The sequence below is a fragment of the Scyliorhinus torazame genome, chromosome 15, assembly GCF_047496885.1.
Source record: "Scyliorhinus torazame isolate Kashiwa2021f chromosome 15, sScyTor2.1, whole genome shotgun sequence".
Classification (NCBI taxonomy): domain Eukaryota; kingdom Metazoa; phylum Chordata; class Chondrichthyes; order Carcharhiniformes; family Scyliorhinidae; genus Scyliorhinus; species Scyliorhinus torazame.
Window position 1 is genome coordinate 65,571,523 of NC_092721.1, and position 72,089 is coordinate 65,643,611.

At 47.0% G+C, this 72,089-nt stretch overlaps 1 long non-coding RNA gene across 1 annotated transcript; it reads left to right on the top strand.

The window, feature by feature from the left end:
- Positions 1-18,817: 18,817 nt before the first annotated feature.
- Positions 18,818-51,906, top strand: LOC140391397 (uncharacterized). Its single transcript, XR_011935041.1, has 3 exons — positions 18,818-19,013; positions 32,035-32,302; positions 51,407-51,906. It is a non-coding gene; the product is annotated as an uncharacterized lncRNA (long non-coding RNA).
- Positions 51,907-72,089: the final 20,183 nt, after the last annotated feature.

Here is a 72,089-nt window from a genome sequence, read left to right on the forward strand (position 1 = left end):
AATGCTGCGTTGCAGATGAATTAAGCAACAGCAAAACTGATTTTTCTACTATGGCCACCATGGCTGCTACTGCTCTTAAGCAACTTGGCATACCCTTTGCCACAGCACATAGGGCCACCGAGTAATAGGAAAGGGGTCTTTTCCCTCCTCCATGCTCTTGCACCAGGACCCCTGTTGCAAATCCCCCTGCTTCATTCACATAAAGAGTAAAGGGCTTGCTGAAATTAGGAAGTCCCAAGGCAGGGGCGCTAATCATGGCTTGTTTCAAGTTACAAAATGCTTGCTCCCTCTCTGGGATCCAGGTAACAACTGAAGGAGCAACCTGTAGGGTAGCCTTGCGCAGTACTGCGTCCATCTCTCTATAGTCCGGTATCCACTGCCTCCAATAGCCCACCATGCCGAAGAAGGTAAAGGTTTCCTTTTCCGTGCGCAGAGTTGGAACCCTTGCTACAGACTGTATTCTTTCAGATCCAAACCACCGCTGTCCTTGCTGCAGCTGAAATCCCAAATACTGAACTGTCTCCTGACAAAATTGCAGCTTGTCCATTGAGACCCTATGCCCTCTTTCTGCCAGATGTGATAATAATAAAAGGGTATTCTGTTGACAAACTAACCCTCCCTCTGAGGCTATCAATAAATCGTCATCATATTGAGGGAATGTTGAGCCTGCAGACAAGTGGCACTCGTCCAAGTCTCTTTTATTACTGTTGATTCCGATATGTAAAGCAAATAGATATTGACTTTCCAGGTGCAATGGTATGGAGAAAAAGGCTGAGAAAGTATCCGTTGTTGGTGGAATAGAAGACAAAATGACATTTGTGTCTGGCACCAATGGAGCAATAGTGATAACAAATTTATTGATGGCTCTGAGATCTTGCACAAACCATCACTCGTTGGGTCTTCCTACCTTTGGAATGGGGAGTATAGGGGTGTTACAGGGGCTTTGTGTTCTCTTCAGCACCCCGTACTGTAATAGTGCATTGATCACTCCCTCTATCCCTTTATCTGCTTCCGGTGCCAACCTGTATAGTTTTAAGCAGGGCAGGGCAACGTTCTTCTTTAACTGCACCCTATGCGCTGGGGCAGAATATACTTTTCCAACATGACTTTTATGTTGGGCCCATAGATGTGCCAGTACCTGGGCCAGGATTAAAGGGAGTAAATGATGGTTCTCTCGGGGCGGTTGTTCTCATTCAAATGTAGTGGCCATTGCTCCTCTTTCCAGGTCACTTTGCCCTCCTGTTTGCCATAAAATTCTATCAGACAATTTTGTCCGTCCATTTCAATATAAATCCCCTGTATTACTTTTTTCCTTTGGCCTCTTTGATCACTTCTCCTATTTGCTTTGCCTAAGCGGGATGTCTCACGGCCAATGCTAAATGGGGTTCTGAAGTTAAGCCCATCCTAAAAAGGACCCTCTGACTATGGATCAACTGTACCAACATTCCTAATCCCACAACACCGAAAAAGAAAAAGGAGTGACATGCAATGATGTCTGCTTTCCTAAGTGACATTGCGCTTGTAAATTGTATGCCTGCTCATCCTCATGAGCATACCAAGCCATGCAACGGGTCACTATATTCTCTCGTCTGGACTCTATCAGGTGTTTTAATAGTTGTGCCCAAGGGTCATTAACCTTTTGTAAGACTTCCTGCAGTTTTAAAACATTTTTTTTTTAACAGTGGTACTGTAAGGATTAATGTTCAGCTGCCAGCATACAACACAGACACAGAGCGATCGGGCACAGGCTCAGAAGTTATTAAATTTTGCAGCTGGTGAGCTCGTATTTGAAGCAGTTCTATAAACATTCCATTATCAATGCAATGTATTACTGCTCCTAATTTGCAGAGTGTCTGTCTGCCTAATAGGGGAAGGTGTCGCTATGTGCGGTACATTCTATCTGGGGGTTGAATGCTTCTTGGCCCTTTGCATGATAGCCTCTTTCCCTCTATTTGCTAACCAGTGTTCGAGGGACTCATTTCCTTCATTCAAATGATTATCATTATTGGGAACCCAGCCCCCATTTATGCTGAGTGGGACTGCAATCCCATCCTTCAAAGCTGGCCAAGATGCACCATAAGAGTATTTTAGAAACAGCAAAACATCCCCTGGGAGGGGGCTATAAATACCACACATTTAAGTCAATTTCCAATGATTGATTTTATAAGCATTAGCTGTTCTTAGAGATATATATTTTTCTTTGTCAGTTCAGAAACGGTCAACTGTCTGCTGAAATGGTTAATGTTTCCTGCGGAACCTAAGGGGGCGGAGAACTTGGAATGTTGCCATTTAGGTCTTTTCATCTAAAAACATATTCATGTTCAATTACTTTTATTCATAAAGGCACTTTCTTTCTTTTAAACTGATTTTAATTTCCAATGTTTCAGTGTATTAGTGAAATCTCAACACAAATCACTTAAGTTATAATCTTGGACTCACAATTGCAGACGACAAAAATACAACCCACTTAGCACTTCATGCTTTGACTAAAATTAATTGGTTAAAACAAAATACACAGATTCTCACAGCTCACAAATATCACAGTTAACCATTAGCCTTATCTCACGGCTACAGACAAATCTGAATTCCCTTTTGGACAGGAACCCATCTGCTACGTTTTTACCTTAATCTTCTGTTTACTTTTACTCCCCTGTTTTTTTGCGAGAGGGGGGTCAGCTTCTTAGTTTCCTATGTGGGACATATAGGTTTTCCGACCTCATTCCGTTGCTTTACGATTGTTTCTTTTCATTTTCTCACACATCTTGACTCCCTTATCTGTCTTCTTTAAAGAGTTCACCTTCTTTCTCGCTCCGGATGTCTTTACCAAGGCTTCGGGACGACCTATGAGGGGGCGTCAAGTTTATTGCTCATCGTTACTTCTGCAAAATACTTTAGAACATATATATAACAATAACAACGACCGCGGAAATCATTTACAAATACTACAGAGAGCGCATACCGGTGTTTATCCTTTCATGAAGCTCAAAGTCTTTTTTCTAATTTTAGTCTCTAAGGCACCTTTTTTCTTCCCATGCAGCTATCGTTAATTTATTAATTAAGATAACTCATCCTAGCATGAGTCACCGGCCAGTAATTAAGGCTGCCGAGCCCCTCCCCCCCCGCTTTCAACTGGGGTCACACTATGGCTCTCTCTCTTTCAGTTGAGAGAGTCCTATTTATAGAGTCATTCCATAAATGCACTCTGAGATTCGATTGAAGGAAGCATATCTTTATAGTCTGAAATAACAGCTAGAAGTAAACAGCCATGTTTATATTAAATAGACCTTGGAAAGTATGTAAGATGAAACACATAATACGTATGTTCTTGCCCTTGGCTAAAAACAACTCGAGTACACATTTTGTTATCTTTCAGAGGACAATGTGTTATCATAATAAGGTCAAGACCAAAATATTAAGCAGTATTTCGTTTATGTTACCTGACCTACTTATTTTCATTCAAAAGCAGTGTTAAACTATATAGTCAAGCATTTCCCAGCATGCTTGTAAGTTGGCAACTCATTAATTTCCCTTCCACATAAGGCTATAGTTATAGGCTGAATAATATCTCCTTCTTCTTTCCCTCCTCATCTCCTCCGCTTGCTTTGAAGAAAAATTCTAATCACTCAACATACTGTACCCGATCTTCAGCAGTGGCACCAAAGGCATTCACTCTACCAAATACAGGCATCTCTGCAGCTCTCGTCTACTTCACAAGCTTGACTTTGACTGGACAAGTTTCTGAGATGATGATAAACTGCAGTACCTTGGGTCTACCAGCTATGAACGAATTATAAACTTTTATTAACACTGCAACTATTTACAGGGCGATGCAGATTCAGTGATATCAGTCATGTCTCTGGGATCTAACTGAACAAAAGCCTGCACTCTGCTTGGGTGATCCCGTGCACTAGTTACCGATTGGACAAGCAAGTCACATGAACCTTCAATAGATCGCCCCTTAAAGGGGTTAGCTACCACAGAATGGGTTAAGTTTGCCTGAACTAAATGTCCACACTTCTGAGTCTCTGGCACCAGTTTTCTTAATATGTAATGACGATTATAATTTCCTTGACAGATCTCTTTTTGAATTAGCTTCTAATTTATGGAGTATCTTTCCTCAGGGTGGAGGAGTTACACTTTGTTCCTCACATTAGAACAGGTCAGGGTAGTAATGGATACTTCACCATTCTGCCCAATTGAAGGAAAATCAGGTGGGTTGGATAAGGCAGAAGATTCACTCGTATCCTTGTAGTGTCCACTATTCCACCATTGCCTCCATTTAAATCGAATTTTATCCTCCTCATCTCAGCGAATATTTGAGGAAATTATTTTCAGATAAGGCAAGGAAGACTGAGTGACACATATCCCAGATACTCAAACCGATCATTTTCTGGTTACGCGTCAGATGCTCAGTTGCACTTCAATGTTCTTGGTTCTATTTAAACTTGACCACTTAAAATGTTCTGTAAGTAATGAAGTAATTCGATGCTCCTCTTCTCCTGATCAATCGGTAGTATAATGTCAGATTGGGTCAGACAGCTTCCTGCAATACATGGTGTGACACAGACACATTAATTGTGGCATTGCTGTATTGATTATCCACCCTTTTCACGTTCCCCTGTGTGGTGATTTTTGGGGGTAATTACGTGACCTATTTGAGTCAATCAGGCTGAGTCCACGGGGATCCGTGTGAAGTGACATTGGTCATCAACACACATTAGATACAAATTGTACACTACAAAATGATAGATTTCCTGTCTTGAATGGTGAAAGGCCCTCCGAGTCAGAACAGTGGAACAGAGCGTCCTCAATCCATCATTCTCCCACTCTGACAATTCAAAAGCCTATTCCACTTTGGCAATGGATGTTACTCACAAAACTGAGCTGCGTATTAAAAAACTGAAAAACACAATTAATGCTGGTCATGCAAATTATGTAACTCCAATTAATTAAATGTGTCCTAACTTGTCCACTTCTCTTTGTAAGAAACTCACCCTTCAAATAAAAAGTGATTCCTTTTTTAAATAAATGTAAATTGGGAAAATCTCTGATAAGTTTTCTGCCAGTGACGAAGCTGGAATTTTGTTGCAAAATGTTTTCTCCACCGGCCTCAATTCTTTTTGTTCCCATGTGTACAGTATGTTTGTCTTTCTTTTGTTATCTTTTTTTCCCTAAATTTAGAGTACCCAATTCTTTCTTTTCCAATTAAGGGGCTAAATTTAGCGTGGCCAATTCACCTACCCTGCGCATCTTTTTGGATTGTGGGGGTGAGACCCAGGCAGAAATAGGGAGAATGTGCAAACTCCACATGGACAATAACCCGGGGCCGGGATCGAACAGGATCCTCGATGCTGGGAAACAGCAGTGCTAACCACTGTGCCACTGTGCTGTCCCTTTTCTTTTGTTAATGAAAATATGCAATTTTTGATTTCAATTATTTTTTGAGGTAAAAACAACTTGCATTGATTTCAACAAAATCGAAAATCTTATGATTTGCTTATCAACTATCTCCTGGTTTGCAATTTCATCACTCCATTTGTATATTACATGATGTAATTCCTTTTCTTGCAATACAGTGGGCAAAATTATACAGAGGCTTCATGGCCCCCACTCCAACGCTAAAATGTTGAGGTGGGAGAAGACGTCCAGGGGAAGAATGACTGTCCTGCCGCCATTTAATGGTCAATTTTCTGCTATTACACTGTGGGGGCAGAAATTCCGTCCCTCAATTACAGAAGTTCCACCTCAGAGAGCTGCTTGCCAATCAGAGCAGGTAGCTCTCAAGTATTGGCAGCACCGCCATGAGCAGAGGCCAATGCTGGTACTGCACTTGGAGCTTGAGGAAGCAGTCAGCAATGGATCAGAATTTTGTAAAATGCTTGAGAGTCAGCAGCGGGATGTGGTGGTGGTCAACGAGTGTGTAGGGCTCGGAATAGCTGCTCCTGGGGGCCTGTTGACGCCGTCGTAAAACGCAACGGCATTTATGACGGCGTCAACACTTAGCATCAGGATCAGAGAATCCCGCCCCTAATATGTTGAGTCTTTTCTATTCTCTGCTTTATCTTTTACTTCCTTCTAGTTCTGACTCGTGTTCTCTAATTACTCAATTTTAACTTGTCCTTAAGCATCCTGCTTAGTTTCATTGTTACTACTCATCACCATTGATCCTAATAAACAGCCCCAATTCCATTCTCTGTTACCATTTTATTCTCATCAGAATTACTATCATATCCTATTTCAAACAGCATGGTAGATTTTGGGAAATCAATTGATTCCAATATTTCAATTCACTGCCAGTGAAAGTTTCAATGTGCTTTGATCTAATCAAAATGGTTTTGTAACTGACATAAGGCAAAATAAATTTCCCATAATGCCAAAGAAGGAAATGTTCGGGCAGGTGAATGGAAGCTTGGTCAAAGGAGATGAGTGAGGTGGAGCACTAAGGATGGAAATTCCAAAACTTCAGCTCCAGATGGCCGATGGTATTACCAATATTTATCCCCAAACCAACAATATTAAAACCTGAGATCTGATCTTTTACCACAAATGGAATAGTATCGCCCCATCAGAGAGTGAATGAGGCCTGAAAATGTGGCGAGCCATTCAAAAGTCCATTGACTTTAGCCAGAGCGTAAAATCCTGCTGGCAGAAAATTCCATCCCACACGACTGATTGTAGGATCCTGCTTTGTACAAAAGGGTCATTATGTTTCAATGGTAAGACAGCTATTCCATTTTAAAAGTACTTAATTGGTAGTAAATCAATTTGGAACATCATGAGATCATGAAAAGGACTATATAATTGCCAATGCTTCTTGTTTTTGCTATTTGAAATGATTGCGTGAGGTTCCCCCACAGCTTAGCGAGTAATCGCACTGCTGAGGGTAGACTAAGAGGGTCACAGTTTCAATCCTGGACATAGATTTATCTAGTTGATCCCCATCATGATAGCAGCAGGGTCTTAATATTTTGCCACAGCGTCCCTTGGCAAGAGAAAAGGATAAACTGACTGAGGTGTCTGTTCCTGTGTACTATTCAATAATGGCTTTTGGTAAGGGGTGCTGCGTGAGCAAGAGATAAAGGTGGAATGAAGCTGTGCTTTAATTTATCAATGGACCACTGATGTTCAGGTCCAGATTTTCAACCACAAGGTGGTAGAAGGGCCATTTCCTGAGTTTATGATTCAATCTCCTGCACAGTAGTGTCCACCCGTGCGATCTTTATCTCTGGGGTGAAGTCACAACTACCATCTCACATCCCCTATATCCACTTATATTCCCAGTGATCCTCCATGTCCGCATGCATCTGCCATACGCACTCACCCAGTATCCACTTTGGGCGGAAATTACTTGCCCTGTAATTATGCTGGGAAGCCTTTTAAATGCTCAAAAAGCAGTCAAAATAAAAAAACAGCCATTCAAATTCCCCCTTGAAAATGATTTAACTCTTTCAAGTGTTCAGAAAATTATCGAAATAAACAAACGGGCATTCCAAAACCACTTCAAAGAAAATAATACTCTCAACAGCTCATAAAACTGGATTGGATTTGTTTATTGCCGCGTATACCGAGGGTCAGTGAAAAGTATTTTTCTGTGTGCAGCTCAAACAGATCATTTAGTCCATGAAAAGAAAAGAAAATACATAATAGGGCAACACAAGGTACACAATGTAAAAGAGAAAGGTTAGTGATCGTGTTCGTGTTAGAATTACATTTTAAGAGATTAATACATTTACAGGAGATGTAAAAAGAGGATCATGTATGCCTGCTATCCTGGAAGTGTAAATGCCAGCTAAATCCTGACGTACCGGGAGATCCCCAGTGTCTTCAAGGTGAACCCCAGGATGTCGGGCTGGCTCATGGGGGACAAAGGCTGACTTCATGGCAGATGAAGTCAGTGCAAAGGCCTGAGACCAAGGTGGAGGCCCGTTACAATGAGGTTCACATTGCCATTTGTGCTGTCATTGAGCGGTGCATCGAGCTGCTAAAGATGTGGTGCTGCAGCCTGGACCGTTCTGGCGGGGCTCTACAATGCACCCCCCTAGAGGGTTTCCCACTTTGTGGTGGTCTGCTGTGCCGTCCACATTCGGCCACAGCAGCGGGGCAACAGGCTGGATGAGGAGGAGGAACATGCAGCCTCGTCTGAGGAGGAGTAGGTGACCCAGGAGGGGCTGGAGGACAAGCCCAAGGAGGAGCCGGAGGATACCGGACAGGCGGCGGCAAGGTTTCGACATGCAAGGAGGACCAGCGAGGCCCTTATAGTCGGCAGATTCCCCTGAGACATGGCTGCACCATCAACTCAACACCACCCCCACCCCCCCATCACACCCGCATTCCCAAGCCATCCAATTTCCCCCTCCAAGGATCTATGCAACATCACTCCAGAGTTATGGGCCTGTGTTGGCACTGTCAGTGGGTCACTATACAAGGCAGGTGAGTGATGACCACTCGCACTGAGGAAAGCTCTGGCACTCCTCAGGATCTGATTAAGTCTGACTCCTGCCTTTCTGCTGACAAAGCGCTTACATCCTCACGATGGAGTCTGCATCGGGGGCTTTTGATCTTGGAGCACTGTTGAGGGTGGGAGGTTTGGGTGGCAAGGAGTGGAACAGGCCCACTGAGAAGAATAAAGCGATTGATGTATCAGGTGAGGGGCAGCACGGAGGCACAGTGGTTAGCACTGCTACCTACGGTGCTGAGGACCCGGGTTCGAATCCCGGCCCTGGGTCACTGCCCGTGTGAAGTTTGCATATTCTCCCCATGTCTGCGTGGGTTTCACGCCCACAACCTAAAGGTGTGCAGGGTAGGTGGATTGGCCATGCTAAATTGTCCCTTAATTGGAAAAAAATAATTGGGTACTCTAAATTTATTTTTAAAAATAGATGCATCAGGTGTGAAATGGTTTAATGGAGAACATTTTAACGTGACATATTTCCATTCCCTCGAGCAATGGATAATGACCACGCCAGGCCCACTCAGTGCTCCACACTCTTTTTGATCCTCCATGGTCTACTTCTACATCTAGGTATGTCCCCAGAATGCACAACAGAGGTGGAGGCAGCCTGCTGCTCTCCATGCCCCGTGGCATTTGATGCCCCTAACGGATGTCCTTTGGAGGTTCTGAAGCCGGTTTGTCCTAGACAACCAATCGGTTTCACAGGCGTCGCTGTGCCACTCTGTTCTTGCTACTGCCCTTGAGATGTGCCGGTGTCAGGAGGGTAGCTTCAGAAGAACAGGAGACCGCCTGCTTATACTCCTTGGTGGAAAGCGACGGGATGGTGCCAGCGCTTCTTCCTCCCTGAGGGTGCCCAGAGGTTTTTGGGTGACGGTATGGAATGGTGGGGCAGTTGGAGTGAGCTCCAGAGCCTCTGAGCCAGCTAGCACTGCTAGTCCAGGAGGCTGCCCATTGTCTGCACCATGGTGTCGATACCCTCAGCAATGGTCCTGAATGACTTGGTCACACTCTAGAGTGCCTCGGCAATGTCCACCTGTATCTGGAACATGGCCCTCATTGACTGGGACATGAAGTCGAGGACCTCAGCCATCATCGCCACAGACTGAACCATGCCATGGACACCACCACTCAAGGTGCGTATGTTGTGCTTCAGGTTTTCCACTGGGGTCACCACCCTGGCAATGTTGGCCTGGGTGCCACGCATTGTCGGCATCATCTCCTGCATCTGAAGGCTTTTAGACTCCTCCAATCGGCCTTTTAGTCACTTGAATGTCGCTGATACCGCCTCCTGAATGTCACAGCTGTGTCCAGAGATTCAGCACCTGGTTGGGATCCAGTTGTGTACTGGGGATCCAGCAGGTGTCCAACATAAATAATGTCTACTGGATGACACAGAGGCACGTCATTCTGCAGTTCTAACACATTAGATCTGAAAATAAATAAGGGGAATATGTGCTGACATGAATGCTATGGTCCATTTGTCATGGAAGTGTACCACTAACCAAAGTTCATGATGATGGGGAAGAGACGTGTATGAGTAGGTTCTTGATAGCCCCACCAAAAACACAGGTAAGTGAGGATAAATCTGGGTGGGCAGCTGCTATGCCTAATCTGAAAAATGCACATGATGGGCTGAGGAGATGATCCATTTCATCCTCAGCTTGTTCCATCCCACCTCACAGATGTCCAGACTTACAGTCCTTTCACAGGAGATGCCACTGACGCTGCAGCGGGTATTGCCTTTCGTACTTGGAAATGAAACTCGAGAGTGAGGAGAATCCAACTCCTAAGCCCTCCCCCCACTTTCATCAATGATCTTTCAGGGTCTCGTGAAAGATTTGGCTCCACAGTTCTGTACTGAAAATGTCAGAGCACGATAAGAACCTGTTTATGTGTCACTGCTGAGTTTGCTGAATTCCCAGTGGACTTAGAACAAGAGCAGTCATTTATGTTTGATTTGATTGTACATGTGTACCTTTGTACATGTGACTTCTGCTGAAATGGGAAGTTACAAATCTGAACTCATTAAATATTTGGTACACACCACAATTGGCTATAGTGAAACCTTTGTTGTACTTGTAAAACCTCAGATACTTTTGACCAGTTTATTTACTCAAAAGTTTTACCTAGGTGTCTTTACTAACGAGGAGAACAAATTCCAGTTCAACAATATTTATTTAGCACAATTAATCCGTACATTACCCACAAAATATACTCGAGAGGTACCCAAAACCAGTTTATACTACCCACAAAGATGACTTGGTAGGGCAATGGATTCAATTATTCCGTTCCTCTGTTCCGTCTTCATGAAGGTTCTCCCTGGCAGTCTCTTCCTTCCTTCCTTCTCTGGTCTGGTCTCCTCTTGTCTGGTCAAGGTCACCTCCCACACTGAGTCTTCGCTACTGATGTGCCTTGGGTGCCTACTTTTAGCGTCCCTGGGCTTCCCACCCTTTTCCCACTTCCTGTGGCGTTTTGCCAATGGGGTATCGAGAGGAGGTTTTAGTGTCCAATGATCCAATTGATGCCCAATTGTCAGGTCACCTGGGCCCGCCCCAGGTGTCCATCTCCAGTGGCGTTATTCACATGCCCACCTTTACCAAATAAGATGACGGCGGGAACTCTAGGCACCCGAGAGTCTGGCCTGGCCTGGGTTTGCAACAATAGACCGGTGCATATCAATCAGATTGATTATCTATTGATTGCCAATTGACAGGGCAGGTCCGGACATGTCTTGACAGCCTGTCTGACTTTTACTGTATTCTAAATTGGCTAGTTCAAATTCCCTTGGAGCTGTGTGCTGGAATGACTGTGGCTTGTTTTAAAGTGTCCAATTCTTTAATTTAAAATGGCCAATTTTAGCCAGGTCTAAAAGCTAGGCCCTGGTAAGTCACCACACCTTTTATATCGACTTGTGGATAGGTTGCTTGCTCACTGTCTCAACCGATGGATGTGTGGTTTGCAGAAACCGTAAAGAGAAAAGAGCAATAAAATGGCACATTTTTACGTGCAAAAACTCACAATTCAAAACAAAAGATAGAACTTCCATGAACTACCTGAAAATGTAAAAATATATATAGAATATAAATGTGATTTTACTTCAAAACAAGGTGTAAGGCCAGTTATCTCTTACAGTCAGAGTGATTCGGAATAGACAATTGGTTGGAAAGGAATTAATTTTTCTTTGTATTCCTGTTAAATGAATGATTAGTGTCATGAAAAATCCCTGAATTCCTGATTAGGAAGTCGGGTTTAGAGATCATACTGTTTAAAACAAAACCTCTGCCTGAAAAAGCTCAGACTTAAGTCTGTGTAATGAATTGCACTGAATCTCACTGAGTGACCTTATATAGGAACTAATAGTTTGAGGCTGGGAACTTTGTGCTGAACTCATATCTGCAGGGTGAGAACACTCGTTTAGAATAAAACAGCTTATAATCGGTACTGAGGTTGGAACTCCATATTCTCAAGTACAACTATTATCTTCAGCCAATGTTAAATTGACTGACTCTATTGAATAGAATTGATAATTGCAGGAAAAATGAGAAAGGAATGTAGACATTAGGGAACACCAAATAAAGATAAGGAATAAAGGTCTATGATAGAGGCAATTTTAGTGAATATGACAATGGGGATTCTGAGTGCTAAAGTAGTTTCATTCAGCACTGTAACCTGAATACTAGTATCAGCAGATGTATGTTTTGACTTAAATATATTAGCATTAGATTAATTCCCACTATCATTACGAAGTTGGAGAATGCTTACTTAAGACATTTAAAGCTGACTCGCTGCTCCCTTCACCTACAAATAAGTAGGCCTTAAAGATTAAAAGATTACATTGAAAATGGCATAAAGAATGCTCCATTCAGAAGCCACATAGAATAAAAGGAGCCACTCTTTGCCTCACCATTGTATTTCATTAATCCATTTATTGAAGGAATCATGGTTTGCTTTATTGATTTGAATTCATGTAAAACTGACACCCAAGATTTAAAGTTCACATATCGTCTGGAAGGTTCAAGGAGGCAAAAGCAACAATAAAAACGGCAGAAAATCAAAGAGTAATGAAAAGAGCACAGCACACATTCTTCATGTCTGCACCTTTTCAATACTTGATGAGCAAGCTGCTCAGTTAAAACAAACAATAACAACGCAGTAGACCTTCCAGCACAGGCCGATGTTTCACTTATTCAACAGGCAAAAAATGATGGCACACTTAACGGAATAGCAAGTCATGCAATTACAGGCACAAACTATAAACTATAAAGCAACATTCTGAAGTAAATGGAAACCATTACATTGGGTAGCATAGATAATCAGATAGGAAATAATTTTGAGCAGCAGAAAAGAAAAGAGGAATTTTCCCCAGGTTAGCTTCAGGCTATATTTATTTGTGTAATAATTTAACAGAGAACATGCTGGTGAAGTACTCATACAATCTTAATGTGCTAATCATATTATAAAACAGATTAAATACTTTGCAAATATTTACTGTTAGACAAGGATGGCCTTTAGGCATGCAGGAAGCATCTAAAGATCACAGATCTCTGTTCACTCCAGCAGTTGTTCCTCATCTAGTGTATAATCCTGCAGTGTTGAGCTCACAACAGAGACACTCAGAACCCCATGGGAAGGCCATAGGCGATCTTACATAAGTGATATAATACTACCGCTTTGCAATCAAGAGCGATTTTACAGCATACCCAACACATCCTTTCTATGACAGTAATAATGTTAAATGGCTCAGCAGAATATTAGTCAAAATTGATCCCTATTGCTGAGCCCCAGCTGCAGGAAACACTTGCAATCACCACCAAATGGATGATTTGTTTTGTCACTTCTCATCTGGGCTGCTGGGTGAGGTATCCAATCATAAAGGAAAGCTTACACGGTGTTGCATCCACCCAGAGGTTGGATAATCCTGTCTTGTATTTGCCTAAGACATAAGAAAGCACAGGAGAGAGTGGTATAAGGGAGGTAAGAGAGTGGCGAGATGGCCACTGAAGAGCGCAGTATCTCCCACTCCTGAGCAGACTGGTCCATTGTCTTTATGGGGGTATTCCATTGTGAATTGACTTTGAAGGGAAAAACTAACACAAGGTACATTTACAACCAATTACATATCAAACACAGATTGTTGAATAAACAAAGTGATATATGAAGAAAGAATGTGAAGAAAATTAAGGGGGAAACTTCTTGGGGATCTCACCTTGCAACTTTCCTGAAAGAAAGGTTGAAGCTAAATGACATTTATCCATCTAAGCTTTTCCTAATGGTGTATAGCTTATCAAAATTGTTTACCACATAAGGCATTTGGCTTCATAGAAAGTGAACATGTTTAGATTGACAATTTTGAACCATACTGGAACTATAATTGTTCTCAAAACACCCAAAAACTGAGTTGTTGCAAGTTTCAGAGTGTCTGTCACATTATTGAGAGGAAGTTACAAAGAAATAATGATGGTAGACTCTATCGCTCAGTATAGATACTCTTGTGCCAACATCAATGGTGAGTGACACTGCGATTCCCCCAATCCCTACTGTACAATGAAGCAGCCTGTCACCGCTTGCAGCAAAACCTGGACAACATTTGGTCTTCGTTGACAAATCCCAGGTAATATTCGCGCCACACAAATGCCAGGCAATGGCCATCTCCAGCAAGGTGGAATGAATTCATCTCCCCTTGACAATGCCTTAACCCCACTATCAAAATTCCGGGGAATATCATTGACAGGAAACCTAACCAGATCAGCCATATAAATATTGTAAGGCATGAGCAGGCAAAGGCTAGGAATTCTGTGGTGAGTGACTCACCTTCAGACTCACAAAGCCTCGTCCATTATCTACAATGCACAAGTCAGAACTCTAATGGAATACCTTCCACTTTCCTGAATGAGTGCACCTCTTATCACACTCAAGAAGCTCGACACCATTCAGAAGAAAGGAACCTGTTTAATCAGTACCCAATCCATCATCTTATACATTCACTGCCTCCTATTCTGGTACGCAGTGGCAGTAGTGTTTCTAGCCCACAGTGTGCCTTACAGCAACTCACCAAGTTTCCTTTGACAGCACCTTCCAAGCCCACAACTTGTGCCACCGAGAAGGACAAGGGCATTGGAATTGTACCACCTGCAAATTCCCCTCCAAGTCATCGACAACGCTTTCAAGTGGCACTTCCTCAGCAATAGCCAGCTAACGGATGCTCAGTTTGGGTTCCGCCAGGGTCACTCAGCTCCTGACCTCATTAAAGCCTTTGGTACAAACATGGACAAATTAGCTGAACACCAGAGGTAAGGTGAGAGTACCTACACCTCAGGGACTGCCGCGGTTCAAGAAGGCAGCTCACCACCACCTTCTGAAGGGCAACTAGGGATGGGCAATAAATACTGGCCGAGCCAGTGACACTCACATCCCATAAATTAGTTTTTTTTAAATTGTTAGGTGACAGGAAACAGAGAATAAGTATAATGGTAAGTAGTCTAATTGGCATGATGTGCCCATTGATGTCCTGCAAGGGTCTGTATTGGCGCTCCCTGGTCAGCTGAATATTTTCAAGGTGTTTGGCCATGGTATCTTTAATTCTACGGTCAAGAAAATTTCTAAAAATACCCCGGGCTGTATTCTACCATTCTGGGGTTATGTCCTGATGCCGGCGTGGGAACGGTGGCGTTTTACACCAGAGAAAATGGTGCAAAATGGCCACCGATTCCCCGTTTTGCTGCGGAATAGCATGCGATATGCCCCGGAGAATTGCCGGGTCCGTGGCCGTGCATGTGCACGCTGGCGGCCTGCACTGGGCGCGCTGTGCTACATGGTGCAGGCCACTCGCGGACCCGGTCCGCGAAATAGTCCCCCCCTTCGGCTGACTTGCGCACCCAGGACCACCCCCACCCCACAGTGCCCCCAGCCCCGAATAATATCATAATAATCTTTATTGTCACAAGTAGGCTTACATTAACACTGCAATTAAGTTACTGTGAAACGCCCCTGGTCGCCACATTCCGGCGCCTGTTTGGGTACACGGAGGAAGAATTTAGAAGGTTCAAATTTACTAACAGCACATCTTTCGGGACTTGTGGGAGGAAACTGGAGCACCCGGAGGAAACCCACACAGACACGGGGAGAATGTACAGATTCCACACAGACAGTGACCCAAGCCGGAATCGAACCTGAGACCCTGGCGATGTGAAGCAACAATGCTACCCACTGTGCTACCATGCTGCCCAATGTCCCCCCTGCCTGCGGATCAGCCCTCCCCCGACTGTGGCGGCGCTGGACTGAGTCCGCAGCTGCCACGCTGAGTTCCCGACGGGTGAGAACACACATGTCCCATGCCATCGGGAATTCGGCCGGTCGGGGGCAGAGAACCGGCCCTGAGGCCGTCGATACGTGGCGCGGCGTACTCTGTGAGTATGCCGCTTTGGAGGGGGCAGAGCATCGCAAACGTGAATTCGGCGACCGGAGATTCCAGCCCCCCAACTTTCAAAAGTCAAACCTATCAGGTAGGGTGAGTCAATATGAGGCAGGATTAGGTCATGTAACCAAACATTTGGTCAAAAATATGAAATCAGTTTTAAAGATTCAGGGAAAATCACAGACCACTTTCCTCACAGTGCAGCTTCTGATCCCTATTTAATACTAACGCTGGGATCTAAAATGTAGGTTGGGATTTTCCAGTCCAAATCCAGATCGGAAGGTCTTTCAGCCCTTTGCATTTACCCCGATAAACGTGAAAGTCTAAATCATAAAAAAGCCCATTTCTCATCCCCCTCCCACCAGATTGCAGCAGTTCTCTCTCTCGCTCCCCTCATCTTTCGCTCCTTACTCCCATCTGCTGAAGGATCAGTGAGGTTTGGAATTCAGCAACATCAGTGGGGCCCAAGGCCCCGAGACTGGAGGGAGCATGGTGAGTTTGGAGATTGGAGGGAGGGGAGAATTTGGAGACTGGAGGGGGAGAGTGGGGAGTTTGGAAACTGCAGGGTGGCCTGGGTTTGGTGACTGGAGGGAGGGGCATCTTGGATAGTGGAGGGACAGTGGGACATTTGGAGACTAGAGGGGCAGAGGCATAGAGTATGGAGACTGAGGAAAAGAGGGTTTTGGAGACTGGAAGGCGAGGGAGTGGTGTGTTTTGAGAATGGAAGTGGTGGGTGTAGTTTGCAGGCGTGAGGGAGAAAAGTGGAGTTTGGAGACAGAAGGGAGAGAAGTGGGGTTTGGAGATTGGAAGGTGGCGGCTTGGAGAGAAGAGAAGTTTGAAGATTGGAGGAAGAGGGGAATTTTGAGACTGCAGGGAGAGGGGAGGGGAATGGAGTTGGAGACTGGAGGGAGGTGGAGTTTGGAGACTGGAGCGAAAGAGCGGAGATGGAAATTGGAGACGAGTGGGTTGCTTTGGGGACTGCAGGGAGAGAGGAGAGGAGGTTGGAGACTGGAGGGAGAGAGGGGTGAGAACTCGGACACTGGAAGGAGGGGGAGTTTCAAAACTGGGGGGGGGGGTAGTTTGGAGAGATGGGGAGCTGGATCTGGCGTGCAAGTCTATAGTACTATTGGAATATTGTCAAGGCTCACAGCCTTTGCAGTTCCCAATGCCTCCAACAGTTCCTTATATCATGTGGAGTGAATCAATTTGGCTGAAGATTGGCATCCTCCTTCAGGAGGAGGGCAAAATGGAGGCCAGATTTGGTAGGATTGGGGAAAGATGCTGTGGTTGCAGTGAAATACAATAATGTCAGACTTAGTAGATTCAGTTGGGTCAGCTATTCCTAATGCATGTAACAACCAGAACAAATTTCTCATCTAACTGGGCTCCAACCTGGCTAATACCGTCTAAGCAGCAGGATTCCTTTGAAATAATATTCCAATGAAGGACCAAGAGAGCCAGGAGGAAGAGAAGGGAGGAAGAGGGAAAATTAATGGAGAAAAAAAGTTGCACGCTCTTCAAAATCCAATGATTCATGATAAGATGTTTGCTTCGACAGGAAAACAAATCAAATTTAATCTGTCTTTTCTTATGATCATTCTATTTTACTCATACATTTCCTTCTCTTTCTCAATCTTTTATATTTCTTTTGTTTTTATTTTAATAATGCACCACTTTCCGAGTGACTGATTAGTTGGACTCTAACAGCCGGAGGATGCCAAACAGCTATCTAACACTGTTCAGGAATTCCTGTTCCTTCTATCTCCAGAAGGGAAATGTTCAACTTTAGAAATAGAGCAAGCAAACTTTAAAATTAATATAATAATCTTTATTGTCACAAGTAGGCTTACATCAACACTGCAATGAAGTTACTGTGAAAAGCACTGAGTCGCCACATTCCGGCGCCTGTTCGGGTACACAGGGAGAATTCAGAATGTTCAAATTACCTAACAGCATGTCTTTTGATACTTGTGGGAGGAAATCGGAGCACCCGGAGGAAACCCACTGAGACATGCTAAGAACGCGCAGACTCTGCATGGATGGTGACCCTAGCCTCGATTCGAACCTGGGACCCTGGAGCTGTGAAGCAACAGTGCTAACCACTGTGCTAATGTACCGCCCTAAATAGGCATAATTTAGGATTTGTTTACTTTTCATCTGAAAAAAAAGCATTGCTTTGTCAAGCTAATCTTCTGCCGCTGATGGTGCAACATAAATCTGTATTTCTGGTTTGCCAGATTTTTGACAAAATGCTCCTCTTTAACCAATTTGGTGCATGACCTCCTGGAGGTCTAATTACAGAAATTTATGCCAATTTTATGTTTTCTTGGGTACGACTAATAATACAGTAACTCTCAGTTACTTAAGAAACAAGGTTAATTATGAGGTATTGTATAAGGTAATGGAAGCTAGCTGCTAAATAACTGCCAGGGCTAGAGGCTTATGCATTTGTACAGTAGAGCAATGTAAGAATCTCGAGCAACTCCTGGTCCCCTTGAATTGCGAAACCGTACTTTAACCTCAGAAACTGTAAAATGGACACCTTTCTTGGCCAGATTTTTCCCAGCAAGCTTGGCTTGCAGGGCTGTCTGTGAGTGTGAAAGGAATGTTTGCAGCAACCCCCCCTGGACTTACAACTCATCAGTAGACAGACAGCACTAATTGGATCAGCAAAGGACACAATGGAAATACTAATAGCCCTGAAACTCCCCCAGCCAAGAAACAATGTGTTGGTAAGAACTCCTTACATATGATAATGACCTTGTCTCCATCGGAGCTGAAACACCCATCAGCATAATCAGGTCATAATGGCAGCAATCTCGAGCGAATGGCAGACTCGAAAATCCCATCTTCTTAACAAGGTGTGGAAGACTGCGATCTCCCAGGACATTGGAGCGGGCAGGAAGCAGTTTACCCTGAAGGGAAACTGCCCGGAGACTGGAGCTGGCTACCTGGGCCTATCAGGAGAAGGGACGAGACCTGCGGGAACTTTGAAATGCTAACTGACATGCTCACACAAAAGAAGCTGGACTGGAGCGAAAAAACTTGGATTTTGGACTGTAAAAAGGGTGGTCAAACGGCGATTCGATCTCTTAGGATCTTCTGCTCGTGCTGAACTCTCTGCTCCTACAACATCAGCCTTGGATTGTAAGTATCCCGCAGCAGCTTGCGAAGCTCCCGGGACTAGTATAGTGGTTGAGGCTTTGGGGAAAGGGGGTGCATGCTCCTATTTTGTCCTTTTAAAAGATTGCTAAAATTGTGTATGTAAGTTTTACGTTGTGATGCGATAGTATTCCTTCCATAGTAATAGTCATTAAAGTATAAGATAATTGTGTGTTTTCTGTATTTGGTGGTGGTTGATCTTGGCAATTAATAAATATATGTGTTTGGATTTTGGAATTGGAGTCTGTCTCAATTCCTTCAATCCCTCACCAACGAGCTCTAGCCAAGTCACTCTATTAAAATACTCCTTACCATAAATCCGGTGTCGAGAACTGAGGGAAATCCCTGGGCGATTCGAACCCGCTCACTCAGGAAAGGCTGCCAGGTACAGGTGGGCAGAGGTTTTCCTTTCCTCTCTCTCTTGGGGGCGCTGCTCAGGTGAAGCAGACGCAGATGGTAGTGAATCCATCGGTGAGAGAGAGGATCACCCGGGCAGTGGTGGGGCTTGGACGACGGGGTTTCCAAGCCTGGTAGAAGCCCACGGGGGTGGAGGTAAAAGGGGATCCCACTACAGCAGGAAGCTTGTTTACGAAGCATGCTACCTCATCATCAGACCAAAATACTGCAAAATGTCCCAGGTAGGAAAAAATTGAAACTGTTCTGGAGAAAGTATATAATTTATCATATTTTTTGCATTTCACCTTCCAAGACATGTTAATGGGTATTGGGATGGATAAAATCACAGGTAGAACTGTAAATGCGAAATGACTGGCATTCATTAAAGTTGAATAGAGCTCTGATTTTTGGATGATGTTGATTTGAATGTTCTGGCAGTTCACTGAAAACGGAATTGATCTTTGACTGTCATTTGTCTATCATGTGATGAGTTATGTACTCTGGGATAACAGAGGCTGCAACTGGATGCAGCTTTAACCAAAAGATACTCCAGACCTTGAAGTTAGTTCAATCTGATTTATTGAACCAGTAGTACAGTTAGCACAGTTCTCTATGAGTTCGACTCTCTGCTAACCTAAGTGTGGTTACTCTGTCTGACTGAACCAGACTAGCTCTTTGCCACGTGCTGGAGGTGTGATACTGTACATACACCCTGGCTCACTCTGTAGACGTTCATTAGTGGAAAGAGGCAGAGTGTGAGTGCCTTGTGCCTTTTTCATAGAATTTACAGTGCAGAAGGAGGCCATTCGGCCCATCGAGTCTGCACCGGCTCTTGGAAAGAGCACCCCACCCAAGGTCAACACCTCCACCCCATCCCATAACCCAGTAACCCCACCCAACACTAAGGGCAATTTTGGACACTAAGGGCAATTTATCATGGCCAATCCACCTAACCTGCACATCTTTGGACTGTGGGAGGAAACCGGAGCACCCGGAGGAAACCCACGCACACACGGGGAGGATGTGCAGACTCCGCACAGACAGTGACCCAAGCCGGAATTGAACCTGGGACCCTGGAGCTGTGAAGCAATCCACTATCCACAATGCTACCGTGCTGCCCACGGTACCACCCCTGAGTGTCTTGCCTGCTCATTGGTCATGTCCTGTTCTCTGTGTTCATTAGTTGTCTGTCTGTGCCTGTCTATATATCATTATCTGCATGTCTGCATATCATGACATCTCCCCTTTTTTAAATGTTGTGTTGGCACATGGGAACGTACTTACATGTGGTGGCATATATTAACATATGTACAAGCGGTGGCATATGTGAACGTATTTACATGTGAAGACAGCTGTCTAATGTGAGAAAACAGAACATAGCAAACAAAACAAATGTCCAGTCTCTGGGGCTTGCATCTGATCTTGTCGACCGCCGCAGAGGTGGTGGCGGGGACGACGGCACCTTGACAGGCAGGATAGAAGCCTGACTGGTGGCCTCGTAGTTCGAGGTATCAGGAGGTTGCAAAACAACAGACGGAAACGGGGAAGAAAGCGGTTATGGGCAGGCAACTTTGCGGAGTGCCCGTCTGTTTCGTCGCAAAACATAACCATCAGCCATACGTGCAACATACGAGTGGGGCGCAGCCTGTCGAACAATGACAGCTGGAGCAGACCAGCCACCATCCGGTATCTTGATCCTGACAGTGTCTGCCGGGGATAACACGGGCAAGTTGGTGGCATGAGCATCAGAGCCCTGCTTTTGCTGGTTTCAGAGCTGTTGCACCTTCTGCAGCACCGGGAGGTGATCCAGGTTGGGCAAGTGTATAGCTGGAAGTGTTGTCCACAGGTCCCTGTTCATCAGCAGTTGAGCCGGCGACATGCCAGTGGACAGTGGGGTCACCCTGTACGCAAGCAGCGCGAGGTAGATGTCAGAAGCAGAATCCGCAGCCTTGCAGATGAGCTGTTTCACAATGTGCACCCCTTTTTCAACCTTCCCATTGGAATGCGGATAGTGTGGGCTGGAAGTGACATGTTTGAAATGGTATGACTTGACAAACATAGACCTCTATTGACTGTTGAATCACAGGCCATTGTCACTCATGACAGTGAGTGGGATACCATGCCTGGAGAACGTCTCCTTACAGGCCTTGATGACGGTCCGAGATGTGAGGTCTGAGAGCTTCACGACTACAGCGTAATTGGAGAAATGGTCAATAATCAACACGTATCCATGACCATTCGCACAAAAGAGGTCGATGCCAACCTTGGACCATGGGGAGGTCTCGACTTCATGCTGCTGGAGCATCTCCTTGCTCTGCACTGGCTGGAAGTGTTGACAGGTCGCACAGTTGAGGACCATGTTCGAGGTGGCCTGGCTAATACCGGGCCAGTAGACAGCCTGCCTGGCTCTGCACCTGCACTTCTCGACGCCCAGGTGTCCCTCACGGATTTGGCGGAGCACCAAGCTCTGAAGACTGAGTGGAATGACAATCCGGTCCAGCTTGAGGAGGATACCATCAATCACCGTCATATCATCCTTTACATTGGAAAATTGAGGGCACTGCCCTTTCTGCCAGCCATTGGCAAGGTGATGCATGACATGCTGCAAGAGTGGCTGTCTCCTCGCGGATACGAGCCACCTTCTTATCAGACGCCAGGAGGGTGCGAGCACACAGCTGCACCTGTGATTCAATCTGCCGGATGATTTCCAGTGGTTCACTAGGCAATGTGATGGAGCGGGACAATGCATCAGCGATGATGAGCTCCTTCTGAGTTTGAGGAGCTGCAACCGAGGCGTCATGTCGTTCAGGTCCTTGTGGATAATGTGGACCAGAGGTCTATGATCCGTCTCGACAGTGAATGTCAGCAGGCCGTAGACATAGTCGTGAAACGTGAGCATGCCAGTGAGAAGACCCAGGCATTCGTTCTCTATTTGCGCATACCTTGTTTCGGTGGGCGTCATGGCCCTTGATGCGTAGGCTACCGGTGCCCAGGATGAAGTGTCATCGCGTTGAAGCAGCACCGTACCGATGCCATCCTGGCTCGCATCTGGCGAGATCTTTGTCTCCCTGTCTGGGTCAAAAAATGCCAAGATGGGTGCAGTGGTGAGCTTGGCTTTCAGCTCCTACCACTCTGCCTGATGTGCTGCCTTCCACCCAAAGGCAGTGGACTTTTTCAACAGGTTTCGTAGGGCCGTGGTGAGGCCAGGTTTGGGATGAACTTGCCCAGAAAATTGACCATGCCCAGGAAGCGCAACACCACCTTCTTGTCTTCAGGGACCTTCATAGCTTCGATGGCCTTGACCTTGCCTGTGTGTTGACATGCCAAAGCAACATTTGGACCTTTCACCTTCAGGCCATTGGCATGGACACGGCGGAATACATGCTGGAGACGGGAAACATGCTCTTCAGGGAACGTGGACCGTATGATGATGTCGTCCACGTACACTCAAACCCCTTCAATGCCGTCCATCATCTGCTCCATGATGCGATGGAAGATCTCTGATGCCGAGACAATGCCAAACGGCATGCGATTATAGCAGCAAACGGTGTGTTGAAGGTGCAGAGCCTTCTGCTGGACTCATCCAGCTGGATTTGCCAAGATCCATGTGACGCATCTAACTTGGTGAAAAAACGTGCGCGTGCTATCTCACTGGTGAGTTCCTGCCACTTCGGGATGGGGTAGTGTTCACGCATTATATTCTTATTGAGATCCTTGGGATCAATGCAGATGCGCAGGTCTCCCAAAGGCTTTCTAACACATAGCATCGAGCTGACCCAGTCAGTCGGTTCAGTTACCTTGGAAATGATGCCCTGTTGCTGAAGATCCTTGAGCTGTGCTTTCAGGTGCTCTCTACAAAGAACAAAGAACAAAGAAACGTACAGCACAGGAACAGGCCCTTCGGCCCTCCAAGCCCGTGCCGACCATACTGCCCGACTAAACTACAATCTTCTACACTTCCTGGGTCCGTATCCTTCTATTCCCATCCTATTCATATATTTGTCAAGATGCCCCTTAAATGTCCCTATCGTCCCTGCCTCCACTACCTCCTCCGGTAGTGAGTTCCAGGCACCCACTACCCTCTGCGTAAAAAACTTGCCTCGTACATCTACTCTAAACTTTGCCCCTCTCACCTTAAACCTATGCCCCCTAGTAATTGACCCCTCTACCCTGGGGAAAAGCCTCTGACTATCCACTCTGTCTATGCCCCTCATAATTTTGTATACCTCTATCAGGTCGCCCCTCAACCTCCTTCGTTCCAGTGAGAACAAACCGAGTTTATTCAATCGCTCCTCATAGCTTATGCCCTCCATACCAGGCAACATTCTGGTAAATCTCTTCTGCACCCTCTCTAAAGCCTCCACATCCTTCTGGTAGTGTGGCGACCAGAATTGAACACTATACTCCAAGTGTGGCCTAACTAAGGTTCTATACAGCTGCAACATGACTTGCCAATTCTTATACTCAATGCCCCGGCCAATGAAGGCAAGCATGCCGTATGCCTTCTTGACTACCTTCTCCACCTGTGTAGCCCCTTTCAGTGATCTGTGGACCTGTACTCCTAGATCTCTTTGACTTTCAATACTCCTGAGGGTTCTACCATTCACTGTATATTCCCTACCTGCATTAGCCCTTCCAAAATGCATTACCTCACATTTGTCCAGGTTAAACTCCATCTGCCATCTCTCCGCCCAAGTCTCCAGACAATCTAAATCCTGCTGTATCCTCAGACAGTCCTCATCGCTATCCGCAATTCCACCAACCTTTGTGTCGTCTGCAAACTTACTAATCAGACCAGTTACATTTTCCTCCAAATCATTTATATATACTACAAAGAGCAAAGGTCCCAGCACTGATCCCTGTGGAACACCACTGGTCACAGCCCTCCAATTAGAAAAGCATCCCTCCATTGCTACCCTCTGCCTTCTATGGCCTAGCCAGTTCTGTATCCACCTTGCCAGTTCACCCCTGATCCCGTGTGACTTCACCTTTTGTACTAGTCTACCATGAGGGACCTTGTCAAAGGCCTTACTGAAGTCCATATAGACAACATCTACTGCCCTACCTGCATCAATCATCTTAGTGACCTCCTCGAAAAACTCGATCAAGTTAGTGAGACACGACCTCCCCTTCACAAAACCGTGCTGCCTCTCACTAATACGTCCATTTGCTTCCAAATGGGAGTAGATCCTGTCTCGAAGAATTCTCTCCAGTAATTTCCCTACCACTGAAGTAAGGCTCACCGGCCTGTAGTTCCCGGGATTATCCCTGCCACCCTTCTTAAACAGAGGAACAACATTGGCTATTCTCCAGTCCTCCGGGACATCCCCTGAAGACAGCGAGGATCCAAAGATTTCTGTCAAGGCCTCAGCAATTTCCTCTCCAGCCTCCTTCAGTATTCTGGGGTAGATCCCATCCGGCCCTGGGGACTTATCTACCTTAATATTTTTTAAGACACCCAACACCTCGTCTTTTTGGATCACAATGTGACCCAGGCTATCTACACCCCCTTCTCCAGACTCAACATCTACCAATTCCTTCTCTTTGGTGAATACTGATGCAAAGTATTCATTTAGTACCTCACCCATTTCCTCTGGCTCCACACATAGATTCCCTTGCCTATCCTTCAGTGGGCCAACCCTTTCCCTGGCTACCCTCTTGCTTTTTATGTAAGTGTAAAAAGCCTTGGGATTTTCCTTAACCCTATTTGCCAATGACTTTTCATGACCCCTTCTAGCCCTCCTGACTCCTTGCTTAAGTTCCTTCCTACTTTCCTTATATGCCACACAGGCTTCGTCTGTTCCCAGCCTTTTAGCCCTGACAAATGCCTCCTTTTTCTTTTTGACGAGGCCTACAATATCATTCGTCATCCAAGGTTCCCGAAAATTGCCGTATTTATCTTTCTTCCTCACAGGAACATGCCTGTCCTGTATTCCTTTCAACTGACACTTGAAAGCCTCCCACATGTCAGATGTTGATTTGCCCTCAAACATCCGCCCCCAATCTATGTTCTTCAGGTCCCGCCTAATATTGTTATAATTAGCCTTCCCCCAATTTAGCACATTCATCCTCGGACCACTCTTATCCTTGTCCACCAGTACTTTAAAACTTACTGAATTGTGGTCACTGTTACCGAAATGCTCCCCTACTGAAACATCTACCACCTGGCCGGGCTCATTCCCCAATACCAGGTCCAGTACCGCCCCTTCCCTAGTTGGACTGTTTACATATTGTTTTAAGAAGCCCTCCTGGATGCTCCTTACAAACTCTGCCCCGTCTAAGCCCCTGGCACTAAGTGAGTCCCAGTCAATATTGGGGAAGTTGAAGTCTCCCATCACCACAACCCTGTTGTTTTTACTCTTTTCCAAAATCTGTCTACCTATCTGCTCCTCTATCTCCCGCTGGCTGTTGGGAGGCCTGTAGTATACCCCCAACATTGTGACTGCACCCTTCTTATTCCTGATCTCTACCCATATAGCCTCACTGCCCTCTGAGGTGTCCTCTCGCTGTATAGCTGTGATACTCTCCTGAACAAGTAGCGCAACTCCGCCTCCCCTTTTACATCCCCCTCTATCCCGCCTGAAACATCTAAATCCTGGAACGTTTAGCTGCCAATCCTGCCCTTCCCTCAACCAGGTCTCTGTAATGGCAACAACATCATAGTTCCAAGTACTAATCCAAGCTCTAAGTTCATCTGCCTTACCCGTAATGCTCCTTGCATTAAAACATATGCACTTCAGGCCTCCAGACCCGCTGTGTTCAGCAACTTCTCCCCGTCTGCTCTGCCTCAGAGCCACACTGTCCATATTCCCTAGTTCTCCCTCAACGCTCTCACCTTCTGACCTATTGCTCCCGTGCCCACCCCCCTGCCATACTAGTTTAAACCCTCCCGTGTGACACTAGCAAATCTCGCGGCCAGGATATTTATGCCTCTCCGGTTTAGATGCAACCCGTCCATCTTATACAGGTCACACCTGCCCCGGAAGAGCTCCCAGTGGTCCAGATAACCGAAACCCTCCCTCCTACACCAGCTGTTTAGCCACGTGTTTGTCTGCTCTATCTTCCTATTTCTAGCCTCACTGGCACGTGGCACAGGGAGTAATCCCGAGATTACAACCCTCGAGGTCCTGTCTTTTAACTTTCTGCCTAGCTCCCTGAACTCCTGCTGCAGGACCTCATGCCTCTTCCTGCCTATGTCGTTAGTACCAATATGTACAACGACCTCTACCTGTTTGCCCTCCCCCTTCAGGATTCCCTCTACCCGTTCGGAGACATCCTGGACCCTGGCACCAGGGAGGCAACATACCATCCTGGAGTCTCTTTCACGTCCACAGAAGCGCCTATCTGTTCCCCTGACTATAGAGTCCCCTATAACTATTACTCTTCTGCGCTTTGACCCTCCCTTCTGAACATCAGAGCCAGCCGTGGTGCCACTGCTCTGGCTGCTGCTGTTTTCCCCTGATAGGCTATCCCCCCCGACAGTATCCAAAGGGGTATACCTGTTCGAGAGGGGGACAACCACAGGGGATTCCTGCACTGACTGCCTGCCCTTTCTGGTGGTCACCCATTTCTCTGCCTGCACCTTGGGTGTGACCACACTTACATAACTGCGATCTATGACGCTTTCCGCCACCTGCATGCTCCTAAGTGCATCCAATTGCTGCTCCAACCGAACCATGCGGTCTGTGAGGAGCTGCAGTTAGGTGCACTTTCTGCAGATGAAGCCATCCAGGACGCTGGAAGCCTCCCGGACCTGCCACATCTCACAGTCAGAGCACAGCACCCCTCTAACTGACATTGCGTCAATTAATTAAAATTAAAATTTGTCTTTTTTTTATAAATACTTTTTTTTTTTTTAAATTACAAAGTTACTGTCAACTATCTGTTTCCTAGCACTAGATTTCTAATAGAAATGCGATAGCTAACTATAATATCCTCCGATCTCTGGCTTAGATATCCTCTAAATTATAATTAAGTTATTATGTTTAATTAGTTCCCAAATAGTCAAAAAAATTTAGGTTAGAATCCCAACCAGCCACTCAGGTCACAGCTTTTCTGTCCCCCCCCGACACACACAATTTGAAAAAAGGTATAAAAGTAAAAATCACTTGCTTACCTTCTGAGATGTTCTCAGGTTCTCTCGCTGACAGAGACTGCTCCTCCACCTCCAATCCTTGGCCTGCACAATGCTAATAATATATAATATAATATGGCACTTACCTTCCACCAATGGGTCTTATTATTAGGTTAGAGGAGGAGGGTGGGTGGGAGACACTACACGTGTAGTGTCTCGGGTTTCCTCTCCACCAGAATTTATTGGGGGGGGGGGGGACTTGCCAGAGGTCGAACTTCCGGTTCCCGCCGAAATCCAAAGGGCTGCTCCTGTAAAGGTAAGTGCTTTTAAACTCACTACTCACCTCCAAGAAGGCCCCTGCGCACCGCTGCCGCCGAAATCCAATGGGCTGCTCCTGTAAAGGTAAGAGCTTTTAAACTAACTACTCACCTCCCAGAAGGCCCCTGCGCACCGCTGCCGCCGAAATCCAAAGGGCTGCTCCTGTAAAGGTAAGTGCTTTTAAACTCACTACTCACCTCCAAGAAGGCCCCTGCGCACCGCTGCCGCCGAAATCCAATGGGCTGCTCCTGTAAAGGTAAGAGCTTTTAAACTAACTACTCACCTCCCAGAAGGCCCCTGCGCACCGCTGCCGCCGAAATCCAAAGGGCTGCTCCTGTAAAGGTAAGTGCTTTTAAACTCACTACTCACCTCCAAGAAGGCCCCTGCGCACCGCTGCCGCCGAAATCCAATGGGCTGCTCCTGTAAAGGTAAGAGCTTTTAAACTAACTACTCACCTCCCAGAAGGCCCCTGCGCACCGCTGCCGCCGAAATCCAAAGGGCTGCTCCTGTAAAGGTAAGTGCTTTTAAACTCACTACTCACCTCCAAGAAGGCCCCTGCGCACCGCTGCCGCCGAAATCCAATGGGCTGCTCCTGTAAAGGTAAGAGCTTTTAAACTAACTACTCACCTCCCAGAAGGCCCCTGCGCACCGCTGCCGCCGAAATCCAAAGGGCTGCTCCTGTAAAGGTAAGTGCTTTTAAACTCACTACTCACCTCCAAGAAGGCCCCTGCGCACCGCTGCCGCCGAAATCCAATGGGCTGCTCCTGTAAAGGTAAGAGCTTTTAAACTAACTACTCACCTCCCAGAAGGCCCCTGCGCACCGCTGCCGCCGAAATCCAAAGGGCTGCTCCTGTAAAGGTAAGTGCTTTTAAACTCACTACTCACCTCCAAGAAGGCCCCTGCGCACCGCTGCCGCCGAAATCCAATGGGCTGCTCCTGTAAAGGTAAGAGCTTTTAAACTAACTACTCACCTCCCAGAAGGCCCCTGCGCACCGCTGCCGCCGAAATCCAAAGGGCTGCTCCTGTAAAGGTAAGTGCTTTTAAACTCACTACTCACCTCCAAGAAGGCCCCTGCGCACCGCTGCCGCCGAAATCCAGGATCCGGCGTGGTGCGTGGACCACTGGCTTGGCATCAGGTTGTAGCAGAATCTTGTATCGATATGACAGCGTGCCCATCCCGTCGAACACATCCGGATACTGAGCAAGGATGTCATCAATGCCGGCCTGAAGAGCCACATTGGAGATGTTGTTGTGTAAACCTGCAACCAATCCACCTACCCTGCACTTCTTTGGATTGTGGGGGCGAAACCCACGCAAACACGGGGAGAATGTGGAAACTCCACACGGACAGTGACCCAGAGCCGGAAACGAACCTGGGACCTCGGTGCCGTGAGACAGCATTACTAACCACTGCGCCACTGTGCTGCCCTCAACATCAGATAGTTGACATATTGTATAAAATTCCTCTCCCTACAATTTTAGTTACATTTCCAAACTATTTTCCTGAAACAGGGTAATGTCCTGCTAATGTAGTGGAGAGGTGTGTCAGATGAAGATTCTGAGTATTTGCATGCCACACCATCATTTCAGGGCCAAAATTCTTTAAGCATTTACCTTTACCCTATCTAACTTAGCTTACTTCCTAATTTTATCACTTTTTTCTCGACTGAGGGTGGGGTTTTCTGCCCCCTCCCTCTGCGGCGTTTTCCGGCGGCAGAGGTGGCTTGCCATTGGCCTGCTTGTGTGATCTGCTGGCCCCACCAAGGTCTATGGTGTTTTGCATGGCTCACCCGCCCTGCCACTGGCAAATCCACTGGGGACTTCTGTGGACAAGATGGCTTTAGGTAAATGAATGAAGGTCAAATCATACATACACTCCTGCCCGAAAATGATTGACTGTACATGAGGCATCCTGGTTTATGCTTTCCAGGTCACCAGATTTGCTTGGGTTTCTGACCCAATATTAAGTACCCAGTTCTGGAATAAGGCAGACTTTTGTATGGAGATCCAAATGATGGTTAAAAAACAGGGTCAATTGATGTGTGCTGCACCTGCTGGACATTGAGACTCATGGAGTAAGATCTCATCAAACAAGTACAAATGGAGCCTACCACAATTTATCAGGTCGTGTCACCTTTGGCTGGACCAGAAGATCCTGCCAGTGGAAAGAGTGTGAAAATCCCTCTGTGTGTGTGTAAGTGCCAACTTTGCAAATAGGTGGTACTCACGGGTGAGGAAATTTTGCCCATTGGTCGCACGCATTAAGAAATCATTGGCAACTCATGCACAGCCTCTTAATGGGCAGAGATCTCTCTCCTCGGCTCAAACTTGGAAAATTTATCTTTATGTATAAGTACACCTGAGATCTATAAAAATGATGTCCTCAGTCAGCTTGATTTTGTAATGGCATATTTAAGCCAATAAACTGCAGATCGCTGTGCAGTTTTCTTAATTCAGATGGTTGTGAGTATAACACCTTTAAAATTGCTGAAGGTAAATTATAATTACCTGATAAATTGTGGTAGGCTGCATTTGTACTTGTCAGATGAGATCTTACTCCATGAGTCTCAATGTCCAGCAGGTGCAGCACACATCAATTGACCCAGTTTTTTAACCATCACTTGGATCTCCATACAAATGTCTGCCTTATTCCAGAACTGGGTACTTAATATTGGGTCAGAAACCCGAGCAAATCTGGTGACCTGGAGAGCATAAACCAGGATGCCTCATGTACAGTCAATCATTTTGGGGCAGGAGTGTACGTATGATTTGACCTTCATTCATTTACTTAAAGCCATCTTGTCCACAGAAGTCCAAGGACAGATGTTGTAGCACTTTCTAACCGATACCACAGTCATGGGGAGCATTGGACATGTGATGTGAAATGAAGAAGCAGGGGTGGACGGGGGGTGGGCACCTGTGTTTGCACAAATGAAAAAACAATCAAACTGTGATAACACAGTAAGGTTGTGAGTTGTTTGGTGGTGAGCATTGTGGTTGTATGTCCTTCGCTCCAAAGTTATGGAATTCGGGTGAGGATCTGGGATATTTCTTTTTTAAAAATCACTCTTTGGATACGAAGGGTTCAATAAAGTATCTCCGTTAACTTAATTATTTTTGAGTGATATCACCAGAAGTGAAGTGAGTATCTTGTTTGTCTTTATTTTTTAAATGGTAAGCTTTATTATCTAATCGATAAAGAAATGGCAGGACAGCTCTGACCTCTCAAGTGCACATCCTGTGGGAACTTCAGGATGCTGCCATGTCTTCTATAACCATTTGTATTTCAATTCATTCTTTCATAGGAAATGGGTGTCACTGGTCAAGTCAGCAGTTATTGCCCATCCCTATTTGTACTATTTTAAAAAATCATTATCTTCATCACCACATGTGCTCTTCAGGTCCAGAGGCACAGTCCTTGGCTCACAGTATTCTCCAGGCCTTTGTCCTGTGCCAGTCTTCACATTTTCCAATAACTTTCTTCAATTTGCAAGTCATCCAGCTTTGATATTCTTTTCCTTCCTCTTCTTCTGTTGCCTTGAAATCTTCCCACCATAATGTCCCTTACTAGTCCGCTTCCTCATAAGATATGTTCTGCCCAGTCTTTCTGCTTTTTTCCTGCTGAATTTAACTTGATTAAAATGATGATGATGATGGGCGCGATTTGTCGGCGGTTCACGCCGGCGGGAAATTCCGGTCCCAAGCCGGAGGGGCGTGGTCAATGGGAAATCCCATTGACAACAGCGGGATTGGTAGATCCCACTGGCGGCTGCCTCTCCTGCTGAAAAATATGTGGTGGGCTGGTCAGTAAATCCTGCTGATAATTATGGTTTTTGAACTTTCATCTTACCATGGGAATGAAGCCAAAAATGGGGAAAAGAAATGCTCCCTCAGTCCAATAAATTGAAAATTAAGAATTGAGTTTTCAACTTCAGTGTGATTTGGAACCAAAAGCCAGAGGGAAGCCACTCTTTGGTCTAAAAGGTGTTGCCACTGCTTTAAAGCTGCATTATTTCATGCTGGTGAGCTGTGTGAATGTTTGTTGATGCTTGTTTCTATTGGCTGCTGTTGTTGTTCCTTACTGTGCTCTAATGGGCTGCTCCGTTTCCCTATATAACAGTAATTACATTTCAGAAGTAATTAATTTCCTGTGGAGTGCACTGGGACGTCCTGAGTGTATAAAACGCTGCTGTCTAAATTCAAGTTATTTCTTCATAGGTCTCCCACTGGTGCACCAACACCCCCAAAGGATAGTTGTTTCTCCATGAGTTGAAGAAGCTGCTGATTCTTACAGAAGTGTGTATCGTGGGGATTCTGCCAATAACAATGTTGTGTAACATACATCAGACGAACAAGATGATGGCGACAGCAATGCAACAATACAAGCAAAATATTGAGGATGCTGCAAATGTGAAATACAAACAGAAAATGCTGGAAATACAAAGTAGTTCTGGCAGCATCTGTGGAGAAAGAAACAGACATTTAGGTCAAGGACCTTTCTTAACTAATAGCGACACTTCCTTCAGTACATTATTTTTGACATTGAAACATCTCAACACACTTTCTTGCCTAGAATGCTGAAAGAACATTTAAAGCACTTTAGGTGGCATGAGATCATTTACATCGACCTGAGCAGGCAAATAACTTCTCTGTTTGGTGCCTCAACTGAGTATCTGACTGGTAGAAATCCCAATCTCACACATGCAGTCAACCTTTATGAATAACTAATATCCCAGGTCAGGGGTCAATTTATAAACTTCAGAACCAGGTGCAAAAATGCCATCAAGTGAATAAAGCCCTTCGTTTGCTGTTATGTTGTTCTAGCTTCTAAATCATTGCCTAGAACTGTACCAATGTGGCGAGGGTCCTGACATCAGGATCAATTGTGGGAAATGAGGCTGTGCGGGTGGATAGGGCATGTGGAAGATATTTTACTGGCAGAAGCTAATTAAGAGAGCACCAATCGGACAGCTGTCCAATCAAATACGCCAAACTGCTCTCTAATCAAGGAGCTTCCACTGGGAAGCCATTGGGAGGATGTCTCAATATGGCTGGTGAGCACGCCATGCGACAGGGGCCATTCTGACGCACGTAATATCTAGGTAGTCTGATAAAATGTCTACCAATAGGTCAAATAACTGCCTTAATTGGTGTCATGCCTGTTTAGTTGGTGGCCAAGCCATTGCCATTTCTGTGACCAGGAATAACATCTTATGGCAGGAACATATTGGGCTTTGTTTCCTCCCCTCCAACCTCCTAGCCCACCTCCAAAGGGCTGATAAAATTCAGGCATGTTTTAACATCCCAAACACTGGAGCTCCCTGGTGAATAAATGCTTAAGACATCCTTTCCACATGCTCCATGGCCCAAAGCAATATTCCCTGGTAAAGCCGCACCCGTGGCTGAAAAGTCACTGCTGGAGCGTTGACCCATCCAAGTGTCAGAGTCTGCTTGTCATAACTATTTTGCAGGTGCTTCCAGGGTGCCTAAACACGGTGGCATCCTCTCCTTCACCCTGAATCCCCAGCAGCCACTGAGATGGCTGCCAGCTTCCTGATTAGAGAGCAGGTTGCCTTATTTTATTGGACAGCAGTCGGCTGGTGCTCTTAAGGCAGAGGTTGACAGACTTAAGCTGATAGAATCCCATGGAGACGTCAAGGTGCCAACTGCATGCAGATACAGGATGCTCATAATTTTTACTTCAACAGAAAGTAATGACTCACCTTTCAAAAAAAGGTTTTCATGAAACAGTTCTCACATCCTGTAATTTCCCCCCGAAATCTTTCTAATCTTCCACTGTCTCTATTTATTTATGATGTGCAGATGCCAGTGTTGTTTATTTAAGGTCTATTTATTTAAGGTCCTTCTTAACAGCTTTCACTTTGATCAATATTTTAGTCACATCCTTTAAATATCTCTTTCTATATCTTAAGTGTAGCTATTTCCTCATAAAGGTATTCGAAAAATGAAATTTGTTACTTCAAAAAAATAACACAAATGTAAATTATTGAATGCCACTTTGGTTTTAATCTATCTCCATTCAATTTCTGCATAGAACAAAAGAACAATGAACAAAGAAAATTACAGCACAGGAACAGGCCCTTCGGCCCTCCCAGCCTGCGCCAATCCAGATCCTTTATCTAAACCTGTCTTCTATTTTCCAAGGATCTACTTCCTTCTGTTCCCCGCCCGTTCATATATCTGTCTAGATGCATCTTAAATTATGCTATCGTGCACGCCTCTACCACCTCCGCTGGCAAAGCGTTCCAGGCACCCACCACCCTCTGTGTAAAAAACGTTCGACACACATCTCCCTTAAACTTTCCCCCTCTCACCTTGAAATCGTGACCCCTTGTAATTGACACCCCCACTCTTGGAAAAAGCTTGTTGCTATCCACCCTGTCCATACCTCTCATAATTTTGTAGATCTCAATCAGCTCCCCCCTCAACCTTCGTCTTTCCAACGAAAACAATCCTAATCTACTCAACCTTTCTTCATAGCTAGCAGCCTCCATACCAGGCAACATCCTGGTGAACCTCTTCAGCACCCTCTCTGAAGCATCCACATCCTTCTGGTAATGTGGCGACCAGAACTGCACGCAGTATTCCAAATGTGGCCTCACCAAAGTCCTATACAACTGTAACATGACCTGCCGACTATTGTACTCAATACCCCATCCGATGAAGGCAAGCATGCTGTATGCCTTCTTGACCACTCTATCGACCTGCGTTGCCACCTTCAGGGTACAATGGACCTGAACTCCCAGATCTCTCTATACATCAATTTTCCCCAGGATTCTTCCATTGACCGTATAGTCTGCTCTTGAATTAGATCTTCCAAAATGCATCACCTCGCATTTGCCTGGATTGAACTCCATCTGCCATTTCTCTGCCCAACTCTCCAATCTATCTATATTTTACTGTATTCTCTGACAGTCCTCCTTGCTATCTGCAACTCCACCAATCTTAGTATCATCTGCAAACTTGCTAATCAGAATAGTTTTGATTGTAAGGAGAGGTTCAGTAGAGGTGTTCAAAATCATGAAGAGTTTTGATTGTTTACATGAGGTGAAACTGACTCCTGTGGCAGGACAGATACATGAATGGGCAGGGAGCAGAGGGATACAGATCCTTAGAAAATAGGCGACAATTTTAGATAGAGGATCTGGATCAGCGCAGTCTTGGAGGGCCTAAGGGCCTGTTCCTGTGTTGTAATTTTTCTTTGTTCTTCTTTGTTCTTTGTTTTTTTTCTTTGTTCTTTGACATTGGTAGTCAGGCAACAATACTGGCAAGCAAAATCAAAGAGAACTCAAAGATATCTTATCGATACAATAGGAGTAAGAGGATAACTAAGGAAAGAGTAGGATCCCAAAAGATCAAAAGGTAGCCTGTATGTGGAGGGAAAGATCCAAGTATTGTTCTGAATGAATATTTTGCACTGCCTTCACATAAGGGGTGGCAATTCAGACACTGTAGTTAAAAAGGAGGAGTGTGAAGAACTGGATGTGATAGACATAGGGATAGAGGAAGCATGCAGGGGATTATCACCCTTGAAAGTGAATAAACCATCAGGATGGGATGAAATGTACCCCAGGCTGTTAATAGAAGCCAGGGAGAAAATTGCAGAGAATTTTTCAATCCTCACTGGATGCAGGTGAGGCGATGGAAATCTGCTAATGTTGTACCTTTGTTTAAAAAAGAAGTGAAGTTTGCACATTCCCTTGTGTCTGCGTGGGTCTCACCCCCACAACCCAGAGCTGTGCAGGGTAGGTGGATTGGCCATGCTAAATTACCCCTAAATAAGAACAAATAACAAAGAAAATTACAGCACAGGAACAGGCCCTTTGGCCCTCCCAGCTTGCGCCGATCCAGATCCTTTATCTAAATCTGTCTTCTATTTACTAAGGATCTACTTCCCTCTGTTCCCCGCCCATTCATATATCTGTCTAGATGCATCTTAAATGATGCTATCGTGCCCGCCTCTACCATATGAATAGGAATTTTTAAAAAGAGTGAGGGCTAGACCGAATAATTACAGTTTGACCTTGATAGCGGGCAAATTATTGGAATCAATTCTGAGGGACTGGATTAACTGTCACATAGAAAGGCATGGATTAATCAAAGACAGTCAGCGTGGATTTGTTAAGGTAAAGTCATGTCTCACAAATTTGATAGAATTGTTTGAGGAAGTAATGAGGAGGATTGATGAGGGTAGTGTAATTGAGGTGGTCACCATGATTTTAGCAAAGTTTTTAGCTAGGGCCCACTTGACAGACTGTTTAAAAAATGAAAACTCATGGGAGCCCACGAGAATTGTGCAAGTTGGATACAAAATTGGCTCAGTGGCTGGGAATAAAGTGTAATTGTTGATGGATGATTTTGTGACTGACAGGCTGTTTCCAGTGGGGTTCCTCAGGTTTAGGTTCCTTGCTATTTGGGATAGATAATAATGATTTGGATGTAAACATCAGGGGGATGATCAAGTTTGCAGATGACACAAAAATTGGCCACGTGGTAGGTAGCGAGGAAGATTATTGTAGATTGCAGGAAAATATCAATGGAGCGGTGAGGTGGGTAGATAAGTGGCAAATGGAATCCAGCTCAGAGAAGTGTGATTTGATCTATTTGGAATCACCTGATTTCAGAAAGAATTAATTGCACTGGAGAGGGACGGAGGAGATTTTTACAAGGATATTGCCAGGACTGGAAAATTACAGCACCGAAGAAAGGTTGGATAGACTGGGGTTGTTCTCCTAGGAACAGAGGAAGCTGAGGAAAGATTTGATTGTGATGTACAAAATTGTGAGGGACTTGGATAGAATGGATGGGAAGGGCTTATTTACCTCAGCAGAGAGATCAGTGACTAGGGAGCATAGATATTAAATGATTCATAGAAAAATTCAAGGGAAGGTGAAGAAGATTTTTCACCTTGGTTTTGTGGGTCTAGAGCTCAGTGAATGAAAGGGTAGGAAAGGCAACTGCTCATTTATAAAGGTGCCTGGATATGCATCTAAGGTGTGTAGTGATCTTTGCATGGGTATGTACAGAAGGGGTTGATGGGACATGGAAAGACCACGGGGGTGCAGCACTGGTGGGTATAAAGGGGGAAGCAAGCAGCCCACAAGGCTCTTTGGCTGTTTAGACTGTGAAGAGAACAAAGGCAGAGATTTAGCTCAGGGCTGCTAGTGTGGTCAGGCCTAGTTGTAGTATATAGAAACGTTGTAACCTTATGTGGTAGTACCAGGTATTGCGGTACCTAAGGGGCTGATGACCATTGGTTAGACCCAGGAGTCTACCATTGGCTGTTGTTACGTAGCTCCGCCCTGACAGGCGGAGTATAAGAAATGGTGCTGTCCCAGCAGCCTTCACTTTCTGTATCGAAGCTGCTGGGGAACAAGTTCTAGTAGATTAAAGCCTTCAGTTATGAAATCACTTTGTCTTTAGTGTAATTGATCGCACATCACCTTCTACTAGTACAGTTCTTAAAGTAAGAGCTCACGCAGTTATTTAAGTTGTGTTACTCAATAAACTTTATGTGAACTCAGAATCTGTTTAGATCCCAAAGACTTGAACAAAAACATTCGCAGGGAACACTGCCCCAACCCAAGCGAGAGGAGATAACGAGTGAAATGGCGAAGGCTCGCATATTCACCAAACTTGATGCCTCACAAGGCTTCTGGCAGATGCAGCTCGATGATTCCAGCTGACTGTTGTGTACCTTCAAAACACCATTTGGACGATATTGCTATAATCGTATGCCTTTCGGGATTATCTCTGCATCCAAAATATTTCACAGAATTATGGAGCAGATGACGGAGGGCATTGACAGCGTCGGAGTATCTGTTGATGACATCATAATATGGTCAACGACAGAGGAAGACCACATTGCTCGGTTAAAGCAAGTTTTCAAAAGAATCCACCAATTTGGGCTGAAGCTCAATCGATCCAAGTGCATCTTCGCACGTTCATCTCTGACCTTCCTGGGTGACACGATATCAGAGCACGGGGTGAAGCCGGGCAGTGAGAAGATCGTGGCAATTCAGAACATGCAGCGGCCACGTGACAAGAAAGCGGTGCTCAGGTTCCTGGGATTCATCAACTTCCTCGGCAAGTTCATATCGAACCTAGCAGCACGGACGACAGCATTACGAAATGTGATAAGGAAGGACACGGAGTTTGACTGGACTCCACGCCACCAAGACGAGTGGCTGGATCTGATGCACCAATTGATGGTAGCTCCAACGCTGGCATCCTTCGACCCTACAAAACCCACAAAGATCTCCACCGATGACAGTCAACATGGAATTGGTGCGGTGTTACTTCAACACAATGACCAATTGGACTGGGTCTGGGTCCCAGTGGCATACGCTTCTAGAGCGATGACCGCCACAGAGTGCAGGTATGCACAGGTAGAGAAGTGCCTGGGATTGATCACGGGTATAACAAAATTCCACCACTATGTGTATGGCCTTCCCACAGTTCCAGTGGAGACTGATTATAGGCCACTGGTCAACATTATCAACAAAAATCTCAATGACATGACGCTGCGCCTACAACGCATGATGATGAAGATGAGGAGGTATGACTTCACACTGGTCTACACTCCAGGGAAGGACCTGATAATCGCTGACACCTTGTCCCGAGCCATTGATGCTAACAGTACACCTCCGGCATCCATTAACAATGTAGAAGCTCATGCACAGTTGTGCAGAGAGGCACTCCCGGCAACGGACGAGAGGCTGCAGCAAATTCGTCACGCAACACGAGAAGATGCGACCCTGCTCCACGTCATGCACAACCTTCAGCATGGCTGGCCAAGAGGGCGGTGCCCACAGTTCCAAAACGTCAAAACTGAACTGTCAGTGGTGGATGGCATCGTGCTGCGAAATGACAGAATCGTCCTTCCACTGTCGCTCCGGGCGGACATGCTCCGCTGGATTCATGAGAGGCACCTTGGTGTCGAGAAGTGCAAAAGAAGGGCACGGCAATCCGTGTACTGGCCTGGGATAAACGAGACATAACAAACATGGTGCTCACATGTGACACGTGTCAAAAACATCAACCGGCACAATGCAAGGAGCCACTCCGACAGCATGAGATGGCTACGTCACCGTGGGACAAAGTTGGTATTGACTTGTTTCATTCCATGGGTCGACACCATGTTCTTCTCATCGATTATTACTCCAACTTTCCGGAAGTAATGAAACTCCCAGATCTCACATCGGCGTCAGTTATCAAAGCCTGCAAGGAAACCTTCTCCAAGCATGGCATCCCACAAACGGTCATGTCCGACAATGGTCCTTGCTTTGCAAGTGGGGAGTGGATGGAATTCTCAAAAAAAAATAACTTCAAGCACGTGACATCGAGTCCACACTTTCCTCAATCGAACGGCAAGGTGGAGAAACATGTACACATTATTAAGCAACTGCTCAGCAAGGCCACTGACTCGAATTCCGACATACACTTGACTCTATTATCATATCGTTCATCACCGTTGAGCTCAGGGCTTTCACCGGCTCAAATGCTCTTCAATCGAGATGTGAGGACAATGCTACCGGCGTTACATTTCACCGATACAGATCACTCGCAAGTGCTGGGCAAATTGTGTCACCAACGTCACATACAAAAGCAGCACTGTGACCGACATGCGAAAGTGCTGCATCCATTAGCGATCAACGACATGGTTAGACTGCGACACCCTGGTGGAGGATGGTCTAACATGGCAATGGTGCTCCGACAAGTAACGCCACGATCGTACGTTGTGAAGTCTGATGATGGTATGCTGTTTCAACGCAACCGACGAGACCTGCTGAAGGTTCTACCTCATCAATCAGTATTTCCGACATTGGATCTGCAGGATGCTATCATGCGACATCCCGGGACACCAGCAGCTGGTGCCCATCTGGACGTAAAAACCTCAGGGTCTCCATGCCACTCAGGAGGTCTACCCGAATCAGACGTGCACCCGACCGTCTGAACTTGTGAACATAGGACTGATACAATCATTGCTTTCAATTCTGTATTTGTGCATGAAACTAACTGTGTTCGTTCCATTTTAGTTACAGCTTTGCAACTATAAAAAAAAAGTAAAAAAGGGGGATGTAGTGATCTTTACATGGGTATGTACAGAAGGGGCTGATGGGACATGGAAAGACCACTAGGTGGCAGCACTGGTGGGTATAAAGGGGGAAGCAAGCAGCCCTCAAGGCTCTTTGGCTGATTAGACTGTGAGGAGAACAAAGGCAGAGATTTAGCTCAGGGCTGCTAGTGTGGTCAGGCTTAGTTGTAGTGTATAGAAAAGTTGTAACCTTCTACTAGTACAGTTCTTAAAGTAAGCGCTCACGCAGTTATTTAAGTTGTGTTACTCAATAAACTTTATGTCAAACTTCTGGAAGACTTTGAGCCTTCTTCCGAAAGCCTTTGCTGTAACTGAACTGAGTAGCACATGTTACCTGCCATACAGGGAACAAAACAAGGTGCATCTGCAGGACTATGGAATGCTGGAAAGTGGGATTAGAATTGTTGACTCATTTTTGGGCCGGTACTGAAAGGATGGGCCAAGTGGCCTCTTTCGGCGGTGAAAAACCTTCGATGGTTCCAACACAGATTTAAGGTAATTGGCAAAAAACAATACTTGGACACCAAATGGAAAAAATAAAAGTCCTCAGTGGGTGGTTAGGATCTGGATTGTACAGCTTGAAAGAGCAGTGGAAATAGATTCAAGAAAATATTGTTAGACTATGGGGAAAAGCTGGAAAGTGAGACAGTCTAATTGGATAGCTCTTTCAAAGATCTTGGAGAGGCACAATGGGCAAAATCATCTTCTTCTGTGCTGCATTATTCAATAATTTGCGGTGTAATTCACCCATTGCAGAGTTGCTGGGGGACTCCTGTAGATTTCCATCATTCTGAGACCCAACCACAGGACTCTCACTTTTTAGAAACAAACTTTATCTGTTTACATTAAAGAAACAAATAAGTTCTATCTATCTAACTCATCATGAACCTTTCTAGGATATGTTGGTAAGACCCTGCTGCGAGCTTGGTGGGAATGAATTAACTCAGCAATTCTTAGTCCAAGTGGCTAAGTACTATCCCACTTGCTTAGCCACGAAGCAATGAAAGCACTAAGCTTGAAACACTGCAAGCTCCCCAATATCTTTCAACCTGCAAGCGCTCTTAAGGGTGGCTTCTACAAGATGAAATGTACCCCCTTCAAGCTCCAAGATACTGACAAGGACTTAACAATGAAGACCAGGAGTAGTATAACAAAAGCCATATGACGACCGGATATGTCATTGAGCTTGCTCAAGTAGACTCATGGGGTCATACAATACAGATGAGGCCCTTCAGCCCATTGAATCTGCATCAACAAAACTGCACTAAATCTACGCTAATCCCACTTTCCAGCACTTGGCCCATAGTCTTGAATGTCATGACACTTCAAGTGCTCATCCACGTATGTTTTAAGGGGTGTGAGGTTTTCTTCCACTACTACCCTCCCAGGTAGTGCATACCAGACTCCCACCACCCTTTGGGTGAAAATTGTTTTCCTCAAATCCCCTCTAAACCTCCTACCCCTCATCTTAAAATTATGTCCCTTCGTTATTGACCCTTCAACTGAGGGGAACAGCTGCCCTGTCCACCCTGTCCATACCCCTCATAATTTTATACACCTCGATCAGGACCCCCTCAACCTTCTCCACTCTAAAGAAAACAACCCTATCCAGCCTCTCTTCATAGCTAAAATACTCCATCCCCGGCATCATCCTGGAGAATCTCCTCTACACCTTCTCCAGTGCAATCACGGCCGGGATTCTCCCTTCCTGTCAGCCCTCTACCACCACTCTACATACAAAGCCTCAGCTGAAGACCCTTCCAAGATATCATCCCTTCCTACTGCAGAAACGGACTCCTTAATTAATAATGTGGCACCACCTCCTCTTTTACACCCTCCTCCGTCTTGCCTGAAGATCCCATACCCCAGAATATTGAATTACCTGCCCCTCCCTCAACCACATCTCTGAGATGGCAACAATATCACAATTCCATGTGTTCAATCCATGCCCTTCTTTCTCCAGTCTTACCTAGAATATTCTTAGCATTAAAGTGAAAGCCATCCAGCCTCACCTTACTCCCTTGGAACTCAACATGGCTGCACTCCATCTGTCTTGGTTCTCTTATTATAGTAATGCTGTGTCCCTATTGTACTAACACTCTGTGGCCCCTCCCCCTGCCGAACTAGTTTAAATTCCTCCCAACTGCACTTGCAAACCCACCCGCAAGGATGATGGTCTCATTCTGGTTCAGGTGAAGACCGTCCCACATGTACATGTTCCACGTTCCCTTGAAATGGTATCTGGACAGATCAGGATACTCGCCAGCCAGGGCTTTCAATGATTGATCCTGTACTGCACTGTGCACAACAGTAAGGAGTGGAAATAGAAGGTGCTGAGCACACATCATCTATGAACAAATTCCATGAAGAGAAGGAAGAGGTTGAAAATGTCAACTCCAACTTAGCACCAACCACTCACATTGCTGACTGGGATGTCAATAATTTCCTTATAGCCACTTTCACTGGACTGATGAAACAATCACATCCAATGACCACTCACCCAACCCCCTGCCCTTCCCCCACTCACCCCAATCCTACAGACAGTCATATTACCAATCACCTACTTATGCCATCAATTCATTACTTTGCTTTTTAAAATATATTTATTGTTGCCGCAAAGAGAAAAAGAAGTAGAGGCGCTACACTTCAAATTCGTAAAAGCTGTGCAGGGTTTATGAAGAGATGTTGCTTCCATAGGGTAATAACATGAACTCTCCAAAAGCCCGCAAAATGTTCTACTGCCATGAAATATCACATGACATTTCACCAACCAATAGTGTTATTTGAATACATAACACCCCTTTATTCCTTTAGTGCCAAAGACTTTTCTTTAAAACACTTAAGAAACAGGCACAGCACAATATTAATTGCATTACACCAGCATGTATATACATCAGAAAGATAGTCTATTTGCAGATATCTGTCTTATTTAGACAATATCCGACATTCAGGGATCTGGCTCTTTGAGGGTGCAACCAAAGTCCAAAAGGGCAGCAAGAATTCAAAGTATTGTGAAGTGCAATAATTTTTTAATTAAGCATTACAACAAATACGAGTGTTTAATATCTAATGTTTAGATACTCAATTCATCCATGAACCCCAGGTTTTAGCTATATGCTCTTCATAAATTTCATACACATGCTCCTACATGGTGTTCCCCTGTGCTTGCAGCTGAAGTGGAGGTAAGCAGTTAACCTTGCAGCCCCATCGCCTGGGATGACCTCAGAAACCCCATCACACTTCGAGCCTGCTCTGCCATTCATTATGATCATGGCTGATCATCCAACTCAATAGCATAGGGGTTTTCACAGTAACTTCATTGCAGCGTTAATATAAGCCTGCTTGAGACAATAAAGATTATTATTATTATTATTATTATTATTATTATTATTAATCCGGCTTTCCCCCCAAATCCTTTGATCCCCTTTGCCCTCAGTGCTATATTCATCTTCTTGAAAACATTTTAAAAACATTTTTTTAAAAATAAATTTAGAATACCCAATTAATGTTTTCCAATTAAGGGTCAGTTTAGCGTGGCCAATCCACCTGCCCTGCACATCTTTGTGTTGTGGGGGTGAAACCCACGCAAACACGGGGAGAATGTATAAACTCCACACGGACAGTGACCCAGAACCGGGATCGACCCTGGGACCTCGGCGCGGTGAGGCATCAGGGCTAACCCACTGCGCCACCGTGCTGCCCTTCTTCTTGAAAACGTACAGAGTTGGATTCTCCATTCCTGCAGCTGAGTGCCGGCTCGAATGGAGAATCCGCGGGAAGTTCATATGAAAAAATCGGAGTGAACCCCTCACTGATTCCGTCGACTGAAACACCCGCCTCCCGCTCCGGAAACGGCCAGAGAATGGCAGGGTCCCGCCCGGGCCGGATATTCGCATGGCTGACGAACTGCAGCGGTCGCGCCGTACAACATGGCGCCAGACGTGCGCGGACCCAACCTGCCATCCACAACCCCACAGCCCACATTCTGGCCACCCCGCACCAATCCCCCCAGCCCTCGCAGAAGCACCCCCCCCTCCCCCAGCTATTGGCACAGATTCCGGCTGAGTGTGGCAGCGCTGGCACAGTCCACAGGCGGCACACTGGGTTCATGATTTCGTAGAATTTACAGTGCTGAAGGAGGCCATTTGGCCCATCGAGTCTGCACTGGCCCTTGGAAAGAGCACCCCATTTAAGCCCACAGTTCCAACCTATCCTGACAACCCAGTAACCCCACCCATACTTTGACAGAGCAGAAGGAGGCCATTCGACCCACCGAGTCTGCAATGGCTCCTGGAAAGCCCACACCTCCACCCTATCCCCGTAACCCAGTAACCCCACCTAACCTAAGGACAATTTATCATGGCCAATCCACCTAACCTGCACATCTTTGGACTTTGGGAGGAAACCGAAGCACCCGGAGGAAACCCACACAAACACGGGGAGAACGTGCAGACACCGCATAGACAGTGACCCAAGCCGGGAATCAAACCTATGACCCTGGAGCTGTTAAGGAACTGTGCTAACCACTGTGCTACCGTGCTGACAACAAGGATTTCTGGGACCACACGTGTCCCGCGCCGTCAAGAACTCAATGAGGCGCTAACGGCATTGCGACTGCACGCGTCACGATGACGCCATTTTGGAGGCGGCAGAGCGTGGCTGACTGGCGTCAAACCAGCGCCAGCCCCGATTTCGGCATTGGAACCCATTCTCCACCCGATCGCTGAAGACAATTTCGACGCCGAGCTATGGAGAATCCCGCCCACAATGTTTTGGCCACAACTACTTCCTGTGGTAAAGAATTCCACAGGCTCACCACTCTCTGGGTGAAGAAATTTCTCCTCATCTCTGTCCTAAATGGTCTACCCCATATCTTCAGACAGTGACCCCTGGTTCTGGACACACGCACCATCGGGAACATCCTTCCTCCATCTCCCCTGTCTAGTCGTGTTTGAATTTTATAGGTTTCGCTGAGATCCCCCCTCATTCTTCTGATCTCCAGCAAATACAATCCTGACCAGTTTAATCTCTCCTCATATGTCAGTCCCGTCATGCCAGGAATCTGTTAGATAAACCTTCGCTGCACTCCCTTTTGAGCAAGAACATCCTTCCTCAGATAAGGAGACAAAAACTGCACACAATATTCCAGATGTGACCTCACCAATTCCCTGTATGACTGCAGCAAGACTCCCCTGCTCCTGTACTTGTATCCTCTTGCTATGAAGGCTAACATACCATTTGCCTTGTTTACCGCCTCCTGTAGCGGCATGCTTAACCTCTGGTGTATGAGGACACCCAGGTCACATTGCACATTCCCCTCTCCTAATTCATGGCCATTCAGGAAGCAGTCTGCCTTCTTTTTGCTACCAAAGTGGGCAACCTCACATTTCTCCAATTTATCCTGCATCTGCCATTCATTTGCCCACTCAATCAAATTGTCCAAAACACCTTGAAGGAGCCCTGCATGCTCCTCACAGCTCACCTTCTCAACCAACTGTTGCTAACTTTCTCCTTAGTTCAATTGCTCTGTTTTATTACCTTTGCTCTCGAGTCGCCAGGTATCTTTATGCTACCGCCACGAGGTTCAATTCCGAGTAATGGTCAATGACCCAATACACCGATTAGTAAGATTCAAATCAAAGCACATTTATTATACACAGTAATCGCTACTCATGCAGAAATTCTACGTCTAAGCTACTTCTACAACTAACAGGCCTATACTTAACTTCGGACTGGCCCACAAGGTCAGGGGAACAAATGGCCTTTCGTTCGGGTTCTGAGTCTGCGGGATTCGAAGTTGGTACGGATTGGTAGCTAGGAGCGCCTATCTCGTAGTGAGCGTTGAATTAAGACTTACTTTATTCGGTGGTCACTGCACCGGTCACGGTCAATGTTGGTTCGTGTTGCTGGGTGACCCGGGCAGGACGAAGAGGTGAAGAGAGCTGAAGAGAGACCGATTTGAACTTGGGACTTAACTCTTATAGTCCCCAGGGGCTTCCCGCCTTTCGGGGCAGACCCTGTACCTGGTCCCAAGTGATTGGACTTTGTCCCAATCGCTTGGTTCGATTTCTCCAATACTGGAGCGGTTCCGGGATCGATGGGCGGTCTTGAGGTGCTCGTTCACCTCCTTTGTGTTGGCTCCTGCTGGTGCCGAGGAGTCTGGCTTTGCTTTGTGTGTCCAAAATGTTACTTATTGTTCCCGGGGATTGCTCATCAGTATGCAGATGGCTGCTACATTGTTATGCTGATGGTCGCTGGTATCGATGTTGTCTGGCCTTTTGCAGAGTTTTAATACACAGCAAACCTGCACCTGCCGGTTTCTGTCTTGTTGGCTGACTTTCCCATCAGCCTTTGCCGTTTGCCATTTTAAATCGGGAGTTGGCCAATTTAGGTGGCTACACAACTTGGTGCCATCTGCAAATTTGGAGATATTACATTTTGTTCCCTCATCTAAATCATTAATATATATTGTGAATAGCTGGGGTCCTAGCACCGGTTCCTGCGGTACCCTACTAATCACTGCCTGCCAATTTGAAAAAGACCCATTAATTCCTACTCTTTGTTTCCTGTCTGCCAACCAATTTTCTATCCATCTCAGTTCACTTCCCCTAATCACATGCGTTTTAATTTTACATACTAATCTCTTATGCGGGACTTTGTCAAAAGCCTTCTGAAAGTCCAAATATACCACATCCACTGTCTCCCCCTTGTCAACCTTGACAGCTGTCTGCTGGCTGCCTGAGGTCTGGAGGTCTCTGGAATGCTGAGGAGCTTCTGCATATGTGTACAGGATCCTCCTCCTTCATGATGGTTACTTGAGGCACTGGTGTCACTGGCAGATGGGCTGAGGAGCCACTGTCCATACTCGGAGTGTGCTGAGCGAAGCACCCAGAAGCAGAGCTCTTCCCTTGGAAGGCACACCTGCACATCCCTGCTGATCTGAGAAGAATCAGCACCTGGAGGAAACTCCTCACTCTTCTCTCGGCTTGCCTCTGCTCACTTGAGCTCATGAACAAGGTGATGGTTTCCATGGCTGTGTGCTTTTCCAGTACCCACTGCATGGTCTGCTGGATCAGACTCTGCATTAGCAATGCCAGCCTCTCCATGTTGGAAGCTAAGTACGCCCGTACCTGAGACATGACCGCACTCATGGCCTGGATAGACTCCTCTATTATCCACATTTGATTGTGTTTGCCTTCTGGAAACACCACAGATGTTCCCTTACATCTCTCTGCAGCTGCAACATCTGTCATCTTGCCGCCAGCTCCAGAGGGAAGTCATCAGCCTGGGCTCAGCATCGGCCTGGCTCGCCACGGTTTCTTTCAGCTGCTCAGAGCATCTGTGATTTGCTCACCAGATTGCTCACCTTGATTTGGTTCATGTAAATACACAATGATTTACATAGATACATAGAAGATAGGAGCAGGAGGAGGCCTTTTGCCCCTTCGAGCCTGCTCTGCCATTCATCACGATCATGGCTGATCATCCAACAGCCTAATCCTGGTTTCTCCCCATAACCTTTGATCCCATTCACCCCAAGGGTTATATCTAGCCACCTCTTGAATATATTCAATGTTTTGGCATCAACTACTGCCTGTGGTAATGAATTCCACAGGCTCACCACTCTTTGGGTGAAGAAATATCTCCTCATCTCTGTCCAAAATGTTTTACCTCAGACTGTGACCCCTGGTTCTGGACACAGCCACCATTGGGAACATCTTCCCTGAATCTACCCTGTCTAGTCCTGTTAGAATTTTATAAGTCTCTAAGAGATCCCCCCTCATTCTTCCGAACTCCAGCGTGAACAATCCTAACCTAGTCAATCTCTCCTCATTTGACACTCTTGCCATCGCTGGAATCAGTCTGGTAAACCTTCACTACACTCCCCTGAGAGCAAGATCATCCTTCCTCAGAAAAGAAGCCAAAGCTGCACACAATATTCTAGGTGTGGCCTCACCAAGGCCCTGTATAATTGCAATAACACATTCCTGCTTCTGTACTTGAAATCTCTCACAATGAAGGCCAACATGTCATTAGCCTTCTTCACCGCCTGCTGCACCTGAATGCTTACCTTCAGCGGCTGGTGCACAAGGACACCCAGATCCCGCTGCACACTCCCCTCTCGCAATTTACAACCATTCAGGTAGTAACCTGCCTTCCTGATTTTGCTTCCGAGGCAAATAACTTCATACTTATCCAAAATTATACTGCATCTGCCATTGATTTTCCCACTCCCCCAACCTATCCAGATCATGCTGTAGGATCTCTGCATCATAGAACATAGAACATAGAACGATACAGCGCAGTACAGGCCCTTCGGCCCACGATGTTGCACCGAAACAAAAGCCATCTAACCGACACTATGCCATTATCATCCATATGTTTATCCAATAAACTTTTAAATGCCCTCAATGTTGGCGAGTTCACTACTGTAGCAGGTAGGGCATTCCACGGCCTCATTACTCTTTGCGTAAAGAACCTACATCTGACCTCTGTCCTATATCTATTACCCCTCAGTTTAAAGCTATGTCCCCTTGTGCCAGCCATTTCCATCCGCGGGAGAAGGCTCTCACTGTCCACCCTATCTAACCCCCTGATCATTTTGTATGCCTCTATTAAGTCTCCTCTTAACCTTCTTCTCTCCAACGAAAACAATCTCAAGTCCATCAGCCTTTCCTCATAAGATTTTCCCTCCATACCAGGCAACATCCTGGTAAATCTCCTCTGCACCCGCTCCAAAGCCTCCACGTCCTTCCTATAATGCAGTGACCAGAACTGTACGCAATACTCCAAATGCGGCCGTACCAGAGTTCTGTACAGCTGCAACATGACCTCCTGACTCCGGAATTCAATCCCTCTACCAATAAAGGCCAACACTCCATAGGCCTTCTTCACAACCCTATCAACCTGGGTGGCAACTTTCAGGGATCTATGTACATGGACACCTAGATCCCTCTGCTCATCCACACTTCCAAGAACTTTACCATTAGCCAAATATTCCGCATTCCTGTTATTCCTTCCAAAGTGAATCACCTCACACTTCTCTACATTAAACTCCATTTGCCACCTCTCAGCCCAGCTCTGCAGCTTATCTATATCCCTCTGTAACCTGCTACATCCTTCCACACTATCGACAACACCACCGACTTTAGTATCGTCTGCAAATTTACTCACCCATCCTTCTGCGCCTTCCTCTAGGTCATTGATAAAAATGACAAACAGCAACAGCCCCAGAACAGATCCTTGTGGTACTCCACTTGTAACTGAACTCCATTCTGAGCATTTCCCATCAACCACCACCCTCTGTCTTCTTTCAGCTAGCCAATTTCTGATCCACATCTCTAAATCACCCTCAATCCCCAGCCTCTGTATTTTCTGCAATAGCCTACCGTGGGGAACCTTATCAAATGCTTTGCTGAAATCCATATACACCACATCAACTGCTCTACCCTCGTCTACCTGTTCGGTCACCTTCTCAAAGAACGCGATAAGGTTTGTGAGGCATGACCTACCCTTCACAAAGCCATGCTGACTATCCCTGATCATATTATTCCTATCTAGATAATTATAAATCTTGTCTCTTATAATCCGCTCCAAGACTTTACCCACTACAGACGTGAGGCTCACCGGTCTATAGTTGCCGGGGTTGTCTCTGCTCCCCTTTTTGAACAAAGTGACCACATTTGCTATCCTCCAGTCCTCTGGCACTATTCCTGTAGCCAATGATGACATAAAAATCAAAGCCAAAGGTCCAGCAATCTCTTCCCTGGCCTCCCAGAGGATCCTAGGATAAATCCCATCAGGACCCGGGGACTTATCTATTTACAGCATGTCCATGATTTGCCAACACCTCTTCCCTACGTACCTCAATGCCATCTATTCTATTAGCCTGGGTCTCAGCATTCTCCTCCACAACATTATCTTTTTCCTGAGTGAATACTGACGAAAAATATTAATTTAGTATCTCGCCTATCTCTTCAGACTCCACACACAACTTCCCATCCCTGTCCTTGACTGGTCCTACTCTTTCCCTAGTCATTCGCTTATTCCTGACATACCTATAGAAAGCTTTTGGGTTTTCCTTGATCCTACCTGCCAAATACTTCTCATGTCCCCTCCTTGCTCGTCTTAGCTCTCTCTTTAGATCCTTCGTCGCTACCCTGTAACTATCCATCGCCCCAACTGAAACTTCACACCTCTTCTTCACATAGGCCTCCTTCTTCCTCTTAACAAGAGATTCCACTTCTTTGGTAAACCACGGTTCCCTCGCTCGACGCCTTCCTCCTTGCCTGACCGGTACATACTTATCAAGAACACGCAGTAGCTGATCCTTGAACAAGCTCCACTTATCCAGTGTGCCCAACACTTGCAGCCTACTTCTCCACCTTATCCCCCCCAAGTCACGTCTAATGGCATCATAATTGCCCTTCCCCCAGCTATAACTCTTGCCCTGCGGTGTATACTTATCCCTTTCCATCATTAACGTAAACGTCACCGAATTGTGGTCACTGACCCCAAAGTGCTCTCCTCGTCACAGTTCACCTTCCCACCCAACTTGGTATCATCTGCAAATTTTGAGATGTTACATTTTGTTCCCTCATCCAAATTATTAATATATATTGTGAATAGCTGGGGTCCAGCTATTCCCTGTGGCACCCCACTAGTTACTGCCTGCCAATTTGAAAAGGACCCATTAATTCTTACTCTTTGTGTCCTCTCTGCCAACCAGTTTTTTATCCACTTCAATACACTTCCCCCAATCCCATGCGCTTTAATGTTGCACAATAATCTCTAATCCGGAACTTTGTCAAATGCCTCTGAAAGTCCAAATATACCACATCAACTCGACTAGTTATTTCTTCAAAGAATTTGAGAGTAACTGTGTTGGTGGAGGATGAGAGTGGATGGTCCGACAGTGCGGCCTCTGAGGACTTTTCCAATTCTCTGCCCTTTGGCTTGAACTCTGCCCTGCTTGGGCCTACCCTCTTGGGTGGGCACACCTGCCTTCCCATCAGCAATGGAGTGGCCACTCTGCTGCCCTGCAAGTTCCAAGGTCTTCTCCCTGGAGCCGAAAAAATACCACTTATCTTGGTTATTTAGATTGTGAACTATATTCTCCTTCAACACAAAGATGAACACTGTTAATTTCTCCATGAGACATGCACTACAACTATCCTAGAGGAGGCCTCGTGGACATGATGGTGGGCATAAGATGATGCGTGTGTAATTACTTCCCATTAAAGTTGTTAATTAATGCAGCCCTTTATTTTAAATCTAATGCAACCTCATGATATTACATGCAATGTGTCTTGAAAATATTTCTGCATATTGAACAGAATCACTCGTTAATCATTGTGTCAATCTGTCTTTCACTGTTCTGTTTACTGAGCTCATGTATGGCATTGTTGAATTTTCTAACCTAATAATTAATATGCCTAATTTTGAAATGATATTTTTTTGCCCTTTGTGCAGATCCAATGTTGTCATCACGTCAGGCCACTTGGCACTCCTTCATCTGCTGTTAAGATAGGCCCAGGCTTGTGCCAGTTTCACCAAGTGTGAATGTCGGAAGTTCTTCCAGTGCAGTTCCACCTCTGCTGAAGAAATAGTGTCCTCAGCAGCAGGGCCTCAAGAGCGAACATAGTTTCATCTGGAACAATGTTAATCAACTGACTTCAGAAAACTCAACATCAGGAGCTGAGCACAAGCAGATTCGAACAATAAATTGACAGAGTAGAGTATGTTTGCTTTGAGACCTTCAAGCTACATCTGCAAGAGATTAGAAGATCTGTTCAGATCAGAGGGGGAAAGCAAAGCAGTCGGACAGTTTCCACACCTGAAAGCTATTTGTTTTAAGTGTTAAATGTCAAGTGCTAACTTCTATCTGATTGCCAGGAATTTATTGAAGTTATATTGTCTTTGTCTGTAGCCAAACTTGCTTCAAATGGAGTGTTCAAAATAAATTGTGCAGTCCACCCTGGCACAAATCTGAATCTACTGTGTTATGTATTGGTACCCTTTCATTTGCTGCATAAAATGACCTGGCTTGTGGCTTTCATTTTGAGCTGTAAAAACATTTGTGTTATTTGTGAGTTTCCCTCAACCTTTTTATCATTGGAGCAATAACACTGCAGCAATTCTGCTTGCTCTCTCATATTTACAAGCTGAAGACTTGAGGTTTGGCAAAACACAAGCGAGCGGAAGGCAATCAGGCAATGCGGCGAAGCATGAATGAGCTCTGGGACCATAGGACCAGTCATTTGAAGGTGCTCGGGAACAGAAAAGTAACATGTAGCAGAGGGTTTTGAAACTTCAATCGGATGAAGTGTTAGAGTTGAGGATGGAGGAACATATCAGAATCCAACAATAGACTTGAATTTAGCTACTATTAGAACATTGCAGTCACCATGATATGAATGATGGGGTTGAAAATGGCTAAAGCATCTGGGAAAGTGGAGGCCAACTGAGAACAGGAGGGGAGTGGGTTTCTGAATTTGGGAGTGGGAAGGCAGGCCCTGATTGAGATAAGGGAGAGAGGCTGCGATTGGGGGGTGGGTGGCAGGGGGCGAACAATTCAAAGGGCTGAGTGCGGCTAGCAGTTTGGCTTCTTTGAGTTAGAAGGCTGGTGATCTTGGCTGGGCAGAGGTTAGAGGCCTTTTTGAAGGATCTGAGGTGATCCAATCCCGCTTCTCCTGGCCAACAATGAGTGCTGAAGCATTCATTACCTTGTGAAGCTGAAACTCCTATCACCAATTCACTGCCGAGTTTCTTGATTCCTGTGAAACCGGCACAACAGCAAATTTTACCAGACTCCCAATTACTTGCTCGTGGTTCAATTTAAATATGCTAATTAGTGCCCCACCTCTCTACTATACGACACATGGTCACCCTGACATCTGTCATCTTTTTGTAGAATCATAGAATCATAGAATTTACTGTGCAGAAGGAGGCCATTTGGCCCATCGAGTCTGCACCGGCCCTTGGAAAGAGCAGCCCACTTAAGCCCATTCTTCGAATCTATCCCTGTTACACAGTAACCCTACCTCACCTTTTTGGACATTAAGGGCAATTTAGCATGGCCAATCCACCTAACCTACACATCTTTGGACTGTGGAAGGAAACCGGAGTCCCGGAGGAAACTCACGCAGACGTGGGGAGAACGTGCAGACTCCGCACAGACAATGACCCAAGCCAGGAATTGAACCTAGGATCTTGGAACTGTGAAGCAACTGTGCTAACCATTGTGCTACCGTGTTGCCCTAAAGCAATTATGGTAATGACTGTGTTAAGAACCGAAGATAATAAGAAATAGGAGCAGGAATAAGCCCCTCAAGCCGCCTCTGACATCCAACAAGTTCATGGATGAGCAACAATCTCAATCCAATTCCCCAATTGATCCATATATTGATTCCCTTATTATTCTAAGACCTATTGATCTCAGTGTTGAATGTGATCAAATAACTAACCATTCACTACCATCCAATTGAAGGAATTTCTCCTCAATTCTTTATTAAGTGCGTGATCGCTTATTCTGAGACTCAATCCCCTACTTCTGAACTCTCCAACACCATTGCGATAAGGGCCAACATGCCATTTTCCTTCCAAATTATTTATTGTGCCTGCATGTTAGCTTCTTGTGTTTCATATGCAAGGCCAACCAAATCCAACCGAACACCAGCATTCAGTAATTTTGCATCATTTAAAAATATTCTGTTTTTTTATTCTTCCTCCCGCACTCCCGCAGTGGATGTCCACACATTGCCCCACATTGCAGCTCATTTACCATCTTCTTGTCCACTCACTTAACCCACCTACATCTATTTGCATATTAATTACAGCCTCCTCCCTACCCACTTTCCCAACCAACTTCTTATCACCAGCAAACTTTGATAACATACTCAGTCCTCTCATCTCATTCGTCAATATAAATGGCTGAGGCCTGTTCCTTGCAACACCTCCCAAATATCAGCCAATCCAAGCCAACAGCATCACAGTCAGCGCTGTGAAGTGCCTTGGTGAAGGAACCTCTGAAGACCCATGCTACATCAGACAATATCAAGCAAAAATGGATTTGCTGCCCTATACAGTACTATCAAACAGCGAGATCCTTCAATACAACAACAACACGATCAGAGTCCGTTAAAAAGCAATTAATAAAATCCACAAAACAATATCTCACACAGAAAAACAAGTTATAATAATAATCTTTTACTGTCACAAGTAGGCTACATTAACACTGCAATGAAGTTACTGTGAAAAGCTCCTAGTCGCCACATTCCAGCACCTGTTCGGGTACACGGAGGGAGAATTCAGAATGACCAAATTACCTAACAGCACGTCTTTCAGGACTTGTGGGAGGAAACCGGAGCACCCGGAGGAAACCCACGCAGACACAGGGAGAATGTGTAGACTCCGCACAGACAGTGACCCAAACCAGAATCGAACCTGGGACCCTGGAGCTGTGAGAAGTTACTGTGAAAAGCTCCTAGTCGCTACATTCCAGCACCTGCTCGGGTACACAGAGGGAGAATTCAGAATGTCCAACGTAGTTGAATGAGTGTCCATGATAACCCTATGTATTTGGTGTGATTTCTTAATCAATTTACAGGTGCCACACTGTAGTGCTCTCTCTCTGTTACCCAGCTGTACTCGAGATAGGATGCTGACCATGAAGCCCCTTTGCCTGGGATGATCCTGGTGGGCATTCTGTGATTTCCTGAATCTGTGAGAACCTGGGTGAGGTGAGGTACTCCTGCACAGCCACAGGAGTCCCTTGTGTTTCCTGAGACACTCTGTCACTGGCAGAGGAGATGCTGTTACCATCAGGAGCGCTATGACAGAAAACGGCCATATACGGAATGCAGCAGATGTTCACCAGGCTTGTTCCTGGGGTGGCAGGACTGTCCTATGAAGAGAGATTGGGGAAACTGGACCTATATAATAATCGCTCATTGTCACAGGTAGGCTTCAATTAAGTTACTGTGAAAAGCCCTTATGCTCCAGAGAGTTGAAGAATGAGAGATGATTTAATTGACACTTCCAAAATAGTTCTCTGGCACCTCTCCCGTGGCAGAGAGGATTTGAAAATTACTGCCAGTGCTTCTGATATTTCTTTCCTTCTCTCCCTCAACAGCCTGGGATACATCTCAAGCAGGCCTGCGGATTTGTCCACTTTCAATACAGCTAAACCTGCCGGTACCTCCTTTCTCTCTACGTTCATTTCCTCTAACATGTCTAAATCCTCCACAGCTATAGGGAAAAATTGGATAGGTTGGGCTGTTTTCCATGTAGCATCTATCAAATCCGTACAGTGCAGAAGGAAGCCGTTCGACCCATCAAGTTTGCACCAACCCTCCGAAAATGCACTCTACCCAGGCCCACTACCCTGCCCCATCCCCACAACCTGGTGCATTGGTTATGGCCAATCCACCTAACCTGGACATCTTTGGACTGTGGGAAGAAACAAGAGCACCCAGAGGAAACCCACGCAGACATGGGGGTAACATGCATACCCCACACAGACAGTGGTGATGTGAGGCAGCAGTGCTAACCACTGTGCCACCATGCTGAGCAGCGGAGGTTTAGAGGCAACCTGATAGAGGTGTATACTATTATGAGGGACATAGATAGGATGAATAGGAAGATTCTTTTCCCGCCAGTCGAGGGGTCAATAACCAGGTGGTACAGATTTAAGGTAAGATATAAAAGGCCAAGAGGGGAGTTAAGGAGAAACATTTTCATTGAGAGGGTGGTGGGAGTCTGGAACTCCCTGACTGAAAGGTTGGTTGAGTCAGAAACTCTCGCAGCATTTAAGACGTATTTAGATATTTGCTTGCTCTGCCGTAACTATGGGCTAAGCACTGGAAAATGAAAGTGTGCAGTCAGATTTTTATTGACCAGCATCAGTGTGATGGGTCATGTGGCCTCCTTCTGTGCTGTAAACATCTATGTATCTATGAAAAATACTTAAAAGGTTGATGCAGGTAAGATGTTTCATCTGGTTTGGGAGTCTAGAACCAAGGGACACAATTTCAAAATGAGGGGAAAGCCACCAAGGACTGAGGTGGGGACAAGTTTTTTTATTCAGAAAGTTGTGTATATTTATTATTCTCTACCTCAGAGAACTGTGGAAGTTCAATTAATGAGTAAAGTAGAGATTGTCAGATTTCTAATACCAATGGCATAAAAGGATATGAGGGAAAATGCATTGAAGTGGGTGATCAGCTATGACCATATTGAATGGCAGAGCGGGCTCGATTGGCTAAATGGCCTACTCCTGCTCCTCTGTTCCATTGTTTCTATCGGAGGAGGCCCCAGGTGCAGACAGCTGTTGCTTACTCACCATTGCTGACATGAAAGGGACAAGGACCTCAGGGAGATTCCAGGAGCCTTGATCCCTCTCATAATCAGTGTGATAGCTTTCAGGTTTACACATATGTCCATCATCCACTGACTGTTCTATTGGTTCTGGCTCGTCATATTGGTCACCAGCATCTCAATGGAAGAAACTATGGGCGAAATTCTCCTACCCGCCCCGCCACATTTCTGCGCCGACCGGCCGGCGGGAGTCTCCGTAACACCGGCCGGTCAATGGGGTTTCCCATTGTGGGGCACCCCCATGCCGTCGGGAAACCCCCGGGTGCCGGCAGAACGGAGACTCCCGCCGGCAGAGAATGACGCCCCATATATGCAGATAACAGGGAGATCACAGTTATCATTGCCTGGATGGACACCGCCACTGTCCTTCACTTGGCAGTGATATTAGAGGATATCCTGCCGCTGGCCAGTTCCGTTGGCTAGGGAAGGCTGGAGTTTTTACTGGGGGTGGGGAATCTAAGGAATCCTTACTCCTTGCAGGGTAGAGACGGCTGGTGGTGTGGCTGCAATGGTGCAAGGGATGGATGTGTGTTGGGCAAAGGTTGGGATGGCATCACTTTGCGTCATGCCTTACATGGTGAAGGTGCCTGCCCAAGGTGCAGTGATCTCATTTCTAACTTCACCTGCCATGCTGAGCAGTGTTTATCTTTGTGTTTTCCCCAACAGGTCAGTCATTGGTCCCAGCAGCTATCATCCCCAAGGGGACCTCAGGTTTGCCACCTAATTCTTCCAACACCCCTAACACCAGCTCAGATACTCATACCTCATACTGAGGTATGGTTGGCCACTATGGGGTCATCTACTTGTTTGAGCACCACACAAGCACTGGACCAGGTGTCCAGACTGCAATCATTCAAGCCTCTGACATTTAGAGACGTTTGCGAGTATCGGTCAACACTGAGACCCAGGTTAATGACAAGACTCTCGAGTCATCTATTAGGTGGCAGATCTGTGAACTACGACAGGAGGTGCATGATGATCTCTTGGAGCTTAGGTATGAGTATCTGAGCTGGTGTTAGGGGTGTTGGAAGAATTAGGTGGCAAACCTGAGGTCCCCTTGGGGATGATAGCTGCTGGGACCAATGACTGACCTGTTGGGGAAAACACAAAGATAAACACTGCTCAGTATGGCAGATGAAGTTAGAAATGAGATCACTGCATCTTGGGCAGGCACCTTCACCATGTAAGGCATGACGCAAAGTGATGCCATCCCAACCTTTGCCCAACACACATCCATCCCTTGCACCATTGCAGCCACACCACCAGCCATCTCTACCCTGCAAGGAGTAAGGATTCCTTAGATTCCCCACCCCCAGTAAAAACTCCAGCCTTCCCTAGCCAACGGAACTGGCCAGCGGCAGGATATCCTCGATTATCACTGCCAAGTTAGGCACTTCTTTACTGCTTCTTGCCATCTCCAAGATATTCTGGGCTCTCTTCTCCTGCATAGACAATGAAGAATGATGAGTTCCATATCTGGAGGGAGAAACCCTGACTTCTCCATGTGGCAATGTTCCTCGCATGCCACCCCATCTTTCCCACCCCTATCCAACAACTGAACAACAGAATGTCTTGTCTGCTTGAGTTGGTAAAGTGGTCAGGTGGCTTTTATTCTTCCATTTCCCTGGCAATCACTTCCTACACACATCACCCGCAAACCCCCCTATTGTTTGATGCCACTCACCGTTGCAGAATGGAGGTCATTCATCTGCTTGCCATCCTTCAGCCATCTCCTCTGATGGCCCCATGGCTACTGATTTCCTCAGAGTTGGTCAGTCAGGAAATTTCCTCCTCTCAACGAAAAATCTGCTGTTCATTCACGGCCTGGAAGGGGTCATACAGTGAGTTAACATCAAACTGTGAAGCCACCCAACTTACTACATTGCTCCTCAGCAACCAATGCTATGTGTAAGAGGGGTACAGGGTGCCCGCCTCCCCTCCACAGTGTCCAGGAATCAGTGGTGGAGGGAGATGAGGAGGGCAGTGGGGTGAGGTGGAAGGGCATGCCCTGGAGGAGCATAGTGTCCACTGCCTCTATTATCTGGCAGACGGCAGGGATAGCACCTGCGACAGGAACTAGCAGATGGAAAACAAACTGTTTCCCAGGAATTCAAGCTCACCCTCCCCCCCTCTCCCTTCAACGCTGCCCTTCCCTCAGCTAATGAGCAATCAAATGCGAGGGGCAACTCAGCTGCTCCACAGGAGATGCTTTAAATCTAGCTCCACATGAGGCTGTTTAGCACAGGGCTAAATCGCTGGCTTTGAAAGCAGACCAAGGCAGGCCAGCAGCCCGGTTCGATTCCCGCAACAGCCTCCCTGAATAGGCGGCGGAATGTGGCGACTAGGGGCTTTTCACAGTAACTTCATTTGAAGCCTATTTGTGACAATAAGCGATTTTCATTTAATTTCATTTCATTACCACCTTCTGGACCATGACAACTGCAGGACCACTGCAGGATGCCCCATCTAAGCCATCAATTGTCCACACCCCCATTGGTCAGCCACTAATTAACTGAATGGTGTTTAATCGTGGTGTGAACAGGGCAGGGGTGGACATGCCACGCTCCTCTGTGACCGCTGCCACGTCGGCGCTGCAAAAAATAAAATTCAGCCAATGCAGTGGAAATGCTGGCAGTTGACAAAAGCTACAGGATGACCTAGAGGGCGATTTAGTTGTTCCTTGTGTAGTTGATGACTCATGGAGCAGAGCCGAGTGGGCGCTCATCCTGACTGGCCTCCTGAGCAAGTTTCTTAGGCTCTGAAGTTAAAGGCAGAGGTTGGCGGGTTGCTGCTGAAAATCTAAGGTGTTAGAACATAGAACATGGAACATACAGTACAGAAGGAGGCCATTCGGCCCATCGGGTCTGCACCAACCCACCGAAGCCCTCACTTCCACCCTATCCACGTAACCCAATAACCCCATCTAACCTTTTTGGTCACTAAGGGCAATTTAGCATGGCCAATCCACCTAACCTGCACGTCTTTGGACTGTGGGAGGAAACCGAAGCACCCGGAGGAAACCCACGCAGACACGGGGAGAACATGCAGACTCCGCATAGACAGTGATCCAGCGGGGAATCGAACCTGGGACCCTGGCGCTGTGAAGCCACAGTGCCAGCCACTTGTGCAACCGTGCTACCGTTGACCAGCTACCTGCTGCAAAACTCTCTCATTTGATCAGGTTTAAATTCTTCCTTTATTGTCAGCAATATTGTTGCTACTTTTTTTTGCATTGAAATAACTGGTGCTATTGTCATCATAAAAGGGTGCAATTTTGTCTGAAAGGATAAGGAATGACTGAAAACCTGAAGCAAATATGAATGATCTGTTCGCAATTTAAAACACTGGTTGAGCAGGTGAAAGTGAAGCGTAGAAAAGAACATTCTGAGACTGAATGAAGAACAAAATAGAAATAGAAATGTATGGAAAGGGCAGAAATATGCAGTGGAATTCTCTGTTTCTAAGACTAAGTATTGACACCGGCGCAGAATTCGTGGAGTTCCACAACAGCAAAACTGGCAGCGCACTGGGACCGATTCAGCGACTGTTGAGGGGCTAGAACCGGCGCCATGTGGAACGCAATCGATTCCAATGAGAAATGGTGCCGGATTCGCTGGATTCGCGCTTGACAGAGTGCCGCAAATATACATTTCACTCCCCACACACACCATCCCAACCAACAGGATGGCAACGAGGACAACGGCACCAACATTCATGGGCACCAAGTTTGAAGTCCTCCTGGACACTGTGGAGGAGAGGCGGGCCATCCTGTGCCCTGCCTGGGAAGGAGGCTGCCAGCCGCCGCCATTCGTAGCTCCTGGGCACAGGTGGAAGAGGCAGTGAGCACTACGAGCAACCGCATTCAGACTGCTCAGCAGTGCAGGAAAAACTGTACGACCTCCTCAGGGGCGGCCAGGGTGAGTAGGAAGCACTGTGCCCCTGGCACCAAGCCTGGTCCCACAAACCAATAACCCTGCCCGCTCCCCCCCCCCCCCCCCCCCACACCCCACAAGGAGGGCGTCCGAACCCCCACCCTGAATTGCTTGCTGATACCCACACCATAGCCGGGTGTCCTGGCCACCGAGGCCACCAGCTTCCTACGCCCAGGGCTGCATGCGTCGGACTGTCTAACACGGTCATTTTCTGTTTCTGCACCTCCAGGAGAAGGTCATCCGTAACCACCGGGAGCAGGCAAAGACTGGAGTGGGACCGCCGGACCTGTAGCCCCTCACCAGGCCAGAGCAGTGGGTCCTGGATGTGGTTGGCAGGCCCGAGGAACGGGCAGTCTCAGGGGTGGAGATCGACCTCGAACAAGGAAGTGAGACCCCGTTGAGTTGAAGTTCCCCATGTCATGTGAGTCACCTCCCTCCCAACACTCCCTCACCCCCATACCACCGTCACCCCCACACCACTGTCGCACCACCCTCACCCCCACACCACCCTCAACCCCACACCACCCTCACACCACCCCCACACCCATACCATCCCCACTACCCCCACTCCCTCCATACGTCTTGTCTTGTGGCATGCAGGACTTGCTGGTGATGGGGCGGATATTTCTGGTTTCCCCCGCCCTTAACCACAGCCAGAGCCCCTGGTGCCGAGCAGCGAGGAGGATACTGACACAGAAATAATTTATACACCGGAGACCCAGGAAACCCCGCAGCCCAAGTCCGCGGATGACACAGATTTCCTGTCGAAGCTGTTTCCAACACCCTCCACCATCCCAGAGACACACACCTCGGTTGGAAACTTGAGTGAAGAGGTTCCTCGGGCACTATCTGGTGGGCACCGCACAAATGCCCCGGTACAGCAGATCGAGGTAGGAACTCAAGAGGGGGTGGATAGTCAGAGGACGGGCCGACCCCAGGGACGAGCTGTCGTCCAGACAGGTTTCAGGCTTCTGCAACGGACAGTCCCATTGATCATGGAGATGCAGTCACAGAGCCAGGGAATGCTTAAAGGGTTGTTGGTGAGCATCTATCACCTGCAGGCTCAGGTACAGGAGTCCAACCACAGGCAGGTGCAAGAGGTGGTGCCGGACATGCGTGCCACCCCAGCCGACACCACATGGGTGGCGTGCGTAGTGGAGTCCTTGAGGGCAGAGGTTTCGGCCATGGATCAGCATCAGCGATTTGGCGTGAACCTGGCGCCCGTCATGATTTCGGCATCAAAACCAATTCTCCGCCCAATCATATTTTCCGATTCCAGTGTCAGCCGACAGAGAATCCCACCAATGATTTTATGTTTGAAGAATCTAAAAACCTGCTGATTTAGTGAGAAAATAATATGAGATAAAAAATAGAAAGAGTAAATAGAAAGGCAACAGGAATAACAGTGGGAAGTAATCCATGACGTTATCCTCAGGTTGCTACATGATAACGAACTAGGTGTGAGAATAAATGCTGAAACTGAACTGGTAAGTTTTCAAATGCTCAGTTAAGTTTCCCTGCATTTGACAAACCTCATATTAATTTTATGCCTCTGTAGCTTTTCCGTCGAGATGAAGTGAGCAGGCTGACATCCGCATCTCAAATGACAGCAGTACAGGTGGCAATATATATTTATTTGACAGTTGACAATCTCAGTAAAAGGAAGATAAATGTGATACCTCTTTGTCTAATGTGGAATCTTCATATTTCGACACCACTGGCACTGTGTACATTCAACTCTTCATGGTTTTCCAGTTATTGACACTAACCTGTATCTTTACTGTTTCAAAATGATAACTCATCAAACCATCTGCTAACTAACTCAAACACGTATTTAAGGGCTGACAAGTTACAAATGTAGAGATTGGGAAGGGAACTTGTATAATGGGGATGGTTTGGATGGATATGTGTTTGTGATTTATGTCTTGCATGCCTCATAATGAAATGTCTGTGCCCTGATGTGTTGGGTAGGCTGAGTCGATGAGGACTGCACTTGATGCAGTGTAGCGAGAGACAGACCTCCAATACTTGATAAGATGCAACACGATTTTATGTAACATCTAAATTATTATACATGTTCAACTGTGGGTTGACACTATGCTGACTTGACTTGAGACCAGACTAGCCTAACCAGACTTATTAGCTACCACATGGTGTTTGCACTGGCCAGCTCACTAACTCTGACTGTCTCAGAGGCTGGGACCCGAGAGGGTGGGAAAACTGGTGCCCTCTGGCAGTATAGTGGTCGTGTCCTGTCTGGTGATTGGCTGCTCTGTTCTGTGTGCTTACTGGTCATCCTGTGTGTCAATCATTTGCCTGTCTGCACGCCATTGTATACATAGATGTATATTATGACATCTCCCTCCCTTTTTTTTTGTTCTGTATTGTGTGTGTTGAGATAATAAATATTAAGTTGCATGTGCGTGTGGATGTGTATATGTGCGTGACTATATACAGAATGTGCTAAAATGACCTTATGTACACAGGAAGGTGTCGCTAGTGCAGATATAGCGCAGATGAAACGGTAACAACGATATTTACAGAGGTCAAAACGATAAGGTAACACAGTTGTGCAAAAGTTCAGTCTATAAGTTCAGTCTCTGCGGCGTGCGACAAATTCTGGTTGACCGCCTCAAGGGTGGATCAGGGGCCGCCTGCACTTGGACAGGCGGGACCACCACCAATGCAGTGGTCGCAGAGGTCGGCAGGATTGCTGGTAGATCAGTGACCTCATGGTAGGGCACGTCCGGAGGAAGCATTGTGTGAGGCGGGACATCATGGTTAGGTGACGGGCATGGAACTCTGCGCAGCACCCGTCTGTTGCGTCGTAGGAAGGAGCCATCAGCCATGCGGACGAGGAACGATCTCGGGGCCACTTGCTTGACCACCACAGCTGTGGAGGACCAGCCGCCGTCAGGCAACTGCACACGAACACGATCAGTTGGGACCAGCTCAGGGAGATCCGTGGCATGAGCGTCGTATGCTGATTCCTGTTGGGACGAGACTGTTGCATCTTTTGCATGACCGTGAGGTGGTCAAGGTCTGGAACATGGATGGCTGGAACCATGGTTCGCAGAGTGCGATTCATGAGCATCTGCGCGGGAGACAACCCAGTGGACAGCGGGGATGCTCTGTATGCCAGCAGCGCCAGGTTGAATCGGAGCCTGAGTCTGCAGCCTTGCATAGTAATCTCTTGACGATATGGACCCCTTTGTCGGCCTTCCCGTTTGACTGCGGGTAGTGGGGCTGGAGGTTACGTGACAAAAGTTGTATAGGCGGGTAAAATCAGACCATTCCTGGCTGTAAAAACAGGGACTGTTGTCACTCATCACCGTGAACGATATCCCATGCTTGGCAAATGTTTCTTTGCATGCTTTAATCACCGCCTTCGACGTGAGGTCTGACAGTTTCACCACTTCTGGGTAATTGGAGAAGTAGTCGACCAGGAGGACATAGTCACGCCCCTTGGCGTGGAACAGGTCGACACCGACTTTGGACTATGGGGAGGTCACTATCTCATGTTGCTGCAGAGTTTCTTTGGGTTGAGCTGGCTGAAATTTCTGACATGTGGGACAGTTGAGGACCATGTTGCCAACGTCCTGGCTGATGCCCGGCCAATAGACTGCCTTTCGAGCTCTGCAGCGACATTTCTCAACCCCCAGGTGACCCTCATGGAGTTGGCCGAGCACCATAGCTCGCATGCTCTGCGGAATCACAATCCTATTGAGCTTCATGAGGGTGCCGTCCACCACCGTCGGGTCGTCCTTGACGTTGTAAAACTGGGGACACTGTCCCTTCTGCCAGCCATTCGTGAGGTGCTGCACCACACGCTGTAGCAGAGGATCCTTGGCCGTTTCCTCACAAATTTGGATGACCCTCTCATCAGAGGCCGGAAGGTTGGAGGCACACAATTGCACCTGCGCATCGATTTGGCAGACAAAGTCAGTTTGTTCACACGGTGTGGTGATAGACTTGGAAAGGGCATCTGCAACAATGAGTTCTTTGCCTGGCGTGTAGACAAGTTCAAAGTCACAGCGGCGTAGCTTGAGAAGGATTCGTTGTAACCGAGGCGTCATGTCATTCAAATCCTTCAGAATTATGTGGACTAGTGGCCTGTGGTCCGTCTCAACCGTGAATTTTGTGAGGCCATACACAGAGTCGTGAAATTTGTTGATTCCCGTTAGGAGGCCCAGACATTCCTTCTCAATCTGAGCGTACCGTTGCTCAGTGGGCGTCATGGCTCTGGAGGCATACGCAACTGGGGCCCATGAGGAGGAGTCATCCCGTTGGAGAAGAACCGCCCCAATACCGTCCTGGCTCGCGTCAGTGGATATTTTGGTCTCTTTGGTAGCGTTGAAGAATGCCAGAACCGGTGCTGTGGTGAGTTTTGCCCTCAGCTCACGCCATTCATTCTCATGAGCGGACAGCCACTGGAATTCCGTCGACTTTATGACGAGATGGCAGAGGGCTGTGATGTGTGCCGCCATGTTGGGAATGAACTTCCCGAGGAAGTTGACCATCCCTTGAATGGGAGGACCGCCTTCTTGTCCTCTGGGGTCTTCATGGCGTTGATCGCCGAGACCTTGTCAGCATCTGGCCGCATGCCTTGCTGCGAGATGTGGTCACCAAGGAATTTGATTTCCGATTGACCGAACGCGCACTTGGCTCTGTTGAGTCAGAGGCCATGCTCATGGATTCTGTGCAATACCTGCTTGAGGCGATCGATGTGCTTTTGAGGAGCTGTGGACCAGATTATGACATCGTCAACATACATGTCATCATCTGTTCCATGATGCGGTGAAATACCTCTGAAGCAGAGATGATGCCAACAGGCATCCGGTTGTAGCAGTAGCGACTGAACGGGGTATTGAATGTGCACAGCTTGCAACTGGATGCATCCAGCTGCATTTGCCAGAAACCCTTGGAGGCGTCCAGCTTCGCAAAGAGTTTGGCATGAGCCATCTCGCTGGTGTACTCCTCCCGTTTTGGTATTGGGTAATGTTCCCTCATGATGTTGCGGTTTAAATGTTTAAATCCTTGGGGTCGATGCAGATTCGAATCTCCCCTGACGGCTTCTTGAAGCAGACCATGGAGCTGACCCAGTCTGTGGGTTCTGTGACCTTTGATATGAGCCCTGGTCCTGGAGGTCCTGTAACTGCTGCCTGTGGCGGTCCTTGAGGAGAGCCGGCACCCAACGTGGTGCGTGGATCACAGGGGTGGCGTTTGATTTGAGCAGGATTTTGTATCGGTATGGGAGCCTCCGCCAACCTCATAGCATGGTCAGCCTTCTACGCCATGAAGGTCAGACCACCAATCCGGCCGTCCCGGTGCAGAATGGCCGACTACAACGGGAGCGTTATCCCGGCTATGGGATCCTGCCAGCTCCAGGTGACACACAAGACACACACGGCCACACTCTCGTTCGAGATAGTCGGCTCATCAAAGGACTCCCTGCTGGGCGCACAGACATGCAAGGCTCTCCACCTTGTGCAACGAGTCCACTCTCTCTCTCCAGACGGCACATCTGACTTCCTGGATGCAGAGTTCAAAGCACAGCTCCAATCGCTCCTCGCACACAACCAGGATGCATTCGAGGGCATGGGAACACTGCCATACACCTACCGAATTCGCCTCAAACCGGACACCATCCCGGTCACTCACGCACCTCGCAGGGCTCCTGCGCCACTTAAAGACCGCCTCAAGCAGCAGCTGCAGGATCTCCAGGACCAAGGGGTCCTATCCAGGGTCATGGAGCCCACGCCATGGTGTGTGTCAAGAAGCCCTCCGGCGAGCTCCGTATCTGTATTGACCCCAAAGACCTCAATAATAATATCATGAGGGAACATTATCCCATACCCAAACGGGAGGAGGTCACCAGTGAAATGGCCCAGGTGAAAATATATATGAAACTGGATGCTTCTAAGGGGTTTTGGCAGATCCAACCCGATCACTCCAGCCAAAAGCTATGCACCTTCAACACCCCTTTCAGCAGGTTCTGCTACAACCTGATGCCATTTGGCATCATCTTGGCATCCGAGGTCTTTCATAGGATCATGGAGCAGATGATGGAAGGCATCGAAGGGGTGCGCGTATATGTGGACGACGTCATCATCTGGTCCACCACACCACAGGAGCAAATATATCGTCTCCAACGCGTTTTTGCCCGCATACGGGAAAACGGCCTGTGCCTCAACCGAGCCACGTGTTCCTTTGGCCAGACCGAGTTGAAGTTCCTGGGGACCATATCTCCTGGTCAGGGGTCTGTCCGGATGCAGACAAGGTGAGTGCCATCACAGCCATGCCGCAGTCGGCCGACAAGAAAGCAGTGCTACGCTTCCTTGGCATGGTCAACTTCCTGGGGAAGTTCATTCCCAACCTTGCTTCCCACACAACGACTCTGCGCCACCTCGTCAAAGAGTCCACAGAGTTCCAGTGGCAACACACACACCAGCTGGAATGGGAGGAGCTCAAACGCAATCTCACCACTGCATCGGCATTGGCGTTTTTTGACACGTCTCGTGCCACCAAAATCTCAACTGATGCCAGCCAACCCGGCATTGGAGCAGTGCTCCTGCAGCGGGATGACACGGCATCATGGGCCCCAGTTGCCTATTCATCGCGGGCCATGACCCCCACAGAGCAACGCTACGCGCAGATCGAAAAGGAGTGCCTGGGCTTGCTAACCGGTTCAGACAAGTTCCATGATTACGTATATGGTCTTCCCGGTTCACTGTCGAAACTGACCACCGCCCCCTGGTCAGCATAATAAACAAGGACCTGAACAAGATGACCCCTCGCCTCCAGCACATCCTACTTAAACTCAGGAGGTACGACTTCCAACTGGTCTACACTCCAGGGAAGGAACTCATCGTTGCGGATGCCCTATCCAGAGCAGTGAGCACGCTGTCAGATGCAGAGGGGTTCGTATGTCAGGTCGAGGTGCAGGTGGCTTTCACATCGGCAAATCTGCCGGCTGACGACTCCAGTCTGGCCCGTATTCGCCGAGAGACTGCGGCCGACCCCCTTCTACAGCGTGTGATGCGCCACATGACGGGAGGGTGGCTCAAAGGGCAGTGCCCGCAGTTCTACAATGTCCGAGACGACCTGGCCGTCATTGATGGTGTCCTTCTGAAGCTGGACAGGATTGTGATTCCGCACAGCATGCGCCAGCTGGTTCTCGACCAACTACACGAAGGCCACTTGGGGGTTGAGAAGTGCAGACGGAGGGCCCGAGAGGCGGTATACTGGCCGGGCATCAGTGACGATATTGCCAACATGGTGCTCAACTGTACAACCTGCCAAAGGTTTCAGCCGGCGCAACCTCCTGAAACGCTTCTGCCCCATGAGCTGGTGACGTCCCCCTGGACGAAGATGGGTGTCGACCTGTTTCACGCGCTCGGCAGGGACTGCGTCATCATAGTTGACTACTTCTCAAACTACCCAGAAGTCATATGCCTGCACGATTTGACGTCATCTGCTGTCATCAGGGCCTGCAAAGACACCTTTGCTCGCCACGGCATTCCGATGACTGTCATGTCGGACAATGGGCCCTGTTTCGCCAGCCAGGAATGGTCATTGTTTGTTGCCTCGTATGGCTTCACACACGTGACGTCCAGCCCTCTGCATCCCCAGTCCAACGGAAAGGTGGAGAAGGGCGTTCACATTGCCAAGCAGCTCCTCTGCAAGGCTGCTGCTGCCGGGTCGGACTTCTGCCTCGCCCTGCTGGCCTATCGCTCGGCCCCACTAGCCACTGGTCTCTCACCAGCACAGCTGCTGATGGGTCGCGCCCTCAGAACCACTGTGCCTTCCATCCTGGCACCAACAACAGACCATTCTCCGGTACTGCATAGGATGCAACTGCAGCGCGGTCGCCAGGAGCGATCGTATGACACACGGGCAACTGATCCTCCCGTCCTGGCCCCTGGAGATGATGTCCGCATCCTCCTACCAGAAGGTGGCTGGTCAGCACCTGCCGAAGTTCTCCGACGCGTGGCTCCCCGCTCGTTCCTGGTACGCATGCCTGATGGATCCGTGCGTAGGCGCAATCGCCGGGCTCTTCGCCTACTTCCACGCTCGCAACAAAACCTTACACTGACGCCGTGTCCTCCAGTGGTTCCTGATAGCGACTTTGTGGAGCTGCTTTCTACCATGCCCCTTCCGTCGCCGCCCGTGGCCAGGCCGGACCTCAGTCGATGGTTCCCGACCCACCCTTGAGGCGGTCAACCCAAATTCGTCGCCCACCTACTGGACTGGACTTATGAGACTGTTTACACGTCTTGCAACCATTGTTTTAACATGTCTATGTTTTTCTCGTTACAGGCATTCTTTTTATCGTTCCACATTTCCATGTTGTTTTCTTTTTGTTATGGTACAACCTCGTTAGCATGTCACACCTGACATCGCCCCTTGTATATAGTTAAGCCCCATGTACATGCTGTAAATATTACACGCACACACACATTTAGCTGCGCTCAGGACACATTTCGATTTATAACCACGTAGGCACATAATCTTGTAAAAAAGGGGGGAATGTCATGATATTCAAGAGAACATCACAGCACATAAACACATACATAACGATAGACAGAGGAACGTGCCAATTCGCACACATAACATGACAGCCAATCACAGACAAGAGCATACACAGTACAAAACAAGAAACACAACACTTCCTGGGCAGTCCATTAGGAGACAGCACAGGGCAAGGACCTCAAAGCCAGACACTCACACATCACCATGTGCTGAGTACCAAGTTTGTTGTACAAATAGTTTAACAGAATAAAACTGCGTTGTACCAATCGCAACTGTGTTGGTTCGTCTGTATATCAGAGTACCCAACACTTCACCTACAAAATGTGAACCTTGAACTGTAGGCCCAATTTGATGAGAAATAAAGGGCTGGATTCTTCGTTTATGAGCCCAAGTGTTGACGGCAATGGAGAATCCGTGGACTCTTACGGCAGAAAAACTGGCGCCACACCTGGACCGATTCCGCTACCATCGAGGGGCTAGCACTGGTGCTGCATGGAACACACTCGATTCCACTGAAAAATGTTGCTGGATACGCCGGGTCCGTGATCGAAACTCGGGAGGCTGACAAGCTACAACCACACATACACTCCTTACACACCCTTATCCTAGCAAAAAAGATGGGATGGGTTCTGCTGGACTGCACCCATACAGCTGATGGGTCAGTTGCCCTGGGGGGGGGACCTATATGATCCATGGCACCAGGTTCAAAATGGGCTGTTAGTGGTGTGCGCAGATGCACGGCTGCCTTGCTGGCTGCGACAATAGTGTTCCATGGCCGTCTATCCCAACCCCACAGCCCATCTCCTGGCCACCCCCCACTACTCCCACTCCCCTGGCAGAAGCCCCCGAGCCACCGGCACAACTGTCAGCAAATTATGGCGATGTTGGATACTTTCCGTACCGCCTCATTCTCCCTCAGCAGCTGCCACACCGGTTTCACAATTTTTAAAAGCAGAAGTGAAACACGTGTCGGGAACTCAGCCCATCGGAGGAGGAGATTGCGGAGGCCCTGGAGAGTACCAGGTCAGACCCGCTAATGATATGCAAACGGTGCCTACCGTACGTGCAAAGTGAAATGCATTGACGCATTTTTGATGTGACGGAGAATTGCGATTTTGGGGTCACAAGCTATTCTCCGCCAAATTGCATTTCCCAATTTTGCCGTGTTCCCCGACTGGATGGGAATATTCCTGCCTGGCGATTGTCACACGATGTCCATTCATCCTTTGTCACAGCGTCTGCATGGTCTCGCCAATGTACCACGCTTCAGGACATCCGAAGCATGGTACATTGGCGAGACCATTGGCGCAACAATCGCCAGGCAGGAATGTTCCCTTCCAGTCGGGGAACACTTCAGCAGTCAAGGGCATTCGGCCTCTGATCTTCAGGTAAACGTTCTCCAACGTGGCCTTCAGGACGCGCGACAACGCAGAATCACCAAGCAGAAACTTATCGCCAAGTTCCGCACACATGAGTAGGGCCTCAACCGGGACCTTAGATTCATGTCGTATTACATTCACCCCCCACCATCTGGCCTGGGCTTGCAAAATCCTACCAAATGTCTTAGCTTGAGACAATTCACACCTCTTTAACCTGTGCTTACCCCTCTCTATGGATCTGTAAATACTTAATTACCTGAAAAGACTCGCATTCAAAGTATCGTCTTGCATCTTTGACTTTGTCTACATATATGTTTCTGGAACCCACCTCTTCATTCACCTGAGGAAGGAGCAGTGCTCCGAAAGTTAGTGATTCGAAAGAAACCTGTCGGACTTTAACCTGGTGTTGTAAGACCTCTTACTGTAAAGAAAAGGTTCACAGACTGGCTATGAGATCAGAGCAGTGTTTGTAAGGTGGAAGAAGGATGGATGCGATACTTGCTAATTACATTAATACCTATTATGAAAGTGTTGCTGTTGAATTAAACACAAAAATTTGAATTAAATGGAACTGTGCATTGCAGCAAACCTGTTCAAACCAGCAAAAGCTGACTGAAACATGATAGGTAATCACAGCAGGACAGGAAGCAGTGCTTATATGGCGAGGCCAATGGAAGACAACTTGGGAATGTTTCAAGTGCATATCAAGCCCCCCTCCCGGACTGGCCCTTCTTCTTCCCTCTCAGACTGATGCCCCTTTCAGGCTGACCCACCTTCCAGACTGAACTCCATCCCAGAATGACTTCCCCCATCACTCCTGGATTGATGCCCCTGCTGGACTAACCCCCTTCCCGACTGGTCTGTCTCCTTCCCTCCAGGCTGAACCCCCTCCCAGACTGGCTCCCCCTTTCCCCCCAGATTGACGCCCCTGCCAGACTGACCCCTTTCCCATACTGACATCCCTTCTGGATTGCCCTCCCCCTCCTGAACTGACCCCCATTCCGGACTGACCCCCATTCTGATTGCAATCTATCCTGGACTGACCCCCCCTCCCGGACTGAGACCCATCCCGGACTGACACCCATCCCGGACTGACCCCTCCTCCCGGACTGACCCCTCCTCTCAGACTGAGTCATATCCCGGACTGAGCCCCTTCTCTCACTGATCCCCCTCCCTCCCTGCATGATAGATGGATTGGTCACGCTAAATTGCCCTTAATCAGAATTTTTAAAAATAAATAAAACTTGTTGCATGTATTGCTGCACAGTAATATCAAAGCATAGTACAGTACTTAACATCTACAATAATGAGGAAGATCCTGGAACTGACACAGACAGATCCCTTTGCCTACCTATGACTTCAATCACAGCCTGCTTCCCGTCGGAAACAAATGGGATTTTTCTTGAATTATTCAGATTGGGTTCTGATGACACCAGCGAGGCTGACAACCATTTTAAGAACATAGAATCCCTTCAGTGCAGAAAGAAAACATTCGGCTCATCGAGTCTGCACTGTCCTTCTGAAAGAGCACCCTACCAAGACTCACTCCCCTGCCCTATCCCCTTATCACCTTATCCCTGTAGCCCAACCTAACCTGCACAACTTTGGATACTACGGGGTAATTTTAGCATGGCCAATCCACCTAACCTGCACATCTTTGGACTGTGGGGGAAACCAGAACACCCGAAGCCAACCCACACAGACACACGGAGAATGTGCAAACTTGACACAGACAGTCACCCAAGGCCGGAATTGATCCCGGGACCCTGGTGCTGTGAGGCAGCAGTGCTAACCACTGTGACACCATGCCGCCCTTAAAACCTTTACCGAGTGGCCTACACAGGCAGCCATCATTGCTTCCGATCCTCCACTCTAGCACCCAAGTCACCTTTGTGGGAAGAGGTTCTGGTGCCAGAGAGGCCCAAAAGGGAAGGT